The sequence below is a fragment of the Hordeum vulgare genome, chromosome 4H (genome assembly GCF_904849725.1).
Source record: "Hordeum vulgare subsp. vulgare chromosome 4H, MorexV3_pseudomolecules_assembly, whole genome shotgun sequence".
In the NCBI taxonomy this organism is placed as follows: domain Eukaryota; kingdom Viridiplantae; phylum Streptophyta; class Magnoliopsida; order Poales; family Poaceae; genus Hordeum; species Hordeum vulgare.
In genome coordinates, this window is record NC_058521.1 from 292839450 (window position 1) to 292911538 (window position 72089).

The window sequence follows — 72089 nt, forward strand, 5'->3', positions numbered from 1 at the left end:
GTCACTCTTATCGTATCTCTTAGTCTTAGGCTGTGGTTTATCAAGATCAACACGTTCAACCTCCACATCCTTTTCATTGCTAGGCTGAGCATCTTCATGAACATCAGTATTGATATCATCATTAGGCTCATGTTCATCACCACATTGTGTTTCAGCATTAGAGATAGAGGCATCGTTTGGACTCTCAGGGGTAGCAGCAACAGGGTTGCTAGCGTGCAGGTTCCTATCATCTTTCTTCTTCTTTCTAGGATGACTAGGTGCATCAGTGCTAACTCCTTGAGACTCTTGTTCAACTCTCTTCGGATGACCCTCAGGATACAAAGGTTCCTAGGTCATTCTACCGCCTCTAGTAACGACTCTGACGGCATTGTCATTCAACTTGTTGAGCAAGTCATTCTGAGCTTTAAGTACTTGTTCTACCTGAGTAGTAACCATAGAGGCATGTTTACTCAAAAGCTTAAGATCATTGACATTTCTGTCCACACAAGCACTTAAATGACTAAGCACACGAGCATTCTTTTCCAATTTTCTGCTAACATAATCATTGAAACTCTGTTGTTTGGCAACGAAGTTATCAAATTCATCCACGCGTAAGCTAGTAGGTTTATCGAAAGGAATATCACTCTCATCAAACCTACGCAGAGAATTTACTTCTACTACCTGTATCGGGTTATCGAGACCATGGATCTCTTCGATAGGTGGTAGATTTTTGACATCTTCAGATTTAATGCCTTTCTCTCACATAGATTTCTTGGATTCTTGCATATCTTCGGGACTGAGGAATAGAATACCTCTTTTCTTCAGAGTTGGCTTAGGAGGTGGTTCGGGAATAGTCCAAGCATTCTCATTGCACAAGATGTTATTAAATAGAATCTCAGCTTGTTCTACGGTCCGTTCCCTAAAAACACTACCGGCACAACTATCTAGGTGGTCTTTAGAAGCATCGGTAAGTCCATTATAGAAGATATCAAGTATTTCATTCTTCTCAAGAGGGTGATCAGGCAAAGCATTCAATAGCTGGATGAGCCTCCCCCAAGCTTGTGGGAGACTCTCTTCCTCGTCTTGAGCAAAGTTGTATATTTCCTGCAAGGCAGCTTGCTTCTTATGGGCAGGGAAATATTTTTCAGAGAAGTAGTAGACCATATCCTGGGGGCTACGCACACAACCAGGAGCAAGAGAAGTGAACCAAGTCTTAGCATCATCCTTTAGTGAGAATGGAAACAACTTGAGCATATAGTAGTGGCGGATCTTTTTCCTCACTAGTGAATAGGGTGGCTATATCGTGCAGTTTGGTAAGATGGGCTACAACCGTTTCAGACTCGTAACCGTGAAAAGCATCAGATTCGACTAGAGTGATTAACTCAGGGTCGAGAGATAATTCATAATCCTTATCGGTCACAAAGATAAGCGAAGTAGCAAACTTCGGGTCGTATTTCATCTTAGCGTTCAGAGATTTTTCTTTGCACTTGCGCAGAAATTTCTCAACATCATAGCTATCCTTACACGCAAGAAAATCCTCAGCTATCTCTCCCTCCATAACATAGCGCGTATCAGGCATAACAGGCAATTCAGGTATAGTAGCAGGTTCTACTTCAATAGTATCAGCAGTTTCAGAAGTATCATCACGTCTAGCAGCAATTCTAGCAATTTGTGCATCAAGGAATGCACCAAGTGGCAAAGCAGTATCAGGCATAGTATCAAGCATAGCATCATCATGCATAGTATCAAGCATAGCATCATAAGGCATAGTATCAGGCATAGCATCATAAGCAGCAGAAGTAGCATCATCAAGCACATGCGACATATCAATATTTCTATCAGGAGGCGATGTCGCAAACTTACTCAAAACTGAAGGTAAATCAAGTGCAGAGCTAGATGGCAGTTCCTTACCTCTCCTCGTAGTGGAAGGCTAGATTTTAGTTCTTGGATCTTTCGGATTCCTCATAGGGATCAGCAGACGTCAATCCCAAGTGACTCACAGAATATAGCTGTGCCTCCCCGGCAACGGAGCCAGAAAAAAGCCTTGATGTCCCAAAAGTGTATGGGATCGCAGCAGTATTCAACCCAAATTTGTTGGTTCGCACGATGGGAAGAGAAAGAATATTCTCAAGTATTAGCAGCTGAATGTGTCGGATTCAACCACAACTCAAAGATTAGTGTTTGCAAGCAAAGTATCAGTAGCAAAGTAGTATGATAGCAATGGAGCCAGAAACGATCTGTTGACAAGGCAGACTATTCCTAACTGTTGTACCAATGGCGCCAGTAAAAGCCTTGTTGACGGGATGTCGGTGCCAACAAAGTCTTGCAACAAGTAACAACGGAGTAGCAAGGAATAGTAGTAGCAGCAACAACAGCAAAGTAACAAGTAACAACAGTAGAGTCAGTAGCAAAGTGACAACAGCAAAGTGGCCCAATCCCTCTTGTAGCAAGGGACAAGCCTAGGCAAAGTAACGTAGCGAGAACCAGTAGTAAAAGACTCATAGGCAGTGGATCGGTGATGGATGAGTGTGACGGATGTGATTCATCATGTAACTGCTATAACACGGTGAGATTTGTGGCTAGCTCCCGTTCATCAATCTAATGTAGGCATGTATTCAGTATGTAGTCATACATGCTTAGGGAAAAGAACTTGCATGACATCTATTATCCATCCCTCACGTGGCAGCGGGGTCCTAATGGAAACTACGGGATATTAAGGTTCTCCTTTTAATAAAGAATCGGACCACGCATTAACACGCGGTGAATACATGAACTCCTCATACTATGGTCATCTCCGGGAGTGGTTCCGGCTATTGTCACTCCGGGGTTGCCGGGTCATAACACATAGTAGGTGACTACAACTTGCAAGATAGGATCTAAAACACACATATATTGGCGACAACATAATAGGTTCAGATCTGAAATCATGGCACTCGGGCCCTAGTGACAAGCATTAAGCATAGCCAAGTAGTAGCAACATCAATCTAGAACATAGTGGATACTAGGGATCAATCCCCGTCAAGAACTAACTCTATTACATGATAGATCTCATCCAACTCATCACCGTCCAGCAAGCCTACGATGAGATTACTCACGAACGATGAAGAGCATCATGGAATTGTCGATGGAGAAAGGTTGATGATGACGATTTCCCCTCTCCGGAGCCCGAAACGGACTCCAGATCTGCCCTCCAGATGAAGAATAGGATGTGGCGGCGCCTCCGTATCGCAAAACGCGATGAAACCTTCTCTCTGATTTTTTTCCAGGCGAAACGGAAGATATAGAACTAAGATTGGGGGCGGTGGTGCCACGTGGGCCCCACAAGCCCTCACGGCACGGCCATAGGGGGTGGCCACGGCCTGTGGGCTTGTGGCCTGCTACTGCAACAAAAGACCTTCCAACGGCGCCAGAAACAAGCATGCTGACGGGAGACTATTCTTGTCTTGATACTCCTCAGCAACGACACCAGGAATCCTTCTGCTACGGCTACGCCTTTAGGGACTTCCTAGGCAAATATGCAAAGGATTTCCCCCGTGGCCTTGGAGCCTTGCGTTGGTGTTCCCTCGAAGCAGAAAGGGTGATGTAGCACAACGGCGGTAAGTATTTCCCTCAGTTTTGAGAACCAAGGTATCGATCCAGTGAAGGAATATCACAAGTACGTGCACAAACACAAAGAGCTTGCTCCCAACGCTATGAAGGGGTTGTCAATCCCTTATAGATTGTTTGCCAAGTGAGAACTGAAAGCAACAAAGAAACAAAGCAAAGTAAAAGCGAAAGTGGAAACGATAGGTGTGAATAGACCCGGGGGCCGTAGTGTTCACTAGTGGCTTCTCTCATGAAAGCTAGTAGACGGTGGGTGAACGAATTACTGTCGAGCAACTGATAGAACCGCGCAAAGTCGCGACGTTATCTATGGCAATGATTATATCTATAGGCATCACATCCAAAACAAGTAGACCGATACTTTCTGCATCTACTACTATTACTCCACACGTCGACCGCTATCCAGCATGCATCTAGTGTATTAAGTTCACGAGAACAGAGTAACGCCTTAAGCAAGATGACATGATGTAGATGGACAATCTCATATCTACGATAAAATCCCATCTTGTTACCCCTGATGGCAACAACATGATGCGTGCCTTGCCGCCCTTTCTGTCACTGGAAAAGGTCACCACACGGTATGAACCCATAACCAAGCACTTCTCCCATTGCAAGAATCATAGATCTAGTTGGCCAAACAAAACCCAAGACTAGGAGAGACTTACAAGGATATCAAATCATGCATATAAGAAATCATCAAAGACTCAAATATATATCATAGATAATCTGATCACAAATCCACAATTCATCGGATCTCGACAAACACACCGCCAAAGAGGATTACATCGGATAGATCTCCATGAAGATCATGGAGAACTTGGTATTGAAGATCCAAGAGAGAGAAGAAGCCATCTAGATACTAATTACGGACCCGTAGGTCTGAAGTGAACTACTCATGAGTCATTGGAGGGGCGATGATGTTGATGAAGAAGCCCTCCAACTCCAAAGTCCCCTCCGACAGGGCACCGGGAAGGGTCTCCAGATGAGATCTCGCGGAAACGGAAGCTTGCAGCGGCGGAAAAGTGTTTTCGTGGACGCCCTTATTTTTTCTGGATTTTAGGGAATTTATAGGCCAAAGACCTAGGGCAGGGGAGCGCCAGGGGGCCACAAGCTTGGTTGCCGCGTCCTCCCCCCTGGCCGCGGAAACACGGCTTGTGGGCTCCCTGTGGGCCCACTTGCTTGGCCCTCAAGCCTCCCGATCTTCTTCCATTCTGGAAAAAATCATTTTGGGGATTTTATTCCGTTTGGACTCCGTTCCAAAATCAGATCTGAAAAGAGTCAAAAACACAGAAAAAACAGGAACTGGCACTTGGCACTGAGTTAATAAGTTAGTCCCAAAAAAGATATAAAAGGTAAACAAAACATCCAAAGTTGACAAGATAACAGCATGAAACCATCAAAAATTATAGATACGTTTGACACGTATCAAGCATCCCCAAGCTTAACTCCTGCTCGTCCTCGAGTAGGGAAATGATAAAGAATGAATTTTTGATGCTTTAATGCTACCTAGCATAGATGTCCTTTGTAACTCCTCTTATGTGACGTGAATGTTCAGATCCATTAGCTTCAAAACAATAGTTTGCTATTGACGTGGAAACAATAATTCTTCAAGCAAACTAGCAAGGTAATCATGAACTTTCAAAATAACAAGGCCAAAAGAAAGTTATCTCTACAAAATCATATAGTGTGGCTATGCTCTATCATCATTGCACAACGAATTTAAATCATGCACAACCCTGGTATTGGCCAAGTAATTGTTTTCACACCTTTACTTTCTCAAACCTTTTCAACTCTCATGCAATACATGAGCGTGAGCCATAGTTTTAGCACTATAAATGGTGTGGAGTGTGGTGGAGGTTGCAAGAAAAACAAGGAGAAGATGGTCACATTAACTAGGCATATCAATGAGCTATGGAGATGCTCATCAATAGATATCAATGTGAATGAGTAGGGATTGCCATACAAATGATGCACTAGAGCTAAGAGTATGTGAAAGCTCTTAAAGAAAACTAGTGGGTGTGCATGCAACTTGCTTGCTCACGAAGACCTAAGGCAAATTTGAGGAAGAAAATCATTGGAGTGTACAAGCCAAGTTAATGAAAATTTCCCACTAGCTATATGGTGGTGACAAAATGAGAGACTCTCAATCATGAAGATCATGGTGCTTAATATGCACAAGTGTGCAAAGGTGGTAGCATTGTCCCTTCTCTCTTTTTCTCTCATTTTTTTTGGATGGGCTCTTTGGCCTCTTTTTTTTGGTGGGCATCTTTGGCCTCTTTTATTTCCTCACATGGGACAATGCTCCATCAATGATGATCATCACACTTACAACTCAAAACTTAGAGCAACGATGACTCTATATGGAATGCCTTTGGTAGTGTACCGTGACAATGATCTAGCATGGCATGGACATTAATGGGAACATCATGCTAGCTATCTTACGATCATGAAATGGAAATGTAGACGTGGTGGAACATATCATGGTGGTAGTTGCATGGCAATATATCTTGGAATGACTTTGAAAAAGCCATAGTAGGTAGGTATGGTGGCTGTTTTGAGGGAGGCTAATGGTGGGTTTTGTGTACCGGCGAAAGTTGCACGACACTAAAGAAGATAGTGATGGTGGAAGGTGAAAGTGCATCTAAACCATGGACTCAACATTAGTCATGAATAACTCATATACTTGTTGCAAAAGCTTTATTAGTAATCGAAACAAAGCATTCAATGCATACTCCTAGGGGAAGGGTTGGTAGGTATAAACCATCGCGCGATCCCGACCACCACACAAAGGATGACAATCAATAGACTAATCATGCTCAAACTTCATCACATAGCGGTTCACACTACGTGCATGCTAAGGGAATCACTAACTTCAACACAAGTATTTCTAGATCCACAACACCTTACTAATACAACTTCAATATTACCATAACCACAACTCAAAACTAGTTGAGATGAATCAAACTTCTCTAACTATTCAATGCACATGAAGGTGGAAGTTTTTGTATCCCTTTGGATAACTACCCTTTTGAGACTACTTTCAAAGCATAGATCAACTACCAAGCCATGCACCGCCGTGCTATAAAAGGTATAAGTGAAGCACACAGAGCAAAAGCATCTAGCTCAAAAGATATAAGTGAAGCACATGTGAGCTGAATTGTCTAACAAAAGGATATAAGTGAAGCTCGACAAAATCACGGTGAGTGCATGTCTCTCTCTCTAGGTGTGCATCAAGGATGATTGTGACACAACAAAAATAAAAGACTCCTATGATACAGGACGCTCCAAGCAAAACACATAACATGTGGTGAATAAAAATATAGCCCCAAGTAACGTTACCGATGGATTGAAGACGACAGAGGGGATGCCTTCCCGGGGCATCCCCAAGCTTAGGCTTTTACGACATAATTGAATCATCTTGGGGTGCCTTGGGCATCCCCAAGCTTGAGCTCGTGCCAATCTTTATCTTTTTGTCCATAAGAACTTCACCCAAAACTTGAAAACTTCACAACACGAAATTTAAACAGAAACTCGTGATAACATTAGTATAAGAAAGCAAACCACCACTTCCTTAGGTACTGTAGCAAACTTAAATTCTACTTATGTTGATGTTGGGTTACTGTATTTTCAATCTTCCATGGCTAATACCCCCGGATACTATCCATAGTTTCATCAAAATAAGCAACCAACACAACAAAAACAGAATCTGTTAACAGCAGACCAGTCTGTAGCAATCTGTATACTTCGTATACTTATGGTACTTCAAAAATTCTGAAAAATTAATATAGTCTGAAGAATTTTCGTAGAAATCAGCAGCAAAAAGAATCAACTCGAAGGCTCTTACAGAAAAAAAGGAAAATTCTCTTCGTGAGCAGAAAGTTTCTGTCTTTTCCAGCATGACCAAACGATCATCCCCAAGACTAATCATTACGGTTTTGCTTGGTACAAACGCAAAAAGAAACACAAAAAACACAATCATAACAGAATTATGAAAGTGTGGAAAACACAAAACAGAAAGAAAAATGATAGATTCGTTGGGTTGCCTCCCAACAAGCGCTATTGTTTAACGCCCTTAGCTAGGCATAAGGTGATGGAATCACGTATAGTCATCCTTGGTGCTCAAACCATAAGTAGTGTGATCATTTATCATCTTAAGATCTTCATCTTTATTGGATGACTCACCACTAGCTTTAGGAACAAAAACAGACTTGACGGTCTTTTGGAGATTGAGATTTGGAGTATTTTGCACAGCGGCAAAAGCGGAACCCAAGTTGGTTATGACATCCTCTAGTTTGCCAATTCTAGAGGAATCATTAACTATAGGTTGCTTCTCCCTTAATTTTTTCAAAACATTTCCCACTTTGGATCCGTACTGATTAATTTGATTGTGGATCTTTCTATCTAAACCCTCAATAAGTTCAACTGTGGCAATTTTGTTTTCAATAGCGTCAAGCCTTTGCATCGCGTGTTCCAAGGTTAAGGTAGTTCCATTAACCATGAGCGGGGGTGAGCCTACCAAATTCATGATAGCTCCATAGGAGTCAACAGTATGGCTCCCAAAAAAATTCCCGCCTATGATGGTATCCAGAATATACCTATTCCAAGGAGATATTCCAACATAAAAACTGCGAAGAAGAACGATAGTGGACTGCTTACGAGTAGATCTACTCTGAGCATTGCAAATCCGGTACCAAGCGTCCTTTAAATTTTCTTCCTCATTTTGCCTGAAATTGAGAACTTCGTTCTCAGGGGTATCGTTTGGAGTAGTGGGTCTAGCCATTGATGGACTATCCCACACACAAACGAGCAGGAGTAAGCGAGTGAAGCGGGCAAAAGAGAACAGCAAAGGAAGACAGCAAAAAGGCAAAAGGCAAAAGAAAACGGCAAAGGAGAAAAGCAAAAGAGAAAGGCAAATGAAAAGGGCAAATGTGAAGTGGGGGAGAGGAAAACGAGAGACAACTTGAAAAAAGTAAATGCAAGAGATGAGTTTGTGAGACCTACTTGGATAGATCTCCTTCCCCGGCAACGGGGCCAGAAATACTTCTGCTACTTCAACAAAAGACCTTCCAACGGCGCCAGAAACAAGCGTGCTGACGGGAGACTATTCTTGTCTTGATACTCCTCAACAACGGCACCAGGAATCCTTCTGCTACGGCTACGCCTTTAGGGACTTCCTAGGCAAATATGCAAAGGATTTTCCCCGTGGCCTTGGAGCCTTGCGTTGGTGTTCCCTCGAAGCGGAAAGGGTGATGTAGCACAGCGGCGGTAAGTATTTCCCTCAGTTTTGAGAACCAAGGTATCGATCCAGTGAAGGAATATCACAAGTACCTGCACAAACACAAAGAGCTTGCTCCCAACGATATGAAGGGGTTGTCAATCCCTTATAGATTGTTTGCCAAGTGAGAACTGAAAGCAACAAAGAAACAAAGCAAAGTAAAAGCGAAAGTGGAAACGATAGGTGTGAATAGACCCGGGGGCCGTAGTGTTCACTAGTGGCTTCTCTCATGAAAGCAAGTAGACGGTGGGTGAACGAATTACTGTCGAGCAATTGATAGAACCGCGCAAAGTCATGACGTTATCTATGGCAATGATTATATCTATAGGCATCACATCCAAAACAAGTAGACCCATACTTTCTGCATCTACTACTATTACTTTTGTTGGTAGGAATAATTTTGGCAACAACAATGCTTTTAGAGGAAACTACGTTCCTAGGCCTTTTCCTAGTAATCCCTCTAATAACTTTGGCAACTCCTACAACAATACTCATGGAAATTACAATAAATTACCCTCTGATCTAGAGAGTAATATCAAAGAGTTTATGAACTCGCAAAATATTTTCAATGCGTCCATAGAGGAAAAACTACTCAAAATTGATGATTTGGATAGGAGCGTTGATAGAATGTCTATTGATATTGATGCTTTGAAAGTTTGATGTGCTCCTACCAAGACCAATATGGATGAAACTTTGAAAGCTATGCGTGTTCCATGAATGAGAGCAAAGAAAGAACCACCGAAATTCGTGCTAGACATGAAGGGCTTAAAAAGGCGTGTTCTCGTGATAAGAATCATGAAGATCTTAAAGTGCTTGGTGTGACTCCCATTGAATCCTTGTTTTCTAGTGTCAAACCTAATGATGATGGGGCTGGATATGAATGCACTTTGGTTGAAAAACGCCCCAATGATTCGGAGTCCATCTATCTTGATGCTAAAAGCATTGAAAGTGGAGTAGAAGATATCAAAACTTTGAGTAGTAATGAAACTACTACTTTGGATTTCAAGGAATTCAATTATGATAGTTGCTCTTTGATTGAATGTATTTCCTTGATGCAATCCATGCTAAACTCTCCACACACTTATTGCCAAAACAAGGCCTTTACCGATCATATCGTCGATGCTATGATAAAATCTCTTGAAGAGAAACTTGAGTTGGAAGTTTCTATTCCTAGAAAGCTTCATGATGAGTGGGAACCTACTATCAAAATCAAAATCAAAAACTATGAATGCAATGCTTTGTGTGATTGGGGTGCTAGTGTTTCCGCGATTCCAAAGTCTTTATGTGATGTTCTAGGCTTTAACGAGATTGAGGAGTGCTCTCTTAATTTGCATCTTGCGTATTCTACTGTCAAGAAACCCATCGGAATGATCAATGATGTTCTTATTATTGCAAATAGGAACTATGTACCCGTGGATTTCATTGTGCTTGATATTGATTGCAATCCTACATGCCCTATCATTCTTGGTAGACCTTTCCTAAGGACTACTAGATCATTGATGGCGCGCGTTGCCGCGCCCGTCTATTTGTACAATAAATATATGAATGGATGAAACATAGTATGAAATTTTGCACAAACACAAACAACTATTAGTTGGTAACATAAAGAAATATCATATCTGCAAATGGGCTTTGGTATGACAATAAAACAATGTACACTTAGTAAATATAGCTAATCAATATCATCAAGACCGATAGTAAGCAGCACCAGAAATATGAAATAAACATGTAAAAATAATACAATATACATATATAGTGCTTCAACGAAATCTTCTCTGCTTTCGAATCTTGAATTTGGTTCGTTACTCTGGGTGCCCAAAGTTTTCCACGGTTTACTGGCCAAACCATCCAAACAAAATGGACATAATTAGATTTCCTTGTGGACGCTGGCAACATCCACGCATTTGGTTGGCTGCACAACTACCCCATAAATTTCAATTTTTGCAGCCTAAAAAAAGATATGAGGAGATTTTTTTAGAAAAGAAGGGGACGCCCCTGCCTCTGCATCAAGCGATGCATACAACCCTTTATTTAAGCAATGTGAAACCAGTCCAAGCGAAATACATCAAGTTGAAAAAACGAAAGATACAAGGCGCCATGAGCGCCACAACCGGCTACGACAATAGGCATAGATGACTAACCACCTATCCTATTACTGGATCGTCATACATAAAGAGATATGAGGAGATGAACACTTCTATTTAAAGAACTAAATTTGGAAAATCTAGCTAAACTAAATTTCTAAGTATGCATCATTTTTTCTCCAATGAATATTTTAATAGATATAAAATATAAAAAACATATACATGCCCACTTACACCCAAGAATTAGAGAGATTCGGAACAGGGACAAGAAACACGTCCGTCTAGTTAAATAAAATAGCACGGGAATGAGCACCAAATTAAGAGAAGTAGGGGAATGCATCATCCTAATTGTGAAGTACTGACAAGATAACCAATTGCCAACAACGACCAAGGCCGAGCCAGCGACGAGGAAATTAGGAAGCAGGGAATCTTCTTCCAGCACTGGTGGTTAGCATGCATGGATCGTGCCATGTAGTAGATAGATTTGATTAGTAGATGTATTCCACTATACAAGGAGTTCCGTTGGTCCTGGAGTTACTTTACAAAATTATTATCAAAATCCAAAGCCTGCATCTTACCTCATGTCAAATCAGTTATGTTGTTAGTGTTTCTTCACAGGGTTCATTTACGGGATTTGCATCTTATGAGTATATATAGAAGAGTTTTGGAGTAATCCTCTTTCTCTAAAAAAATATAGAAGAGTTTTGGATTTCCATCTCTTAGACTTGCCAGAAAATTAACATGAATGTGATGGAATATGAAAATGTGTTTGTCAGCATCAGTGCAGTACACAGTACACAGGGCCAGACACATTATGGTTGACGCCACAAATAACATGAAGATTATAAAGTTCCTGTAAGTAGGCAGCGGCATCGGTGACTATAACATGTGAGCCTGATAATTAGAAGTACATTGAAGAGCTAAAGATGCAAATCTCAAGATTAACTTACTCTGTTCTCCCATTCATATGATGTCGGTGCTCCTCTGACTTTCTTAGAAATTCTTGTATGCTCGTCCCTCCAGGTTAGTTCATATCGAGCACGACGGGAGAGCTCGTGCATGGTGAACGGATTGATGCTGCAGTGAGGCGGGGGGGGGATCCTTGAAACATCCCTTCGATAATGCGGTTGACATCAGCAGAGTTGACTGGAGCATTAATCTTCAACCTTGAGAATGTAGCCGTTGGCCATGTTCACTGCAGAGAAATGTGGGAGCGATGGGTGAGAGAGTAGAGAGAGAGAGAGGGAACATCAAACTGCCCTATCCTAGTACCGTTGTCCTGCAACCAACTCATCCTTGGGCTAGTGCCCCGCCTTTCCTGTAGCAGGCCACCGCACGCATCCTATGGCTGCCTCATCGACCTAATAAACATTATTGGCAACATGCGGAACTTATATTTTTGCATAACAAACTCAAGGAGGTTGATCCTCACATGTGACATTCATTGAACTTCATTAAATATTAAAAAAATTGTGGAAACTCACTTGTTTTAGAACAGGCACACTATAAAGGGTATTATTTGAAGAAACATAGCATTGCCCACTCACAAAGAAGTCCTTGTGCTGAAGCTCCAAGGAACAACATCTCGCCTGCTGATAGGAGCATAGAATTAGTAAATTGATTAAACCTAGAAAGAAGATGGATGCAGAAATATAAGCAAAAGTCAAATCATGATCAGAAGTAGACGCAAGGAGTAAACATATTATCTATGCATAGAACCTGTCGAAATTAGCAAGAACACCGACAAAACTCTGTGAAATATTCTCAAGGCTAAACATATTTCTCTCATACTATGATGAGAGCCACATGATAACTGGTTTCCTGTCAAAAGAAGGCTCCTTGAGCTGCTGAAATATTCACAGATTGCTGACGCAATTAAGCTATATACCATTCTTTGATACATGATTTTACTACCAACTAAATAAGCAACAAAGCCATCTGCGAGAAATATATTCAGCTGATGTAAGCAAGCACCATTTCTCCAGTACTGTAAAGAACACCTAAGTGAGCATATGTCAATGCAGCAAATCTATATTAAAAGGGTTGCAACTTTAGGGAGCTTACCAAGTACCAACAGAATCCATGATTTAAGTCGTTGACCAATGTACACTTACAAAGCACGGTCAATAGAGAAACTTACACAATGCTGTGTAAACTCCCCAACCAAGTAGTGATGAAACAACCTTGTAATATTGTGAACAATTAACAGCACACCACTGAAATAGCAATGCACTGTATTTGTGGTGTTCTATAGTTAACCGATGGGTGGAATTTTTCCAAAAACACAGATATTTATATCATATGAAAAAACAAAAAGTTGGGTAGGTAAATGTACGTGACACACCCAAGTCATTTAGACATTCAAAAAATCCTCAGAGAGCATATCAAATCCATCCTTTACAAGACAGCAAGAGTAATCATAAGTAGAACATCAGGCTCAAATCCTCTTATGAGTTAAAATCACTTCTAATACACATGAGAAGCACAAGTTCAATCTCAAATGGCTGCTAATTTTCTACTGACAAGAAACACTCTAAATTTTGTGGACACCACCGAGTTGCGCTACTGAGAAGAAGGTGGGTGATCTGCGCACCCCTGCTAATTCCCTCGCGCTCCTCTGCTGGATCGACCAGAAGACCACGTGTTTGTTGTATCTTATCGAGCACCCTGATCGATCCATTCCTCGTTGCGCAAGCATTCCCCACCTGAACTGTTGTTCGATTTGGAAGAGAATGTGAGGGAGGGGTGGGAGTGGGAGTGGGAGCGGCTGCGCTGGGGAGAAGACCAACTTCGGGAGCAAGGTCGTCGTCATGTGGAGACGGTAGCAACGATGGCGGCAACGATCGATGTGGGACTCGGGAGACGAAGGAATCTAGGGCGAGGAAGAAAGAGAGTAGGGTTTGGCTGGGTTGGGTGTTTCGATGGTGGGTTTCTCTTCCGAGCACATAATGTGATCGAAGCTAAATTACCAGTGGGCTTTGTGTGGTGCAAGGGCCCAAATTAACCAGAAGCCACCGATTCGGCTATGAGAGTAGGTGCCCCAGGACAGCAGGGCCACTTAGTTGTTAATCACGATAATGGGCAGCAATCGTATGGCTAGAATCGACCAAGACACATGATCTGACGGCCATAAAATAAGGATGCGTGAGAAGGCTGGGATGTGGTACAGTTTTACTGTCCTTAATTGGTGCTATCATCGATATGAAGGAAGGGAATATTAGGCTTCAATTTCCTTTAAAGAAGGGCATGGAGCATTTTCCTAGAAAGAAAATAAGATTGCCTTATGAATCCATGATGAGGGCTACTTATGGTTTGAGTACCAAAGACGACGATACGTGATTCCATCACCTTATGCCTAGCTAAGGGCGTTAAACAATAACGCTTGTTGGGAGGCAACCCAATGAATTTATATTTTTCTTTCTATTTTGTTGCGTACACACCATCATAATTCTGTTATGATTGTGTCTTTTGTGTTTCTTTTTGTGTTTGAGCCAAACAAAACCTTTATGACTAGTTTGGTGTTGGTTGTTTGATCCTGCTGGAAAAAGGCAGAAACTTTTCGCTCACGAAATTATTTTGCATTTTTATCCAGAAAGAGATTTTGAGTTGATTCTTTTTGCTTCTGGTTTATATGCCAATTTCCCAGGATTCCGTAATTTTTCAGAATTTTTGAGGTACCAGAAGTATACGAAGTATACAGATTGCTACAGACTTGTCTGTTTTTGACAGATTCTGTTTTTGTTGTGTTGGTTGCATGTTTTGATGAAGCTATGGATAGTATCGGGGGGGGGGGGGGGTACTAGCCATGGAAAAGTGAGAATACAGTAATCTAACACCAATATAAATAGAAATCAAGATTTCTACAGTACCTCAAGAGGTGGTAGTTTGTTTTCTTGTGCTAATGATATCACGAGTTTCTGTTTTAGTTTTGTGTTGTGAAGTTTTCATGTTTTGGGTGATGTTCTCATGGACAAAGGGATAAAGAGTGGAAAGAGCTCAAGCTTGGGGATGCCCAAGGCATCCCAAGCCAAATTAAAGGACACCAAAAAGCCTAAGCTTGGGGATGCCCCGGGAAGGCATCCCCTCTTTCGTCTTCAATCCATCGGTAGCATTACTTCGAGCTATATTTTTATTCACCACATGATATGTGTTTTGCTTGGAGCACCTTGTATCGTAGGAGTCTTTTCTTTTTGTTGGGTCACAATCATCCTTGCTGCACACCTTTTGAGAGAGACATGCACTCATCGTGATTTTGCTAGAATACTCTTTGAGCTTCGCTTATATCTTTTGAGTTAGGCAATTTAGCTCACATGTGCTTCACTTTGATCTTTTAGAGCACGGCGGTGTCATATTTTGGAGAAATAAGAACTCTCGATCTTCACTTATATCTTTTTGAGAGTGATCTCTCTCAGTAACTTGGTAGTTGTCTTGTGCTATGAAAGTAGTCCCAAAGGTGATAGGAATCCAAAGAGGATAGAATGAAACTTCCATCTTCTTGTGCATTGATTAGAAAGAGAAGTTTGATTCCTCTCAATTATTTTTGAGATATGGATTTGGTGATACTAAGAGTAATGTTAGTAGGGTGTTGTGAATCTAGAAATACTTGTGTTGAAGTTAGTGATTCCCGTAACATGCATGTATGGTGAACCGCTATGTTAGGAAGTCGGAGCATAATTGATCTATTGGTTGTCATCCTTTGTGTTGCGGTCGGGATCGCGCGATGGTTAACACCTACCAACCGTTCCCCTAGGAGTATGCATTTAGCACTTTGTTTCGATTACTAATAAAAACCTTCGCAATAAGTATGTGAGTTCTTCATGACTAATGTGAGTCCATGGTATAGATGCACTTTCACCTTCCACCATTGCTAGCCTCTCTAGTACCGCGCAATTTTCACCGGCGCACATACCCACCATATGCCTTCCTCAAAACAACCACCATACCTACCTACTATGGCATTTTCATAGCCATTCCGAGATATATTGCCATGCAACTCCCACCGTTCCGTCTCATGACTTGTGCCGTCACTCTCATATTGCCATTGCATGATCGTAAGATAGCTAGCGAGATGTTTAAACGTCATACGCCAAGCTAGATCGTTGCACATCCCGGTACACTATCGGAGGCATTTCATATAGAGTCATCATCATTCTAAGCTTTGAGTTGTGAGTAAATAAAAGTGTGATGATCATCATTATTAGAGCATTGTCCCATGTGGGGAATAAAAAAAGAGGCCAAAGATGCCCACCAAAAAAATAAAAAAGAGAGGCCAAAGAGCCCAAACAAAAAAAATGAGAGAAAAAGAGAGAAAGGACAATGCTACTATCTTTTTCCACACTTGTGCTTCATAATAGCACAATGTTCTTCATGATTGAGAGCCTCTCAATTTGTCACCACCATATGCTAGTGGGAATCTTTATTATCTAACTTGGCTTGTATATTCCAATGATGGGCTTCCTCAAAATTGCCCTAGGTCTTCGTGAGCAAGCAAGTTGGATGCACACCCACTAGTTCTCCTTTTGAGCTTTCACATACTTATAGCTCTAGTGCATCCGTTGTATGGCAATCCCTACTCATTCATATTGATATCTATTAATGGGCGTCTTCATAGCCCTTTGATATGCCGAGTCGATGTGACCATCTCCTCCTTTTTGCCTCACAACCTCCGCCACACTCTATTCCACCTATAGTACTATATCCATGGCTCACACTCATGTATTGCGTGAGAGTTGAAAAAGGTTTGAGAAAGTAAGAGTGCGAAAACAATTACTTGGCCAATACTGGGGTTGTGCATGATTTAAATTCGTTGCGTGGGGATGATGGAGCATAGCCAGACTATATGATTTTGTAGGGATAACTTTCTTTGGCCTTGTTATTTCAAAAGTTCATGATTACCTTGCTAGTTTGCTTGAAGTATTATTGTTCTCATGTCAATAGAAAACTATTGTTTTGAATCTTATGGATCTGAACATTCATGTCACACGAAAGAAGTTGCAAAGGACAACTATGCTAGGTAGCATTCCACACAAAAAATTCAGTCTTTATCACTTCCCTACTCGAAGACGAGCATGAGTTAAGCTTGGGGATGCTTGATACGTGTCCAACGTATCTATAATTTTTGATGGTTCCATGCTATTATCTTGTCAAACTATGGATGTTTTGTATGCCTTTAATATATTTTTTGGGACTAACTTATTAACTCAGTGCCAAGTGCCAGTTCCTGTTTTTTCCGTGTTTTTGACCCTTTTCAGAGGAGGATATTAAACAGAGTCCAAACGGAATAAAACTTTCGAAAAGTTTTTTTCCGGAACATAAGATACGCAGGGGGAGTGAGAACCAAGGCAGAGGCCACGAGGGGAGGACACAAGCCCCCTAGGCGCGGCCAGGGGGGCCCGCGCCTAGCAGGCTTGTGGGCCCCCAGTGGCTGGTCTGCCCTACCTCTTACGCCTATAAATTCCCGAAAAATCAAAAACTACGCGAGAGATCCACGAAAATACTTTTTCGCCGCCGCAAGCTTCTGTCTCCACAAGATCCCATCTGGGCACGTTCTGGTGCCCTGCCGGAGGGGATTCGGATATGGAGGGCTTCTTCATCAACACCATGGCCTCTCCGATGATGCGTGAGTAGTTCACCATAGACCTTCGGGTCCATAGCTAGTAGCTAGATGGCTTCTTCTCTCTCTTGGATCTTCAATACAAAGTTCTCCATGATCTTCATGGAGATCTATCTGATGTAATATTCTTTTGTGGTGTGTTTGTCGAGATGTGATGAATTGTCGATTTATGATTAGATTATCTATGAATCTTATTTGAGTTTCTTCTGATCTCTTATATGCATGATTTCATATCCTTGTAATTCTCTTCGAGTTGTGGGTTTTGTTTGGCCAACTTGATCTATGATTCTTGCAATGGGAGAAGTTCTTGGTTTTGGGTTCCTACCGTGCGGTGACCTGTCCCAGTGACAGAAGGGGCATCGAGGCATGCATCGTGTTGTTGCCATCAAGGGTAAAAATATGGGGTTTACATCATTGGTTTGAGTTTATCCCTCTACATCATGTCATCTTGCTTAAGGCGTTACTCTGTTCGTCATGAACTCAATACACTAGATGCATGCTGGATAGCGGTCGATGTGTGGAGTAATAGTAGTAGATGCAGACAGTATCGGTCTACTTGTCTCGGACGTGATGCCTATATGTATGATCATTGCCTTAGATATCGTCATGACTTTGCGCGGTTCTATCAATTGCTCGACAGTAATTTGTTCACCCACCATAATATTTGCTATTTTGAGAGAAGCCTCTAGTGAGCACTATGGCCCCCGGGTCTACTTCACATCATATTTTCAGCCTTACACTTTTACTTCGTTGCACTTTCCACCTTCAGATCTCACTTTGCAATCAATCTTGAAGGGATTGACAACCCCTTTATAGCGTTGGGTGCAAGCTCGTTTGTGTTTGCGCAAGTACTCTAGACACTTGGCTTGATTCTCCTACTGGATTGATACCTTGGTTCTCAAAACTGAGGGAAATACTTACTACTACTGTGCTGCATCACCCTTTCCTCTTCAAGGGAAAAACCAACGCAAGCTCAAGAGGTAGCACAACCATATAGAGCAAAGCCCCAGGGGAGTTCATCACCGAATGGGTACCAACGCAAGACAAAGAAATTCTAGGAACAATCCTCCCCGACAAAGAAACACCTCAAGAATGGGTCATGTACTTTGATGGGGCCTTCTCGCTACAAGGTGTCGGTGCTGGAGTGCTGCTTGCCGCACCCACCGGAGAGCACCTCAAGTATTTGATCCATATGCACTTCCTCCACTACGCGTCGACGAACAACACGATAGAGTGTGAGGGACTTCTTGCCGGTCTTCGGATACCAGTCGACCTTGGCATCAAGAAGTTGATTGTCCGAGGCGACTCATAGCTGTTTGTGCATCGAATAGGATTGCGAGTGCCCTGTAATGGAAGCCTATGTAGATGAAATGAAGAAGTTGATAGAGCATTTTGACAGTCTACAGAGGGAACACATTCCGCAGGCAGAGAACATCATTGCCGATGACGTGTCAAAACAAGCTGCTTGAAAGTTGCTTGTGGAACCAAGTACTTTTGCACTCCGACTTACTCAACCATCCAATAGCCCATCAAATAGGTGAGCCAAGAAGTGAAATATCACTTCTGGCAACTATCTCCCGAGAGAGCTACAAACCGATGGCAAGAAAGTTGTCGGAAATCATAAAATGCTTATCAATGAGTAGCAAGCTCTGGTAGACCCAATGGTCCTTGTCGTCGAAGCTAGCGCTACCACGGCAAAAGAGATGCCTTTGGTCCTTGTCGTGGGCCACAGGCTTCGGCATGGGTGCAAGAAATAGTCCAGTACCTCTAGACAGGTGAACTTCCTGTAGAGCAAGAAGAAGCTGAAAGAGTAGCTCGACTATCGAGCATGTACCAGTTCATGGAAAACACTCTATACAAGAGGAGACCAAATGGCGTGAAATTTAAGTGCATTCCCCAGAAGAAGGACAACGGCCGCTGGCAGAGATACATGAAGGGATTTGTGGCTCCCACCTGGGATCATGAGCCCTTGTCGGAAAGGCATTCCAACAAGGCTTCTATTGGGCTCACTGCTCTTCAAGACGCCTTGGAGGTGGTGACTACATGTGAGGCATGCCAATTCCATGCCAAGAAAATACATCAGCTGACAAAAGACCTCCAATCCATTCCACTCTCTTCGCCATTTGCGGTCTCGGGGCTCCACATCGTCGGCCCTTTCCCCTGTGCTACCAAGGGCTTTGAATTCTTGTTCGTAGCCATCCTCAAGTTTATAAAGTGGACAGAAGTGGAGTCAGTGACGAAGGTGATGGCACAAATGACATAAAAGTTTTTCAGAGGGATTGTTTGCCATTACAGAGTACTCAACACGATCAGCACTAACAGTGGCACGCAGTTCGCCAGCAACATCTTCATGCAATACTGCTAAGATATTGGTGCCAGGATCTGCTTCACATCAGTTACACACCCTAGGAGAAATGGCCAAGCAGAGAGGGCAAACTCTAAAGTGTTGCAAGGCCTAAAGACCAGGACTTTGGAGAAGCTGCACAAGAACGGGAGGTGCTTGATTAATGAGCTGTCGGCGGTTCTTTAGTCGATCAGAACGATGCCAAATTGAGCCAACAACGAGACACACTTATCACTCGCTTATGGTGCAGAGGCAGTGCTCCCACGAAACTCACATACAGGTCACTTGGAGTACAAGACTTCAATGAAGAACAACAAGAGCAATTACGGTAAGACGATGCCGTGCTCCTAAAGGAAGATTACCTCCAAGCTGTGCTCCATGCAGATCGGTACGAGCAAGCTCTGCATCACTATCATAGTCGTATGGTGCATGCCAGGGGCGTTGAGGAAGGTGACCTTGTCCTTCGATGGATCCATTCTGTGAAGGGGACAAACAAGTTGGCACGAAAGGGGAAGGCTCTTACCGAGTGGTACAAGTCACCAGGCTCGGCGCAGTCCGCCTGGAGATCGAAGATGGCAACCCGGTGCAAAACTCATGGAATATCGAGCATCTTTGCAAGTTCTACACGTGAGGCGCGGCTCCCAGGCCACCAGACAGTCTCTTTTGTACAAGTCGGCCCACAAGGCTTGTAATCCTTTGTACAAAGCCGGGTGAAGACCCTTATAACGCCCAAGATGCGATTATATCCTTATTTTAGCACGAGGGCCTCGACTGGGATAGAAGCGCATCTCGTTGTTTCGCAAGAATGGTTATCATTACAAGTACATGTACATAAGAGATGAGTATATGGAATTGTCTTACACTCACCACAAGCTACAACATAAACAACACAATACAACAATATGTTCAATCACCATGAAGAAGAGTAGGGTCTGACTACGAACAAAATCAAATGATAAAAGAACGATGTCCATCCTTGCTATCCCAGGCTGTCGGCGTGGAACCCATCCTAGATCGATGTAGAAGAAGAATAAAAAGAAACTCCAAATAGCACAATCATCACGCTCACATCGAAGTATAGCTTTACTCGTACCTGCAACTGTTGTTGTAGTAATCTGTGAGCCACGGTGTCTGATTTCGGGCTCCGCAAAATCCTAAAGATTCGAACTCAGGGGCGTGTACGAAGATCTCTCTCGGGCTTGCCTCACCTAACTCGCTACTCGCTGGGGATAGTAGAGAACTCACCCGATGGCGAGGAAGATACATACCACGGTAGTTTACCCAGGTTCGGGCCGCTGAGAAGCGTAATACCCTACTCCTGCTTTGGTGGATTGCCTCTCATGGAGGTTGGTGGATGAACTAGTACATTGTTCGAGGGCCTCCGGAGGCTGGGTGACCTTTGTGTGATGCTGGTCGGCGAATGAACGAATCATGTGTCCTTTTATGAAATACCTATCCTCTATATATAGTGGAGGCCCGGGTCCTCTTCCCTTATCGCAAGGGCGTGAAGGGATCCCACAATGGCCAATTTTGAAGGGGAACACGAGAACATGCTCCCCCGCCCAAAGATGGTCTTCGCATGCAAAGTGGCTGTCGGCGCAGCAGGGACGGGTCCAGGGATGACGTCCGTCATGCTGGCGGGCGGCGATGGCCTTGTTGCACCAGAATGGAAACCTTTGGAAGATGCCTTGGGAACCAGCGTACGTCCTTCTCTCCTTTGCACGAAAGGGGAAACTGCACCATCCTGCAATCTGCTGCTCGCCTGTCCTTTCCCCGCGTCACCCTTGACTCGTGAGACCGGGTCTTGCCTTGGAATCTCCGCCGCTCTCTCAGGGTCGTGAGGAGGCCCCGTGCGGGTCTTGGTGCTGCTCCTCCTCGCGAGGCTCGGGCCCTCGCGAGGGCCTTGCCTTCAGTGGTGCCGTGTGCTTGCTTGATGAAGTGGGCGAGCCCTGGGCCATAGGCAGGCAGGTCTGGGTACCCCCATTCCCAGAACGTCGAGAGTAGCCCCCGGGGCCAAGGCGCGCTTGATACGTCCCAAACGTATCTATAATTTCTGCTTGTTCCATGATCTTTTAGGTGACATTTTTATATGTTTTGCCACACTTCTATATCATTTTACACATATTTGGACTAACCTACTAACTTAGTGTACCCAGTACCAGTTCCTGTCTGCTCATGTCTTTTTTGCATGGGCTTTTACCCAATTTTCTAAAGCCCGGAAAATTCCAAGAAAAATATATAAAAAATCAGCATAACGGAAGCTTCCAGATCACGGAAGATGGGCCACAGGGGGGCCACGGGCCTCCCACACGATCTGTGGGCGCGACCTGGCCCTAGGCCACGCCAAGAGGCCGCCTGGGTGGGTCCCACCTCCTCCGGTGCCCTCCTTTGGCCTATATTTACTCCTCTGCGAGAAAACCCTTCCATCACATCCAAAATCGTGAATTTCTCCATCGCTCCGCTGCTGCCGCGCTCCCGAGATCGGGAGCGTCAGGAGACCTCTTCCCGGCACCCTGCCTGAGGGCGGATTGACCTCCGGGAGCTTCTCCACCGCCATGGTCGCTTCCCGGACGTGTCGTGAGTAGTCCTCCTTGGACCATGGGTCCTTGACCAGTAGCTATGTGATGTCTTCTCTCCAATCTTGTGCTTCAATGGTTAGTCCTTGTGAACTGCCCTACATGATCAAGCCATCAATGTAATTCTTTTGCTATTTCTATGCTCGGTTTGTTGGTATCCGATGGATTATGAGATTATGTTCAGATTATTATGCGTTATATATTTGATTATCCTTTTATATTATGTTCCTTAGTGATTCATGCATGTTCTTCGTTGCTATTTATTGCTTTGGCCGAGTAGTAGATTGTAACTCCAAGAGGGAGCATTATGCATGATTATGGGTTCATGGCCCTCGATGTCTAGCTTGAGTGACAAAAACATGAGACTAGGGGATGTGTTGTTGCCACCAGGGAGAAAACAACGGTGCTTGTGACCACGGTAGCAAGGATTGTTTACCTTACGCATAGTTCGTTAATGCAGTTGCCCGTTGCTTTGAGTTTACACTTTGGGTGGGGCTCGCAACTTAATACCGGCGAGATGTTCTGGATAGATATCTCAAGGTGGATGACCAGTAAGTAGATGCTGATGAATAAACGGTCTACTTGTCTTGGCGTACTGCCCATTAGTATTGAACCTCTAACCATCAAGTAGCATAATTAGCATTGCGGTGCGTTCATAATTCTGTCAATTGCCCAACTGTAATTTATTTACCCAAGCATAGTTGTTTATCGTCTTTTGGGAGAGAGACATCACTAGTGAACATCTTGTGACTCCGGTCCATATCACCAGCATTGTTTACACCTCCATCACTTACCGCTTTATTTACTTTTTCGTTGCAATCACTATCACTATTCCTACTAGTGTTTTGATCCTTTGCAAACTACAAGGCCGGAGAGATTGAAAACCTCTGTGTACTCATTGGGAGCAAAGTTACTTGTTGTGTGTGCAGGTCCACGTCTTCTGCTAGCGCCAGGGTGGGGGACACCTACTTGTTGATCCTAGGAGTCCTCCTGGTCCGATAAACCTTACAGTCTCGATGTGAGGGGAAACTTGCTGTTGACTACATCTCAACCTTCCACTTGGGGTAACCAACGAGGAGCGAGAAGGATATACATCATCTTGTCATCAAGGAAAGTTTTTTGGCGCCGTTGCCGGGGACTCGAGTCTTCATGATAGGGGAGTTGCACGCTATCTTTTACCTTTGCTTTTTAGTCTTGTTAGTTTGCTTTTTAGTTTTTGCTTTAGAGTCTTATACCAAAAACCAAAAAAAAATTAGTTGATTTGCTTCGTTTAGTCAGTATGTCTAAATCCTTTGCCTCTAGTCTTACACCAAAAGGAGAGATTCTCACCTTCAAACAAAGGGTTGGAGAAAGTTTGAAAGATGCTTGGTATAGAATTAAAAATTCTCAAGATAGAGCCACCAAGAAGCAATCCACCACTATTTTTCTTAGAAATTTTTTATGTTGGTATTACTTCTTGGCATAGGTTTGTTCTAGACACAACAATAGGAGGGGATTTCTTGGAAGCTCCCGTTGGGGAGGCTCTTAACATTATGGAAAATCTCGTCGGAATCCCACCTATTGTTGACATAAGGGATGATATCACTTTAGCTCACATTATGAGTAAACTTGAGAATATAGAGCTAAAGATGCCAAGAATGTGTAAAATAAATGAAGTGGATCGTAGGATTCAAGGGAACTTAAATAGACTTGATACCTCCATGAACAAAATTTACAAAACTTTGGAGACCCTTAAATCCCATGATGTGGATCCTTCTAAGATTGATAAGATCGAGGATATTTTTGGAACTTTAGGAAGTTATCTATCCTCCATCAAGAATAAAAATGTAGAAACCCCCGCAAGGAAGGGACCTAGGTTCGTTAACGTACCCAAGGTTCATCAACCCAAAACGAGTATACCTATTGCTAAGGGTGTTGAAACTGTGAAGACCTTGGAAGAGATACCTCTCTTAAATAGAATTAGAAATGAAATTCCAATTGGTCTTACTACCTTTGCTTTTTCTCCTAGAAGTGTTGCCACTAAGCCTCTCTTTGATAGTCCCCTTAAGACTAGTTGTATTATTGAAGAGCTCTTTGATGATCTTGATGATGGTTCAATTGATACAACTTGATCTTCTTGTATTATGCCTAGTTCAAAGGCATAAAAGAAAGCGCTTGTTGTGAGGCAACCCAATTTGTTTTTATTTTCAGTTTTAGTGGTCTTGTTACTGCTGTAGCAACATCATTGTATCTTTATTTTTAAGCTTTGTGACAAGTAATAGCCTCCGATTGCAAGAAAGTTCAAAAATCATGACATGTTGTCCAGAAACAGATTCTGTCTGCTTGACAGAAAAATTCGCCAAAAATCACGACATCATCTTTTTGATATGAATTGTTTTGACAACATGATCTATATAATTTTATTTCTCGCATCTTTTCTGTTTTTTTATTTGAGTTACAGAAGTGCCCCGAATAAATTATTTACTACATGTTGTTCTGTTTTTCATGGATTCTGCCATGTTTTGCGTTTTCATTGTTTTGCAAATCCTAAGCTTACTTTTTATTTGCAAATTTTTTTTGGCAATCATGAGAATCAGTAGCTTTTCATGAATTTTTTTATTTCCAGTAGGTAATGAATTATTTTATTAAGGGTACAAACCACTCTAATCAGCTTATGATGAGTTTCGTATGAAGGGAATTTTCAAGTACGCGATGGGAGATGACGAAAGAAGATACAGTAGTGTCAAGCGCTCAAGCTTGGGGATGCCCCCATGCACCCCAAGAAATATTCAAGGAGACTCAAGCGTCTAAGCATGGGGATGCCCCCGTGCATCCCCTTCTCTATCAACCATCATCAGTTCGTCCATCTCCATGCTATATTTTTATCACTACATATATTATGTGCTATGCTTGGAGCGTCCCGCTCTTTACTTTTTAGTTTGTTTTAGTTTTGCTTGCTGTTCATAACAAGTCGGAACCTAGCCTAGCTTGTTTGGGAGAGAAATAAGCTCCATTCCACTCTAGAACACAACATTGGTTTTCATGCTTATCTTTTATGTGTGTTCTCTTTCTTTTCGTAGCTGATGTCATGCTTAGCTCTTAGTTTTCATGCTTATCTTTTTAAGAGCTTTTATTTAGGTTGCTTTTGGATCTCTCTTGAGTTATCATGCTTATCTTGTTTAGAGAGTTGGCTCGTTGTACTGAGTTGTGTGTCTTGCATGAGTAGGTAACTGAAGTTGCTATTTAAGTATAGTAGTAACTTGCAATAGTTTTGAGGTATTGATTTGAGTAATGTTTGGACTATTGGTGCCAAGAGCTTGAGACTATTAGTGATAGGTGTCGTATTTTGGGAAATCCGTGTGTTTTTCAAAAACTAAAAAATAGTTGAGAACTCTAGCTACTAAATTGATCACTAACCTCTGGAGGGGTTGGAATATATAGAGTACCCTCACGTTACCATGAGCCGAGGACGCGCAAGGATAACCAAACCCCGAAACACTGCTCCTCGAGGTACTTGTCTCTTTGTGAATTTCCTAACTAGATAGAGAGTTACCGATAATAAGTGTATGAGTTCTTCGGACTAATGTGAGTATACGATTGTTGGCACTTCTACCATCCATATTTTTCTAGCCTCTTCCGTACCGTGCACTGCCCTTTCTCACATTGAGAGTTGGTGCAAACTCCGCCGGTGCATCCAAACCCATGACATGATACGCTTTGTCATACATAAGCCTCATTATATCTTTCCTCAAAACAGCCACCATACCTACCTATTAAGGCATTTCCATAGCCTTTCTGAGATACATTGCCATGCAACATCCACCATCTCATAACTTGATCTTCATGTTATACATGCTTTTGCTTGATCGTAGAGCCGCATGATAGTTGGGCCTTGCCCCAATTATTGCTACATGACGCGCTAGTATCATTGCATATCCTGCTACACCATCAGAGGCATACATTTGCATACATCATGATAGTTTTCACTTGTCGTTATGTTGAGTACTTCTTATAAAGTGTGATGATCTTCTTTCTATTCATGTAAATCATAGAGTGTTGCCCTTAAGTGAGGAAAAGATCTCAAAGAGGACAAACAAAAGATCCCAAAGAGGACAAATGAGAGATAAAATGAAAGAGCCAAAGAGGCCACTAAATTTTTTTAGAAATAAATAAATAAAAAGAGAGAAGGGGGAAACACTACTATTTCTTTTGAAAGATCCACACTCGTACTCCATTGCTATATTTGTACTACATAGAGATTATCATTCATGCATAACTATGTGGGGACCCTTACACTATAGAACTTGGTTTGCATATTGCAATGATGAGCCTCCTCAAATGAGCTCTAGGTATTCATGAGCAAACAAGTTGTATGCACCCCCCACTAGTTCCATTGCAGAGCTTACCTTAGCTCATATGTGCATCCCTTACATGGCAATCCCTACTCCTCACATCATATCTATCAATTGGCTTTCTCTCGCCTATGGTTGTCCTCATTGATGTGATCCTTTCACACCTTTTTGTCTTCCTTCCCAACCATTATTCTATTTGCCATCCTAAGTGCCAACATATCTTGCTTACGCTCATCATTGCATGAGTGCTCAAAGTCGAAAGGGAGAGGATCATTTTGACTTGTGCCTGACTAGTGGTCTGGGGATGAGTCAAAATAAGATTTCGAAGGAGACCAAGTGTGAGGTTTAGTAGATTGAGTTCTCAATTAAAAATATTTTATGATCTCAACCCATCTCCCGCTTCTTGCACGCAAACACCATTTGGAGACATTAGAGTCACGGACAGCGAGAGCTCTTGCACCTTTATGTTCTTACTTTGATAAATTCAATACTAGATATAGACTCTTGCTTGTTATTGTCTTGACTTGAATTGCATATCTTACTTACTTTACTTTGAAGTTCTTATATGTGTGTTAGCATGTCACCACAAAAATTATTGTGTTATCATTTATGTACTCGAGGACGAGAAGAAATTAAGCTTGGGGATGTTGATACGTCCCAAACGTATCTATAACTTCTGCTTGTTCCATGATATTTTGGGTGACATTGTTATATGTTTTGCCACACTTTTATATCATTTTACAAATATTTGGACTAACCTACTAACTTAGTGCACCCAGTGTGAGTTCCTATCTGCTGATGTATTTTTTGCAGGGGCTTTTACCCAATTTTCCCAAGCCCGGAAAATTCCAAGAAAAATATATAAAAAATCAATGTAACGGAAGCTTCCAGATCATCGAAGATGGGCCAGAGGGGGCCCACGGGCCTCCCAGGCGACCTGTGGGCGCGACCTGGCCCTAGGCCGCGCCAAGAGGCCGCCTGGGTGAGTCCCACCTCCTCCGGTGCCCTCCTTTGGACTATATTTACTCCTCCGCGAGAAAATCCTTCCATCACATCCAGAATCGCAAATTTCTCCACCGTTCCGCTGCCGCAGCGCTCCCGAGATCGGGAGCGTCAGGAAACCTCTTCTCGGCACCCTACCAGAGGGATGATTGACTTCCGAGAGCTTCTCCACCGCCATGGACGTTTCCCGGACGTGCCATGAGTAGTCCTCCTTGGACCATGGGTCCACGACCAGTAGCTATGTGATGTCTTCTCTCCAATCTTGTGCTTCAATGGATAGTCCTTGTGAGCTGCCCTACATGATCAAAGCATCTATGTAATTCTCTTGCTATTGCTATGCTCGGTTTGTTGGGATCCGATGGATTATGATATTATGTTTAGATTTTTATGAGTTATATATTTGATTATCCTTTTATATTACGTTCCTTAGTGATTCATGCATGTTCTCCGTTGCTATTTATTGCTTTGGCCGAGTAGGACATTGTAACTCCAAGAGGGAGTGTTATGTATGATTGTGGGTTCATGCCCCTCAATGTCTAGCTTGAGTGACAGAAACATGAGACTAGGGGATGTGATGTTGCCACCAAGGAGAAAACAACGGTGCTTGTGACCATGGTTGCAAGGATTGTTTACTTTATGCATAGTTCGTTAATGCTGTTGTCCGTTGCTTTGAGTTTACACTTTGGGTGGGGCTCGCAACTTAATACCGGCGAGATGTTCTGGATAGATATCTCAAGGTGGATGATTAGTAAGTAGATGCTGATGAATAAACGGTCTACTTGTCTTGGCGTACTGCCTATTAACATTGAACCTCTAACTATCAAGTAGCATAATTAGCATTGCGGTGTGTTCATAATTCTGTCAATTGTCCAACTATAATTTGTTTACCCAAGCATAGTTGTTTATCGTCTTTTGGAGAGAGACATCACTAGTGAACATCGTGACTCCGGTCCATATCACCATCATTGTTTACACCTCCATCATTTACCACTTTATTTACTTTTGAGTGGGAATCACTATCACTATTCCCGCTTGTGTTTTGATTCTTTGCAAACTACAAGGCCGAAGAGATTCACAACGTCTTTGTACTCATTGGGAGCAAAGTTATTTGTTGTGTATGCAGGTCCACGTCTTCTGCTAGCGCCAGGGTGGGAGACACCTAATTGTTGATCCTAGGAGTCCTCCTGGTTCGATAAACCTTACAGTCTATGTGTGAGGGAGAACTTGATGTTGACTACTGATACGTCTCCGTCATATCTATTTTTCCAAACTCTTTTGCCCTCGTTTTGGACTCTAATTTGCATGATTTGAATGGAACTAACCCGGACTAACGTTGTTTTCAATAGAATTGCCATCGTGTGGTTTTTGTGCAGAAATAAAAGTTCTCGCAATGTCCTGAAAATTTACGAAGAATTTTTCTGGAATTAATGAAAAATACATCCGCAAAGATCCACCGGAGGAGTTGGGCCAGTGGGCCACAAGCCCACAGGCCGCGGCCACCCCCCTGGCCGCGCCGTGAGGGTGTTATGGGGCCCACGTGGCACCACCGCTTCCAAACTCAGCTCTATTTATTTTGTCTTGCCCGGAAAAAAAATCAGAGAGAAGGATTCATCGCGTTTTACGATACGGAGGTGCCGCCACCTCCTGTTCTTCATCTGGAGGGCAGATCTGGAGTCCGTTCTGGGCTCCGGAGAGGGGAGATCGTCGCCATCGTCATCATCAACCTTCCTCCATCGACAATTCCAAGATGCTCTCCACCGTTCATGAGTAATCTCATCGTAGGCTTGCTGGACGGTGATGAGTTAGATGAGATCTATCATGTAATCGAGTTAGTTTTGACGAGGATTGATCCCTAGTATCCACTATGTTCTAAGATTGATGTTGCTACTACTTTGCCATGCTTAATGCTTGTCACTAGGGGCCGAGTGCCATGATATCTGAACCTATTATGTTGTCGCCAATATATGTGTGTTTTAGATCCTATCTTGCAAGTTGTAGTCACCTACTATGTGTTATGACCCGGCAACCCCGGAGTGACAATAGCCGGAACCACTCCCGGAGATGACCATAGTATGAGGAGTTCATGTATTCACCAAGTGTTGATGCGTTGGTCCGGTTCTTTATTAAAAGGAGAACCTTAATATCCCGTAGTTTCCATTAGGACCCCGCTGCCACGGGAGGGATGGACAATAGATGTCATGCAAGTTCTTTTCCCTAAGCACGTATGACTACATACGGAATACATGCCTACATTAGATTGACGAACGTGAGCTATTTACTTATCTCTCCGTCTTATAGCTGTTACATGATGAATCACATCCGTCATACTCATCCATCACCGATCCATTGCATACGAGTCTTTTACTACTGGTCCTTGCTACGTTACTTTGTCGCTACTACTGTTGCTACTGCTGTTACTCTCCTGCTGCTGTCACTACTGCTATTCCTTGCTACTGCTGTCACTACTGCTGTTACTTGCTACTTTGCTGTTACTTGTTGCAAGACTTTTCTGGAGCAGTTGCTGGGGAAGAATAGTCCTCCGTCAACGTGCTATTTACTATCGCCATTGATACAACAAGTTAGGAATAGTCTAAGGTTGATACGTCTCCGTCGTATCTACTTTTCCGAACTCTTTTGCTCTTGTTTTGGACTCTAATTTGCATGATTTGAATGGAACTAACCCGGACTGACACTGTTTTCAGCAGAATTGCCATGGTGTTGTTTTTGTGCAGAAATGGAAGTTCTCGGAACGTCCTGAAAATTTACGAAGAATTTTTCTGGAATAAAAGAAAAATACCTACGCAAAGATCCACCGGAGGGGGCGTGCCAGTGGGCCACAAGCCCACAGGCCGCGACCACCCCCTATGGCCGTGCCATGCAGGCTTGTGTGGCCCACGTGGTACCACCGCCCCCAATCACAGTTCTATATCTTCTGTTTCGCCTGGAAAAAAAATCAGAGAGAAGGTTTCATCGCGTTTTGCGATACGGAGGCGCCGCCACATCCTGTTCTTCATCTCGAGGGCAGATCTGGAGTCCGTTTCGGGCTGCGGAGAGGGGAAATCGTCGCCATCGTCATCATCAACCTTTCTCCATCGACAATTCCAAGATGCTCTCCACCGTTCGTGAGTAATCTCATCGTAGGCTTGCTGGACGGTGATGAGTTGGATGATATCTATCATGTAATCGAGTTAGTTCTTGACGGGGATTGATTCCTAGTATCCACTATGTTCTAGATTGATGTTGCTACTACTTGTCTATGCTTAATGCTTGTCACTAGGGCCCGAGTGCCATGATTTCAGATCTGAACCTATTATGTTGTCGCCAATATATGTGTGTTTTAGATCCTATCTTGCAAGTTGTAATCACCTACTATGTGTTATGACCCGGCAACCCCGGAGTGATAATAGCCGGAACCAATCCCGGAGATGACCATAGTATGAGGAGTTCATGTATTCAACGCGTGTTAATGCGTTGGTCCGGTTCTTTATTAAAAGGAGAACCTTAATATCCCGTAGTTTCCATTAGGACCCCGATGCCACGGGAGGGATGGACAATAGATGTCATGCAAGTTCTTTTCCCTAAGCACGTATGACTACATACGGAATACATGCCTACATTAGATTGACGAACGGGAGCTAGTCACATATCTCTCCGTGTTATAGCTATTACATGATGAATCACATCCAGTATACTCATCCATCACCGATCAACTGCCGACGAGTCTTTTACTACTGGTCCTTGCTACGTTACTTTGCTGCTACTGCTGTCGCTACTTCTGCTTGCCAATATGAGGAATCCGAAAGATCCAAGAACTAAAATCCTACCTTCAACTATGAGGAGAGGTAAGGAACTGCCATCTAGCTCTGCACTTGATGCACCTTCAAATTTGAGTAAGTTTGCGACTTCACCTCCTGCTAGAAATCTTGATATGTCGCCTGTGCTTGATGATGCTACTTCTGCTTGCCATGATGCTTATGATGCTATGCTTGATACTATGCCTGATGATGCTATGATTGATACTATGCCTGCTATGCCTGATACTTCTTTGCCACTAGGTGCATTCCTTGATGCACAACTTGCTAGAGCTGCTGCTAGATGTGATGATACTTCTGAAACTGCTGATACTATTGAAGTAGAACCTGCTACTATGCCTGAATTGCCTGTTATGCCTGATACACGCTATGTTATGGAGGGAGAGATAGCTGAGGATTTTCTTGCGTGTAAGGATAGCTATGAAGTTGAGAAACTTCTGCGAAAGTGGAAAGAAAAATCTCTGAATGCTAGGATGAAATACGAATCGAAGTTTGCCACTTCGCCTATCTTTGTGACCGATAAGGATTATGAATTCTCTGTCGACCCTGAGTTAATCACTCTAGTCGAATCTGATCCTTTTCACGGTTATGAGTCTGAGACGGTTGTAGCCCATCTTACCAAACTGCATGATATAGCCACCCTATCCACTTGTGAGGAAAAGATCCGCCACTACTATATGCTCAAGCTTTTTTCATTTCTCTCTAAAGGATGATGCTAAGACCTGGTTCACTTCTCTTGCTCCGAGATGTGTGCGTAGCCCCCAGGATATGGTCTACTACTTCTCTGAGAAATATTTCCCTGCCCATAAGAAACAAGCTGCCTTGCAGGAAATACACAACTTTGCTCAAGCTGAAGAAGAGAGTCTCCCACAAGCTTGAGGGAGGCTCATCCAGCTACTAAATGCTTTGCCTGATCACCCTCTTGAGAAGAATGAGATACTTGATATCTTCTATAATGGACTTACCGATGCTTCCAAAGACCATCTAGATAGTTGTGCCGGTAGTGTTTTTAGGGAACGAACCAGAGAACAAGCAGAGATTCTGTTGAATAACATCTTGTGCAATGAGAATGCTTGGACTATTACCGAACCACCTCCTAAGCCAACTCTGAAGAAAAGAGGTATTCTAATCCTCAGTCCTGAAGATATGCAAGAAGCCAAGAAATCTATGCGAGAGAAAGGCATTAAATCTGAAGATGTCAAAAATCAACCACCTATCAAAGAGATCCATGGTCTCGATAACCCAATACAGGTAGTAGACGTAAATTCTCTGCGTAGGTTTGATGAGAGTGATATTCCTTTTGATAAACCTGCTAGCTTATGCATGGATGAATTTGATAACTTTGTTGCCAAACAACAGAGTTTCAATGATTATGTTAGTAGAGAATTGGAAAAGAATGCTCGTATGCTTAGTCATTTAAGTGCTTGTGTGGACAGAAATGTCAATGATCTTAAGCTTCTGAGTAAACATGCCTCTATGGTTACTACTCAGGTAGAACAAGTACTTAAAGCTCAGAATGACTTGCTTAACGAGTTGAATGACAATGCCGTAAGAGACGTTACTAGAGGCGGTAGAATGACCCATGAACCTTTGTATACTGAGGGTCATCCGAAGAGAGTTGAACAAGATTCTCAAGGAGTTAGCACTGATGCACCTAGTCATCCTAGAAAGAAGAAGAAAGATGATAGGAACCTGCACGCTAGCAACCCTGTTGCTGCTACCCCTGAGAGTCCAAACGATGCCTCTGTCTCTGATGCTGAAACACAATCTGGTGTTGAACATGAGCCTAATGATAATATCAATAGTTATGTTCATGATGATGCTCAACCTAGCAATGAAAAGGATGTGGAGATTGAACCTGTTGATCTTGATAACCCACATCCTAAGAATAAGAGATATGATAAGAATGACTTCGCTGCTAGGAAGCACAATAAAGAAAGGGAGCCATGGGTTCTTAAACCTATGCCCTTTCCTCCCAAACCATCCAAGAAAAAGGATGATTAGGATTTTGAGCGCTTCGTTGAGATGATCACACATATCTTTCTGCAAATGCGTTTGACAGATAAGCTCAAAATGTCTACGTATGCTAACTACATGAAAGATATTGTGACTAATAAGAGGAGGATACCTGAAGTTGAGATCTCCGCCATGCTTGCCAACTACACTTTCAAGGGTGGAACTCCTAAGAAACTAGGTGATCCCGGTGTGCCCACTATACCTTGCTCCATTAAAGGCAACTACGTTAAAACTGCGTTATGCGACCTTGGAGCCGGTGTTAGTGTTATGCCTCTCTCTCTTTATCTAGACTTGAACTGGATAAGTTGACACCTACTGAAATCTCTCTGCAAATGGCCGACAAATCAACTGCTTTTCCTATCGGCATTTGCGAGGATGTGCCTATTGTTGTTGCCAACATCACTATCTTAACAGACATTGTTATCTTGGATATTCCCGAGGACGATGCCATGGCTGTCATCCTCGGAAAACCCTTTTTAAACACCACAGGGGCTGTTATAGATTACAACAAAGGCAATGTCACTTTCCATGTCAACAGTAATGAGCATACGGTGCACTTTCCGAAGAAACAATATCGAGTACATTGCATCAATGCTATCGAAAAAACTTCATCGATTCTTATCGAGAGCTTTGAATGCCCTATTCCTCGTGTCAAGAAGAAGTATGATTTGCTTGTTGGGGAGATACACATCCCCATTGAGGTGACTTAGTGACTATTTAAAAATTCTCCGTTCTCTTTTGCGATTCGAGAAAGTTTTGTCGAGGGGATTTGATCAACCCCATTGACGGATTTCTTTCGATGACCATGAGATGGATGAATTGAGGAGTCACAAACCTCTGTTCCAAGATTTCACTTTAGGTTGCTTAGAAGAAAAATGTTAGATTTAGTTTAGTTTTCCCTGTTTTCTGTTTTAGCGTCGGGTAGAAAAATACCCCGAAAATAAAAGTTCTCCGAACGCTGTGAAAATCTAGTATGTTTTTTCTGGAATATTTGAAAAATACTGGGAGAAAGAGTTTGTCTGGGGGCCACACCAGTGGGCCACAAGCCCTAGGGGCGCGGGCACCCCCCTGGCCGCGCCACCATGGCTTGTGGGGCCCACAGGCACCCCCTCCACTCGTTCTTGCTCCGATCTCCTTCTCCTACTTCTTGAAAAAATCGTTTCGCAGCTCAAACCCGTGTTCTTGCTCCTCTTGCTGGGATTTTCGATCTCTTTGCTCAAATCACCATTCCCCGAACTGTTTTGGGGAAATTACTCCTTGGTAAGTCACTCCTCCATTGGTCCAATTAGTTTTTGCTCTAGTGCCTTATACTCCGCGTATTTTTGCTGCCTTGGTGACCATGTTCTTGAGCTTTGTATGCTGATTCTAGCTGCTCCCAAGTAGTTTTGATGCGTAATATGGTCTCTAGGCACTTGCGGGAGTAGTTGCTATGAGTTTCGTTGAGCCTTATTCACTTTTCCTTAGAATCACTAAAAATTTCAAAAAATTTCAGAGATAGAAAAGGGAAAAGATGAGGAGGTTCTTGAGAGGCTCGTCAAGCCGTGACCCCAAGGATGATGGGAGTGAGAAGAAGCCCAAGTATCCGGTCCCTCGAGTCGTGTAAGTTCGAGCGTGCGAGTGGCCAAGCGACGTGTTCTTACTCGTTGCTGTAATTTATGAGGACTTTTATCACTTGGTGGAGAACGCAGGCCTTACCGCCTTCGTTGAAGATAAGTGTTTGCAATACCTCCTCCTCACTAATATCTTCGTACAAAGCTTTAACTTCTATCCGAGGAAGAATCCTCCTATGGTTGAGTTTAAACTTTATGATGTCCCCGAGCACATGTCACTCCAGGGTTTTTGCAATGTTTGCAAATTACCTTACGTTGGGGATATTCATGAACCTCGTCCATGGGACTTGGAAGCTTTTATCGGTACAATTGCTGTAGGAGAGGAGAGAGGAGTGTCTTGCGCTAGAGCTGCTAGCATTCATTTTCCCGTGCTTTGGTACTTCTCACTATTCGTGGGAAAATGTTTGATTGGCCGTGGGAAAGCTGGGTCACTTAGTTCCCCAGATCTTGCGGTCTTGCGCGAAGCCCTTTATAATGATAAAACTTATAGCTTGGGCACTATAGTAGCTCAACGGTTGAACCTGAACCGTTCTAAAGGTGTCGTCTATGGAGGTATCTATGCTACCTGTCTTACCATACACTTTGAGATACCCATTAGACTAGAGGAGGAAGAAGAGATGCTTCTTCCCGAGAGATATCTAGATTACGATAGCATGGTTCGTCATGACTTTCTTGATAGATATATAGGTGGAAGGATGATTTATAACGTGGTATTTAGTCAGGGTACTCGTGATACTATTACTTTGCCTACTCCTTTGTTCGATCTTCATGCATGCAGGTACATTATTATGCCCTCGGACATCTACGTATATTGGGGCTTGGCCCAACCACAGGTGCCCATGCCTAAGCCACCAGTCGAGTACCAGACGCCAGTTTATCAGTGGGAGCCAGAGGAGCTCACACAGAAGTGGCATCCTCAGTCCACTCTCGAGTATCCCGGAGCTGGTTATTTCCCTCGTTGGGAGTAGACCAAGTTAGGCCAAAAGCCTAAGCTTGGGGGAGTATGTGTTCTCACCGACTTTACATTCTTGCTTATGCTTTCACTTTGTTAGCCGATGTTCACACTTTGCCACTGTATCATCCATGTTAGTTTATTTTCTTTTTCTTGTTTTCTTTTCGTGTGTCTGTCTAGTTTGAGAGAAAACCAAAAAGATTTTCTTTTTCTTCTTTTGCTTGTTGGGAGCTTTCCCATGTAGATAGTTTTCTTTTTCTGTGGGTCAAGGTAGAAGACTATGGTTACAATGTTTAGTGGCTCTTGCATGCATACCTGTTTAGCTTTCAAAGAGCCATATTACTTTGTCTTCTCCTTTGTGTTTGCCTGAAAATTCCAGCGCAGTCCAATGCATGAGCACGCTTATTATTGTTCACATTGTTCGGTCGTGCAAGTGAAAGGCAATAATGACGATATATGATGAAGTGACTGAGCCTGGAAAAGCTGGTATGAACTCGATCTATTTTGTTTTTGTAAAGATGACTAGCTCATCATGCCTAATTCAGCTTTGTTGTGAGAGAAACATGTTTGCAATGACAACTTAGAGATCATAGTTGCTTATGCCATGCTTACTTAGCTAGGAGCTTATAATCGTTTGTCTTAGATGCCCACATGAATGTTGAGATGACTATGATGTAGTATGATAGGATGGTATCCTCCTTTGAATGATTCAAGTGGCTTGACTTGGCGCATGTTCACCCATGTAGTTGAAACAAAATCAACATAGCCTCTATTATATTCATGTTCATGGTGATTTATGTCCTACTCATGCTTGCACTCAATGTTAGTTAATCTCAATGCATTTTGATGACTGTTGTTGCTCTCTAGTTGGTCGCTTTCGAGTCTTTTGCTAGCCTTCACTTGTACTAAGCGGGAATACTGCTTGTGCATCCACCTCCCATAAACCCAAAGTTGTGCCATATGAGTCCACCATACCTACCTATGTGCGGTATCTACCTGCCGTTCCAAGTAAATTTGCATGTGACACTCTCTAAATCTTCAAGAAATAATCTGTTTTGCATGCCCGAACCTCTCATGTGGTGAGAGGGGGCTATTGGTATCTTCCATGCTAGGCGTGTTATCCTTTATATGTGTTTATTCACTACCATTCACGAGAAAGGGGCCGGTAATTGGAATTCCCAGTTCCATACTCAAATCGAAAAGATAATTGCAAACAAAACTCCCCCAGGATTGATGTTGGTTTGGATGGTACCCGAGGATTCACCTAGCCGTGTAGTGTGATTGATTGGTGGTGGGGGAGTCAAAACTTTACTTTTCTGTTTGGGAACCGCCTATAGCATGTGTAGCGTGGAAGATGTTGAGAACTCCGGAGAGGGGAAATCGTTGTCATCGTCATCATCAACCTTTCTCCATCGACAATTCCATGATGCTCTTCATCGTCCGTGAGTAATCTCATCATAGGCTTGCTGGACGGTGATGAGTTGGATGAGATCTATCATGTAATCGAGTTAGTTATTGACGGGGATTGATCCCTAGTATCCACTATGTTCTAGATTGATGTTGCTACTACTTGTCTATGCTTAATGCTTTTCACTAGGGCCCGAGTGCCATGATTTCAGATCTGAACCTATTATGTTGTCGCCAATATATGTGTGTTTTAGATCCTATCTTGCAAGTTGTAGTCACCTACTATGTGTTATGACCCGGCAACCCCGGAGTGACAATAGCCGGAACCAATCCCGGAGATGACCATAGTATGAGGAGTTCATGTATTCACCGCATGTTAATGCGTTGGTCCGGTTCTTTATTAAAAGGAGAACCTTAATATCCCGTAGTTTCCATTAGGACCCCGCTGCCACGGGAGGGATGGCCAATAGATATCATGCAAGTACTTTTCCCTAAGCACGTATGACTACATACGGAATACATGCCTACATTAGATTGACGAACGGGAGCTAGTCACATATCTCTCCGTGTTATAGCTCTTACATGATGAATCACATCCGGTATACTCATCCATCACCGATCCACTGCCTACGAGTCTTTTACTACTGGTCCTTGCTACGTTACTTTGCTGCTACTGCTGTCGCTACTTCTGTTACTCTGCTGTTACTTGGTGCTGCTGTTGCTACTGATGTTCCTTGCTACTGTTGTCACTGCTGATGTTACTTTGCTGCTACTTGTTTCAAGACTTTTCTGGAGCTGTTGCCGGGGAAGAATAGTCCCCCATCCACGTGCTATTTTCTGGCGCCATTGATACAACAAGTTAGGAATAGTCTGCCGTCAACAGACCTGTTTCTGGCACCGTTGCTATGATACCTCTTTGCTACTGATACTTTGCTTGCAGACACTAATCTTTCAGGTGTGGTTGAAACTGACAAACTCAGCTGCTAATACTTGAGAATATTCTTTCGCTTCCCCTTGTGTCGAATCAATAAGTTTGGGTTGAATACTCTACCCTCGAAAACTGTTGCGATCCCCTACACTTGTGGGTTATCAAGACTATTTTCTGACGCCGTTGCCGGGGAGGCACAACTATATTCTCTGAGTCCCTTGGGATTTACGTCTGCTGATCACTATGAGGAATCCGAAAGACCCAAGAACTAAAATCCTACCTTCCACTATGAGGAGAGGTAAGGAACTGCCATCTAGCTCTGCACTTGATTCACCTTCAGTTTTGAGTAAGTTTGCGACTTCACCTCCTGCTAGAAATCTTGATATGTCGCATATGCTTGATGATGCTACTTCTGCTTGCCATAATGCTTATGATGCTATGCTTGATACTATGCCTGATGATGCTATGCTTGATACTATGCCTGCTATGCCTGATACTTCTTTGCCACTAGGTGCATTCCTTGATGCACAACTTGCTAGAGCTGCTGCTAGATGTGATGATACTTCTGAAACTGCTGATACTATTGAAGTAGAACCTGCTACTATGCCTGAATTGCCTGTTATGCCTGATACACGCTATGTTATGGAGGGAGAGATAGCTGAGGATTTTCTTGCGTGTAAGGATAGCTATGAAGTTGAGAAACTTCTGCGCAAGTGGAAAGAAAAATCTCTGAACGCTAGGATGAAATACGACTCGAAGTTTGCCACTTCGCCTATTTTGTGACCGATAAGGATTATGAATTCTCTGTCGACCCTGAGTTAATCACTCTAGTCGAATCTGATCCTTTTCAGGGTTATGAGTCTGAGACGGTTGTAGCCCATCTTACCAAACTGCATGATATAGCCACCCTATCCACTAGTGAGGAAAAGATCCGCCACTAGTATATGCTCAAGCTTTTTTCCTTTCTCGCTAAAGGATGATGCTAAGACCTGGTTCACTTCTCTTGCTCCTAGATGTGTGCGTAGCCCCCAGGATATGGTCTACTACTTCTCTGAGAAATATTTCCCTGCCCATAAGAAGCAAGCTGCCTTGCAGGAAATATACAACTTTGCTCAAGCTGAAGAAGAGAGTCTCCCACAAGCTTGAGGGAGGCTCATCCAGCTACTAAATACTTTGCCTGATCACCCTCTTGAGAATAATGAGATACTTGATATCTTCTATAATGGACATACCGATGCTTCCAAAGACCATCTAGATAGTTGTGCCGGTAGTGTTTTTAGGGAACGAACCGTAGAACAAGCAGAGATTTTGTTGAATAACATCTTGTGCAATGAGAATGCTTGGACTATTCCCCAACCACCTCCTAAGCCAACTCTGAAGAAAAGAGGTATTCTATTCCTCAGTCCTGACGATATGCAAGAAGCCAAGAATTCTATGCGAGAGAAAGGCATTAAATCTGAAGATGTCAAAAATCTACCACCTATCAAAGAGATCCATGGTCTCGAGAACCCAATACAGGTAGTAGAAGTAAATTCTCTACGTAGGTTTGATGAGAGTGATATTCCTTTTGATAAACCTGCTAGCTTATGCATGGATGAATTTGAAAACTTTGTTGCCAAACAACAGAGTTTCAATGATTATGTTACTAGACAATTGGAAAAGAATGCTCGTATGCTTAGTCATTTAAGTGCTTGTGTGGAGAGAAATGTCAATGATCTTAAGCTTCTGAGTAAACATGCCTCTATGGTTACTACTCAGGTAGAACAAGTACTTAAAGCTCAGAATGACTTGCTCAACGAGTCGAATGACAATGCCGTCAGAGTCATTACTAGAGGCGGTAGAAAGACCCATGAACCTTTGTATCCTGAGGGTCATTCGAAGAGAGTTGAAAAAGAGTCTCAAGGAGTTAGCACTGATGCACCTAGTCATCCTAGAAAGAAGAAGAAATATGATAGGAACCTGCACGGTAGCAACCCTGTTGCTGCTACCCCTGAGAGTCCAAACGATGCCTCTATCTCTGATGCTAAAACACAATCTGGTGTTGAACATGAGCCTAATGATAATATCAATAGTTATATTCATGATGATGCTCAACCTAGCAATGAAAAGGATGTGGAGATTGAACCTTTTGATCTTGATAACCCACATCCTAAGAATAAGAGATATGATAAGAATGACTTCGCTGCTAGGAAGCACAATAAAGAAAGGGAGCCATGGGTTCTTAAACCTATGCCCTTTCCTCCCAAACCATCCAAGAAAAAGGATGATTAGGATTTTGAGCACTTCGTTGAGATGATCACACATATCTTTCTGCAAATGCGTTTGACAGATAAGCTCAAAATGTCTACGTATGCTAACTACATGAAAGATATTGTGACTAATAAGAGGAGGATACCTGAAGTTGAGATCTCCGCCATGCTTGCTAACTACACTTTCAAGGGTGGAACTCCTAAGAAACTAGGTGATCCCGGTGTGCCCACTATACCTTGCTCCATTAAAGGCAACTACGTTAAAACTGCGTTATGCGACCTTGGAGCCGGTGTTAGTGTTATGCCTCTCTCTCTTTATCGTAGACTTGAACTGGATAAATTGACACCTACTGAAATCTCTCTGCAAATGGCCGACAAATCAACTGCTTTTCCTATCCGCATTTGCGAGGATGTGCCTATTGTGGTTGCTAACACCACTATCTTAACAGACATTGTTATCTTGGATATTCCCGAGGACAATGCCATGGCTGTCATCCTCGGAAAACCCTTTTTAAACACCGCAGGGGCTGTTATAGATTGCAGCAAAGACAATGTCACTTTCCATGTCAACGGTAATGAGCATACGGTGCACTTTCCGAAGAAACAATATCGAGTACATTGCATCAATGCTATCGGAAAAACTTCATCGATTCTTATCGGGAGCTTTGAATGCCCTATTCCTCGTGTTAAGAAGAAGTATGATTTGCTTGTTGGGGAGATACACATCCCCATTGAGGTGACTTAGTGACTATTCAAAAATTCTCCGTTCTCTTTTGTGATTCGAGAAAGTTTTGTCGAGGGGATTTGATCAACACCATTGACGGATTTCTTTCGATAACCATGAGATGGATGAATTGAGGAGTCACAAACCTCTGTTCCAAGCTTTCACTTTAGGTTGCTTAGAAGAAATTTTTTAGATTTAGTTTAGTTTTCCCTGTTTTCTGTTTTAGCGTCCGGTAGAAAAATACCCCGAAAATAAAAGTTCTCCAAACGCTGTGGTAATCTAGTATGTTTTTTCTGGAATATTTGAAAAATACTGGGACAAAGAGTCCGTCTGGGGGCCACACCAGTGGGCCACAAGCCCTAGGGGCGCGGGCACCCCCCTGGTCGCGCCACCCAGGCTTGTGGGGCCCACATGCACCCCCTTCACTCATTCTTGCTCCCATCTCCTTCTCCTACCTCTAGAAAAAATCGTTTCGTAGCTCAAACCCGTGTTCTTGCTCCTCTTGCTGGGATTTTCGATCTCTTTGCTCAAATCACCATTCTCCGAACTGTTTTGGGGAAATTACTCCTTGGTAAGTCACTCCTCCATTGGTCCAATTAGTTTTTGCTCTAGTGCCTTATACTCCGCGTATTTTTGCTGCCTTGGTGACCATGTTCTTGAGCTTTGTATGCTGATTCTAGCTGGTCCCAAGTAGTTTTGATGCGTAATATGGTCTCTAGGCACTTGTGGCAGTAGTTGCTACGAGTTTCATTGAGCCTTATTCACTTTTCATTAGAATCACTAAAAATTTCAAAAAAATTCAGAGATAGAAAAGGGAAAAGATGAGGAGGTTCTTGAGAGGCTCGTCAAGCCGTGACCCAAAGGATGATGGGAGTGAGAAGAAGCCCAAGTATCCGGTCCCTCGAGTCGCGGAAGTTCGAGCGTGCGAGTGGCCAAGCGACGTGTTCTTACGCGTTGCTGGAATTTATGAGGACTTTTATCACTTGGTGGAGAACGCAGGCCTTACCGCCTTTGTTGAAGATAAGTGTTTGCAATACCTCCTCCTCACTAATATCTTCGTACAAAGCTTTAACTTCTATCTGAGGAAGAATCCTCCTATGGTTGAGTTTAAACTTTATGATGTCCCCGAGCGCATGTCACTCCAGGGTTTTTGCAATGTTTGCAAATTACCGTACGTTGGGGATATTCATGAACCTCGTCCACGGGACTTGGAAGCTTTTATCGGTACAATTGTTGTAGGAGAGGAGAGAGGAGTGTCTTGCGCTAGAGCTGCTAGCATTCATTTTCTCGTGCTTCGGTACTTATCACTATTCGTGGGAAAATGTTTGATTAGCCGTGGGAAAGCTGGGTCACTTAGTTCCCCAGATCTTGCGGTCTTGCGCGAAGCCCTTTATAACGATAAAACTTATAGCTTGGGCACTATAGTAGCTCAACGGTTGAACCTGAACCGTTCTAAAGGTGTCGTCTATGGAGGTATCTATGCTACCTGTCTTGCGAGACACTTTGAGATACCCATTAGACTGGAGGAGGAAGAAGAGATGCTTCTTCCCGAGAGATATCTAGATTACGATAGCATGGTTCGCCATGAATTTCTTGATAGAGATATAGGTGGAAGGATGATTTATAACCTGGTATTTAGTCAGGGTACTCATGATACTATTACTTTGCCTACTCCTTTGTTCAATCTTCATGCATGCAGGTACATTATGATGCCCTCGGACTGTAGGGGAACGTCGCATGGGAAACAAAAATTTTCCTACGCGCACGAAGACCTATCATGGTGATGTCCATCTATGAGAGGGGATGTGTGATCTACGTACCCATGTAGACCATACAGCAGAAGCGTTAGTGAACGCGTTTGATGTAGTGGAACGTCCTCACGTCCCTCGATCCGCCCCGCGAACCGTCCCGCGATCAGTCCAACGATCTAGTCCCGAACGGACGGCACCTTCGCGTTCAGCACATGTACAGCTCGACGATGATCTTGGCCTTCTTGATCCAGCAAGAGAGACGGAGAGGTAGAAGAGTTCTCCGGCAGAGTGATGGCGCTCCGGAGGTTGGTGATGATCTCGTCTCAGCAGGGCTCCGCCCGAGCTCCGCAGAAACGCGATCTAGAGGTAAAACCGTGGAGATATGTGGTCGAGCTGCCGTGGCAAAGTTGTGTCAAATCAGCCCTAAAATCTCCGTATATATAGGGGAAGAGGGGGAGCCTTGCCTTGGGGTCCAAGGACCCTCAAGGGCTTCGGCCGAGCCAAGGGGGGCAAACCTCTCCTTCCAAACGAGTCCAACTAGGTTTGGAAGGAGGAGTCCTTCCCCCTTTTCCCACCTCCTCTTTTTTTCCTTTTCTCTTTGATTTTCTTCCTATGGCGCATAGGGCCTTCTTGGGCTGACCCACCAGCCCACTAAGGGCTGGTGCGCCACCCCCAAGGACTATGGGCTTCCCCGGGGTGGGTTGCCCCCCGGTGAACTCCCGGAACCCATTCGTCATTCCCGGTACATTCCCGGTAACTCCGAAAACCTTCCGGTAATCAAATGAGGTCATCCTATATATCAATCTTCGTTTTCGGACTATTCCGGAAACCCACGTGATGTCCGTGATCTCATCCGAGACTCTGAACAACATTCGGTAACCAACCATATAACTCAAATACGCATAAAACAACGTCGAACCTTAAGTGTGCAGACCCTGCGGGTTCGAGAACTATGTAGACATGACCCGAGAGACTCCTCGGTCAATATCCAATAGCGGGACCTGGATGCCCATATTGGATCCTACATATTCTACGAAGATCTTATCGTTTGAACCTCAGTGCCAAGGATTCATATAATCCCGTATGTCATTCCCTTTGTCCTTCGGTATGTTACTTGCCCGAGATTCGATCGTCAGTATCCGCATACCTATTTCAATCTCGTTTACCGGCAAGTCTCTTTACTCGTTCCGTAATACAAGATCCTGCAACTTACACTAAATCACATTGCTTGCAAGGCTTGTGTGTGATGTTGTATTACCGAGTGGGCCCCGAGATACCTCTCCGTCACACGGAGTGACAAATCCCAGTCTCGATCCATACTAACTCAACTAACACCTTCGGAGATACCTGTAGAGCATCTTTATAGTCACCCAGTTACGTTGCGACGTTTGATACACACAAAGCATTCCTCTGGTGTCAGTGAGTTATATGATCTCATGGTCATAGGAACAAATACTTGACACGCAGAAAACAGTAGCAACAAAATGACACGATCAACATGCTACGTCTATTAGTTTGGGTCTAGTCCATCACGTGATTCTCCTAATGACGTTATCCAGTTATCAAGCAACAACACCTTGTTCATAATCAGAAGACCCTGACCATCTTTGATCAACTGGCTAGCCAACTAGAGGCTTGCTAGGGACAGTGTTTTGTCTATGTATCCACACATGTATATAAGTCTTCATTCAATACAATTATAGCATGGATAATAAACGATTATCATGAACAAAGAAATATAATAATAACTAATTTATTATTGCCTCTAGGGCATATTTCCAACAGTCTCCCACTTGCACTAGAGTCAATAATCTAGTTCACATCACCATGTGATTCCAACGAATCCAACACCCATATAGTTATGGGGTCTGATCACGTCTTGCTCATGAGAGAGGTTTTAGTCAACGGTTCTGAAATTTTCAGATCCGTGTGTTCTTTACAAATCTTTATGTCATCTTATAGATGCTGCTACTATGTGCTATTTGGAAATACTCCAAATATCTACTCTACTATACGAATCCGTTTCACTAGTCATAGTTATTCGGATTAGTGTCAAAGCTTACATCGACGTAACCCTTTACGACGAACTCTTTAACCACCTCCATAATCGAGAAAAATTCCTTAGTCCATCAGTTACTAATGATAAATTTTGACCTCTGCTAGTGATTCAATCATGGATCACTCTCTGTACCTCTCAACAGACTTGCTGCAAGGCACACATGAGGTGCGGTACTCAGCATGGCATACTTTAGAGTGTACGGCTAAGGCATAGAAGACGACCTTCGTCTATTATCTTTATTCTGCCGTGGTCGGGTTTTGAGTCTTACTCAAATTCACACCTTACAACACAACCAAGAACTCCTTCTTTGCTGATCTATTTTGAACTCCTTCAAAACTTGTCAAGGCATGCATCTTGTTGAAACTTCCATTAAGCGCTTTCGGTCTATCTCCATAGATCTTTGATGCTCAACGTTCAAGTAGCTCAATCCAGGTATTCCTTTGAAAACTCCTTTCAAACAACCTTGTATGCTTTACAGAAATTCTACATTACTTCTGATCCACAATATGTCAACCACATATACTTATCAGAAATTCTATATTGCTCCCACTCACTTCTTTGGAAATACAAGTTTCTCATAAACCTTGCACAAACCCAAAATCCTTGATCATCTCATCAAAGTGTATATTCCAACTCCGAGATGCTTGCACCAGTCCATTTAAGGACCGCTGGAGCTTGCATACTTGCTAGTATCTTTAGGATCGACAAAACCTCATGGTTGTATCTCATACAATGTTTGCTCAAGGAAACCGTCGAGGAAACAGTGTTTTGACATCCTACATGCAATATTTCATAAATAATGCAACAACTACTAACATAATTCTAACAGACTTTTAGCATCGCTACGAGTGAGAAAGTGTCATCATATTCAACTGTTTGATCTTGTCGGAAACATCTTTGCGACAAGTCGAGCTTTTCTTAATAGTGACTTATCACTATCATCGTCTGTCTTCCTTTTAAAGATCCATCTTTACTCAATAGTCCTATGACCATCAAGTAGTTCTTCCAAAGTCTACACTTTGTTTTCATACATGGATCCTCTCTCGGATTTCATGGCTTCCAGCCATTTGTCGGAATCCGGGCCCACCATTGCTTTCTCCATAACTCGTAGGTTTACTGTTGCTCAACAACATGACCTCCAAGACAGGGTTACCGTACCACTCTGAAGTAGTACGCGACCTTGTCAACCTACGAGATTTGTAGTAACTTGATTCGATGCTCGATGATCACCATCATCAGCTTTCACTTCAATTGGTGTAGGCGCCACAGGAACAACTTCCTGCGCCCTGCTACACACTGGTTGAAGTGATGGTTCAATAACCTTGTCAAGTTCTACCACCCTCCCACTCAATTCTATCGAGAGAAACCTTTCCTCGAGAAAGGATCTGTTTCTATAAACAAACACTTTGCTTTCGGATCTGAGATAGGAGATGTACCCAACTGTTTTGGATATCCTATGAAGATGCATTTATCCGCTTTGGGTTTGAGGTTATCAGACTGAAACTTTTTCACATAAGTGTCGAAGCCCCAAACTTTCGAGAAATGACAGTTTAGATTTCTCTGAACCTCAGTCTATACTGTGTCATCTCAACGGAAATACGCGGTGCCCTATTTAAAGTGAATGCGGTTGTCTCTAATGCATAACCCATAAACGATAGTGGTAATTCGATAAGAGACATCATAGCATGCACCATACCAAATAGTGCGTGGCTATGACGTTCAGACACATCATCACACTATGATGTTCTAGGTGGCATGAACTGCGAAACAATTTCCACATTGTCTTAACTGCGTACCAAAACTCATAACTCAGATAGTCATTTCTATGATCATATCGTAGACAGTTTATCCTCTTGTTACGACGAACTTCACTCCGAAACAGAATTGAACTTTTCAATATTTCAGACTTGTGATTCATTAAGCAAATACTCTAGTATCTACTCAAATCGTCATTGAAGCAAGAACATAATGATATCCACTGCGTGCCTCAGCACCCATTGGACTGCATACATCAAAATGTATCACTTCCAACAAGTTACTATCTTATTTCATCTCAATGAAAACAAGGCCTTGCTCATGTGGTCTGATTTGCATGTCACTAGTGATTCAAAATCAAGTGAGTATAAAGATCCATCAGCATGGAGCCTCTTCATGCAATTTATACCAACATGACTCAAGCGGCAGTGCCACAAGTAAGTGGTACTATCATCATTACCTCGTATCTTTTGGCACCAATATCATGAAAATGTGTAACACTACGATCGAGATTCAATAAACCATTGAAGGTGATTATTCAAGAAAATAGAGTAACCATTATTCTCTTTAAATGAATAATCGTATTGCAATAAACACGATCCAATCATGTTCATGCTTAACGCAAGCACCAAATAAAAATTATTTAGGTTTAACACCAATCCCGATGGTAGAGGGAGCGTGCGATGTTTGATCATATCAACCTTGGAAACACTTCCAACACGTATCGTCACCTCGCCTTTAGCTATTCTCCGTTTATGCCGTAGCTTTCATTTCGTGTTACTAATCACTTAGCAACCGAACCGGTACCCCCATGCTACTAGGAGTACTAGTAAAGTACACATCAACATCATGTATATCAAATATACTTCTTTCGACTTTTGCCAGCCTTCTTATCTACCAAGTATCTAGAGTTGCTCCGCTTAAGTGACTGTTCCCCTCATTACAGAAGCACTTAGTCTCGGGTTTGGGTTTAATCTTGGGTCTCTTCATTAGTGCAGCAACTGTTTTGCCGTTTCACGAAGTATCCCTTCTAGCCCTTGCCTTTCTTGAAACTTAGTGGTTTTACAAACCATCAACTATTGATGCTCCTTCTTGATTTCTACTTTCGCAGTGTCAAACATCGCGAATCGCTCAAGGATCATTGTATCTATCCTTGATATGTTATAGTTCATCACGAAGCTCTCACAGCTTGGTGGCAGTGACTTTGGAGAACCATCACTATCTCATCTGGATGATTAACTCCCACTTGATTCAAGTGATTGTCGTACTCAGACAATCTGAGCACATGCTCAACGATTGAGCTTTTCTCCTTTACTTTGTGGACAAAGAATCTTGTCGGAGGTCTCGTACCTCTCAAGAAGGGCACGAGCATCAAATCACAATTTCATCTCTTTAGAACATCACTTATGTTCCGTGACGTTTCAAAACGTCTTCGGTGCCTTGCTTCTAAGCCATTAAGTATTTTGTACTGAACTATCGTGTAGTCATCAGAAACATGTATGTCGGATGTTCACAGCATCCACAGACGACACTCGAGGTGCAGCACACCGAGTGGTGCATTAAGGACATAAGCCTTCTGCGCAGCAACGAGGACAATCCTCTTCAAAGTTTGCTACTATCAACTTTCAACTAAATTTTCTCTAGGAACATATAAAAACAGTAGAGCTATAGCGCAAGCTACATCGTAATTCGCAAAGACCATTAGACTATGTTCATGACAATTAGTTCAATTAATCATATTACTTAAGAACTCCCACTCAAAAAGTACATCTCTCTAGTCATTTGAGTGGTACATGATCCAAATCCACTATCTCAAGTCCGATCATCACGTGAGTCGAGAATAGTTTTAGTGGTAAGCATCTCTCTGCTAATCATATCAACTATACGATTCATGCTCGACCTTTTGGTCTCATGTGTTCCGAGGCCATGTCTGCACATGCTAGGCTCGTCAAGCTTAACCCGAGTGTTCTGCGTGTGCAACTGTTTTGCACCCGTTGTATGTGAACGTTGAGTCTATCACACCCGATCATCACGTGGTGTCTCGAAACGAAGAACTGTCGCAACGGTGCACAGTTGGGGAGAACACAATTTCGTCTTGAAATTTTAGTGAGAGATCACCTCATAATGCTACCGTCGTTCTAAGCAAGATAAGGTGCACGAAGGATTAACATCACATGCAATTCATAAGTGACATGATATGGCCATCATCATGCGCTTCTTGATCTCCATCACCAAAGCACCGACACGATCTTCTTGTCACCGGCGTCACACCATGATCTCCATCAACGTGTCGCCATCGGGGTTGTCGTGCTACTCATGCTATTACTACTAAAGCTACGTCCTAGCAATATAGTAAACGCATCTGCAAGCACAAACGTTAGTTTAAACACAACCCTATGGCTCTTGCCGGTTGCCGTACCATCGACGTGCAAGTCTATATTAACTATTACAACATGATCATCTCATACATCCAATATATCACATCACATCGTTGTCCATATCACATCACAAGCATACCCTGCAAAAACAAGTTAGACGTCCTCTAATTTTGTTGTTGCATGTTTTATGTGGTGACCATGGGTATCTAGTAGGATCGCATCTTACTTACGCAAACACCACAACGGAGATATATGAGTTGCTATTTAACCTCATCCAAGGACCTCCACGGTCAAATCCGATTCAACTAAAGTTGGAGAAACTGACACCCGCCAGTCATCTTTGAGCAACGGAGTTACTCGTAGCGATGAAACCAGTCTCTCGTAAGCTTACGAGTAATGTCGGTCCGAGCCGCTTCGATCCAACAATACCGCGAAATCAAGAAAAGACTAAGGAGGGCAGCAAAACGCACATCACCGCCCACAAACACTTTTGTGCTCTACTCGAGAAGACATCTACGCATGAACCTAGCTCATGATGCCACTGTTGGGGAACGTCGCATGGGAAACAAAAATTTTCCTACGCGCACGAAGACCTATCATGGTGATGTCCATCTACGAGAGGGGATGTGTGATCTACGTACCCTTGTAGACCGTACAGCAGAAGCGTTAGTGAACGCGGTTGATGTAGTGGAACGTCCTCACGTCCCTCGATCCGCCCCGCGAACCGTCCCGCGATCAGTCCAACGATCTAGTCCTGAACGGACGTCACCTCCGCGTTGAGCACATGTACAGCTCGACGATGATCTCGGCCTTCTTGATCCAGCAAGAGAGACAGAGAGGTAGAAGAGTTCTCCGGCAGCGTGACGGCGCTCCGGAGGTTGGTGATGATCTCGTCTCTGCAGGGCTCCGCCCGAGCTCCGCAGAAACGCGATCTAGAGGTAAAACCGTGGAGATATGTGGTCGGGCTGCCGTGTCAAAGTTGTGTCAAATCAGCCCTAAAACCTCCGTATATATAGGGGGAAGAGGGGGAGCCTTGCCTTGGGGTCCAAGGACCCTCAAGGGCTTCGGCCGAGCCAAGGGGGGCAACCCTCCCCTTCCAAACCGAGTCCAACTAGGTTTGGAAGGAGGAGTCCTTCCCCCTTTTCCCACCTCCTCTTTTTTTTCCTTTTCTCTTTGATTTTCTTCCTATGGCGCATAGGGCCTTCTTGGGCTGTCCCACCAGCCCACTAAGGGCTGGTGCGCCACCCCCAAGGCCTATGGGCTTCCCCGGGGTGGGTTGCCCCCCCGGTGAACTCCCGGAACCCATTCGTCATTCCCGGTACATTCCCGGTAACTCCGAAAACCTTCCGGTAATCAAATGAGGTCATCCTATATAGCAATCTTCGTTTTCGGACTATTCCGGAAACCCACGTGATGTTCGTGATCTCATCCGGGACTCCGAACAACATTCGGTAACCAACCATATAACTCAAATACGCATAAAACAACGTCGAACCTTAAGTGTGCAGACCCTGCGGGTTCGAGAACTATGTAGACATGACCCGAGAGACTCTTCGGTCAATATCCAATAGCGGGACCTGGATGCCCATATTGGATCCTACATATTCTATGAAGATCTTATCATTTGAACCTTAGTGCCAAGGATTCATATAATCCCGTATATCATTCCCTTTGTCCTTCGGTATGTTACTTGCCCGAGATTCGATCGTCAGTATCCGCATACCTATTTGAATCTCGTTTACCGGCAAGTCTCTTTACTCGTTCCGTAATACAAGATCCCGCAACTTACACTAAGTCACATTGCTTGCAAGGCTTGTGTGTGATGTTGTATTACCGAGTGGGCCCCGAGATACCTCTCCGTCACACGGAGTGACAAATCCCAGTCTCGATCCATACTAACTCAACTAACACCTTCGGAGATACCTGTAGAGCATCTTTATAGTCACCCAGTTACGTTGCGACATTTGATACACACAAAGCATTCCTCTGGTGTCAGTGAGTTATATGATCTCATGGTCATAGGAACAAATACTTGACACGCAGAAAACAGTAGCAACAAAATGACACGATCAACATGCTACGTCTATTAGTTTGGGTCTAGTCCATCACGTGATTCTCCTAATGACGTGATCCAGTTATCAAGCAAAACAACACCTTGTTCATAATCTGAAGACCCTGACCATCTTTGATCAACTGGCTAGCCAACTAGAGGCTTGCTAGGGACAGTGTTTTGTCTATGTATCCACACATGTATATAAGTCTTCATTCAATACAATTATAGCATGGATAATAAACGATTATCATGAACAAAGAAATATAATAATAACTAATTTATTATTGCCTCTAGGGCATATTTCCAACACGGACATCTACGCATATTGGGGCTTGGCCCAACCACAGGTGCCCGTGCCCGAGCCACCAGTCGAGTATCAGACGCCAGTTTATTAGTAGGAGCCAGAGGAGCTCACACAGCAGTGGCATCCTCAGTCCACTCTGGAGTATCCCGGAGCTGGTTATTTCCCTCGTTGGGAGTAGACCAAGTTAGGCCAAAAGCCTAAGCTTGGGGGAGTACGTGTTCTCACCGACTTTACATTCTTGCTTATGCTTTCACTTTGTTAGCCGGTGTTCACACTTTGCCACTGTATCATCCATGTTAGTTTATTTTCTTTTTCTTGTTTTCTTTACGTGTGTCTGTCTAGTTTGAGAGAAAACCAAAAAGATTTTCTTTTTCTTCTTTTGCTTGTTGGGAGCTTTCCCATCTACATAGTTTTATTTTTCTTTCGGTCAAGGTAGAAGACTATAGTTACAATGTTTAGTGGCTCTTGCATGCATACCTGTTTAGCTTTCAAAGAGCCATATTACTTTGTCTTCTCCTTTTTGTTTGCCTGCAGATTCCAGCGTAGTCCAATGAATGAGCACGCTTATTATTGTTCACATGTTTGCAATGACAACATAGTTGCTTATGCCATGCTTACTTAGCTAGGAGCTTATAATGGTTTGTCTTGGATTCCCACATGAATGTTGAGATGACTGTGATGTAGTATGATAGGATGGTATCCTCCTTTGAATGATTCAAGTGGCTTGACTTGGCGCATGTTCAAGCATGTAGTTGAAACAAAATCAACATAGCCTCTATGATATTCATGTTCATGGTGATTTATGTCCTACTCATGCTTGCACTCAATGTTAGTTAATCTCATTGCATTTTGATGACTGTTGGTCCTCTCTAGTTGGTCGCTTCCCAATCTTTTGCTAGGCTTCACTTGTACTAATTGGGAATACTGCTTGTGCATCCACTTACATAAACCAAAGTTGTTCCATATGAGTCCACCATACCTACCTATGTGCGGTATCTACTTGTCGTTCCAAGTAAATTTGCATGTGCCACTCTCTAAATCTTCAAGAAATAATCTGTTAGTATCCTCGATATGTGTTTATTCACTATCATTCACGAGAAAGGGCCCGAACCACTCATGTGGTGACACGGGGCTATTAGTATCTTCCATGCTAGGCGTGTTATCCTTGATATGTGTTTATTCACTATCATTCACTAGAAAGGGGCCGGTAATTGGAATTCCTAGTTCCAAGGTCAAATCAAAAAGATAATTGCAGACAAAACTCCCCCAGGATTGATGTTGGTATGGACGGTACCCGAGGATTTGGCTAGCTGTGGAGTGTGATTTCATTGGTGGTGGGGGAGTCAAAACTTTACTTTTCTGTTTGGGGACCGCCTATAGCATGTGTAGCGTGGAAGATGTTGAGAACTCTTAGTCATTGCGTTGACAATGACAGCATGCCACCAAAAATTATTATCTCTGTTTTCAAAGCTTGAGCTCTGGCACCTCTACAAATCAATGTTTCCCTCTGCGAAGGGCCTGTCTATTTATGTTCCTGTTGAGTCATCCTCCTCTTACAAGAGCACCAATTAGAGAGCACCTCTGTCATTTTTATGCTTTGCTTTTAACTGTGTTGAGTATGACTGTGACTGGATCTTCATTGCCTTGAATTACAATGTTTAGTCAGCCCTTGGTCTTTGAAGGTGCTCTGCATTTATGTTTTGTTGTCTCATAAAGAGCTAGTGAGATACCACCTGTCCGTACAGCTTCATGTTGTTTTGATTGAAGTGTTGACGTTTGAGACTTATTATTATTTTCTCACTAGTTGATTATGCCATTGATATGAGTTTATCGTGAGACCTAGATATCATTTGCTTATGTGGTTTGCTTGTGATCATGCTGAAATTTTGGTTATGAGTTACACATTGTTGTAACAACAAGATCAAACAGAGTTCGCCAAAGTTTTTCTTTTGTCTCTTTCAGTTTGTCAACTGAATTGCTTGAGGACAAGCAAGGCTTTAAGCTTGGGGGAGTTGATACGTCTCCATCGTATCTACTTTTACAAACTCTTTTGACCTTGTTTTGGACTCTAATTTGCATGATTTGAATGGAACTAACCCGGACTAACGCTGTTTTCAGCAGAATTGCCATGGTGTTGTTTTTGTGCAGAAATAAAAGTTCTCGGAATGTCCTGAAAATTTACGGAGAATTTTTCTAGAATTAATGAAAAATACTTGCACAAAGATCCACCGGAGGAGGTGGGCCAGTGGGCCACAAGCCCACAGGCCGTGGTCACCCCTTGGCCACGCCGTGAGGGCTTGTGGGGTCCATGTGGCACCACCGCCTCCAAACTCAGCTCTATTTATTCTGTCTCGCCAGGAAGAAAATTAGAGAGAAGGATTCATCGCGTTTTACGATACGGAGGCGCCACCACCTCCTGTTCTTCATCTGGAGGGCAGATCTGGAGTCCGTTCTGGGCTCCGGAGAGGGGAGATCGACGCCATCGTCATCATCAACCTTCCTCCATCGACAATTCCATGAAGATCTTCATCGTCCGTGAGTAATCTCATCGTAGGCTTGGTGGACGGTGATGAGTTGGATGTGATCTATCATGTAATCGAGTTAGTTTTGATGGGGATTGATCCCTAGTATCCACTATGTTCTGAGATTGATGTTGCTACTACTTTGCCATGCTTAATGCTTGTCACTAGGGCCCGAGTGCCAATATATGTGTGTTTTAGATCCTATCTTGCAAGTTGTAGTCACCTACTATGTGTTATGACCCCGCAACCCCGGAGTGACAATAGCCGAAACCACTCCTCGAGATGACCATAGTATGAGGAGTTCATGTATTCACCAAGTGTTGATGCGTTGGTCCGGTTCTTTATTAAAAGGAGAACCTTAATATCCCATAGTTTCCATTAGGACCCCGCTGCCACATGAGGGATGGACAATAGATGTCATGCAAGTTCTTTTCCCTAAGCATGTATGACTACATATGGAATACATGCCTACATTATATTGACGAATGGGAGCTAGTTACTTATCTCTCCATGTTATAGCTGTTACATGATGAATCACACCCGTCATACTCATCCATCACCGATCCACTGCCTACGAGTCTTTTACTACTGGTCCATGCTATGTTACTTTGTCGCTACTACTGTTGCTACTGCTGTTACTCTCCTGCTCCTGTCACTACTGCCTTTCCTTGCTACTGCTATCACTACTGCTATTACTTGCTACTGCTGTCACTACTGCTGTTACTTGTTGCAAGACATTTCTGGAGCAGTTGCTGGGGAAGAATAGTCCCCCGTCAATGTGCTATTTACTGGCGCCATTGATACAACAAGTTAGGAATAGTCTATCGTCAACAGATCTTTTTCTGACACCGTTGTTATCATACCACTTTGCTACTGATACTTTGCTTGCAGACACTAATCTTTGAGGTGTGGTTGAAATTGACAAACTCAGCTGCTAATACTTGAGAATATTTTTTCGCTTCCTCTTGTGTCGAATCAATAAATTTGGGTTGAATACTCTACCCTCGAAAACTGTTGCGATCCCCTACACTTGTGGGTTATCAACTACATCTCAACCTCCCACTTCGGGTAACGAACGAGGAGCGAGAAGTATATACATCATCTCTTCATCAGCGCCTGGGTTGGCTTCTCGGCAAAGCCTTGAGGGCGGCGTGAAGCACCGCGAGCCCTAAATGCATGTGGGCTAGGTCTAGCGAGCGTCACGCGGCTTATGTCGGGTTTCCCTTGCTTTTTGTCTCCGCTCGAGTTATCAAGAATCTGACTTGTTGCATTGGTCCATTATTGCTTTCCTTACTCCCGCACTCGCTCTTCCCTCTCGATCTCCAACTCCAACAGGCGTCTCTCAGATCCAGCACCGCGCCGTTCCCTTGTCGCTTCAGCAATGGCGCCCTCCGGCAAGAAGAAGCCAGAGACACAAGGTCCTGCCCCGGCTCCTCCACTCCTGGAGTGCGCCCTCTCCAAGGATGTAGATCTTGCTCCCGTGCTCCCATGGACAACGGCCGAGTCCAGCGAGCACAGGTGGACCCTGATCTGGCCAGTGCCATAGCACAGCAGCCCGCGTCGAAGGCGGTATAGCCCTTCTTCCTCCATAGCGTTTTTGCCAGGCTGGCGCCGCCTTTCTTCTTGTTCTTCACCGCCATCCTGAATCACTACGGGATCTAGACCCTTCACCTCCAGCCCAACTCCATCTTGCTTTTGTCCGTATTCTCTTTCTACTGCGAGGCCTTCGTGGGCGTGCGGCCTCTAGTAGCCCTCTTCCGCCATTCCTTCAGCCTGTGCATGCGCGAGGGCGCCCATTTGTCGCATGCGTCTCCTTCATAGCGGCCCAGAGCGGCAATTTGCTCCTGCAGCCCGGGAAGAAGGTGGAAAACTTCAGGCACCGTTGGGTTCTCATGAGCCTCAAGGATGCCAACCCTTGGATGGAGGAGCCAAAGGGCCTGCTGGAGAAGACTTCTGCATGGAGGTCGGCGAAGCTCTTTGACCCTCAGGCCACGCCCATCCTGGAGCACTTCTCCCGCGACATCAGTGCCAAGAGGCTGACCGGTGGGATGATAGTGAAGGAATTCTTGGCACAGCGCCTCGCGCCCCTTCAGGCCCATTCCAGGCCATTGTGGGACTACCAGATCAATGACGACAAGCTCACGCTCCGGTCCTAGGACCTTCATGCTGAGGAGCTGAACAGGGTCGTGGCGACCCTGCTCGGCGGTGACCCTGGTGACCTGCCCGAGGCTCTGGTTCCGCTGTACCGTCTCGATGACTGGGCGACCTGATCGCCGCGCAGCCTATCTTCGATCAGCAGGGGCTCCTCTCGGCCGAGGGCTCTGGCCCGGTAGAGGTGTCATCGGACGACACCTCCGGTAGGGAGGACTCGGAGAAGACCGTTGACAATTGCCCGACAAGCGCGCCTCTCCCGTCGCAGACCGTCCTCCTGCACGAGCTTGAGGATGACGATGTCACCAGCGAAGTGTCCGTGGTGATCTCCTAGAACGTGACCAGGATCTCCAAGGGATCTGCGTCGGCCCCACGCACCACGCGGTGCGCGTGCATGCTCGCCTCCCGGAAGCACGGGGTCGAGTCGCCCTTGGTGCATCCTGCCTTCGCCGGCGGGAAGTCCGAGGCGCTGGGCTTGCCCCCTTCCATGGGGGGCCCTACCGCCCCTGCCATCGCCGGGGCGGAGAGGAAGAGGAGATGGGTCGACGTCGAAGAGTAAGTGACTCGTCTTGGCACGCCCCACGCGTCCATCGTCCGTGCATGGGTGATTCCCTTTTTGCCTGATGTCCAAGGGCGTTGCCTTGCTGGGGGCGAAGAAGAAGAAGGTGGGCGTCAAGCCGAAGGCGACTCCTAACGCACCACCGGCCTCCCCAACGCGTCGCCGCCTGCCGATGAATAAGGGGAGGCTCATGAGATAACCTTTCAGTCCTTGGTCGCCGAACACCCCGAGCCCCCGAAGCGTCCTGAGGCGGTCGTGGCGGCGCCGTTGCCCGATGGGCAGGCTCTTGAGGCCCCTCGGTCCACTCATGCGCCAATGCTCGCAATCTCCGAGCAGCCTTCGGAGCCCCGTGTCCCTCGTGACGCTGCCTCCCTGACGACACCGCCCGCGAAAACACTAGAGGCTCCTCAGGACGAGATCTAGAGGACTTCGGTACACGTCCAGGGCGTCCTGAACAAGGCCTTCATTACCCTGGGCAAGGTCGCGGTCGTGATGGCGTAGGGCGAGAAGGAGGCCAAGGCCGCTCGCGCTGCGCGCGAGGAGGCGCTGGAGGAAGCCGTATCCGCTCGCGCCATGCGCGAGGAGGCAATGAAGGAGGCCGTGGCAGCTACCAAACGCTGCGAAGAGGCGGAGGTTCGCCTGAAGGCCTTACAAGAAGAACAAGCCAAGCTTGCCGAGGAGCTTCACCTGTGCGTGGAAGAACTCGAGGCCCTTGATAACCCACAAGTATAGGGGATCGCAACAGTTTTTGAGGGTAGAGAATTCAACCCAAATTTATTGATTCGACTCAAGGGGAAGCGAAAGAATATTCTCAAGTATTAGTAGTTGAGTTGTCAATTCAACCACACCTGAAAGATTTAATATCTGCAGCAAAGTATCAGTAGAAAAGTAGGGTGATAGCAGCTGGAGCAACGGTAACCAGTAGCAGCAAAGTAACATTAGCGGCAGTGACATCAGTAGCAGCAAAGTAACGTAGCAAGGACAGTAGTAAAAGACTCGTAGGCATTGGATCGGTGATGGATGATTATGCCGGATGTGATTCATCATGTAACAGTTATCACACGGAGAGATATGTAACTAGCTCCAGTTCGTCAATCTAATGTAGGCATGTATTCTGTATGTAGTCATACGTTCTTAGGGAAAAGAACTTGCATGACATCTATTGTCCATCCCTCCCGTGGCAGCAGGGTCCTAAGGGAAACTACAGGATATTAAGGTTCCCCTTTTAATAAAGAACCGGACCAATGCATTAACACTTCGTGAATACATGAACTCCTCATACTATGGTCATCTCTCGGAGTGGTTCCGGCTATTGTCACTCCGGGGTTGCCGGGTCATAACACATAGTAGGTGACTACAACTTGCAAGATAGGATCTAAAACACACATATATTGGCGACAACATAATAGGTTCAGATCTGAAATCATGGCACTCGGGCCCTAGTGACAAGCATTAAGCATGGCAAAGTAGTAGCAACATCAATCTCAGAACATAGTGGATACTAGGGATCAATCCCCGTCAAAACTAACTCGATTACATGATAGATCTCATCCAACTCATCACCGTCCAGCAAGCCTACAATGAGATTACTCACGAACGGTGAAGAGCATCATGGAATTGGCGATGAAGGAAGGTTGATGATGACGATGGCGACGATCTCCCCTCTCCGGAGCCCAGAACGGACTCGAGATCTGCCCTCCAGATGAAGAACAATAGGTGGTGGCGCCTTTGTATCGTGAAATGCGATGAACTCTTCTCCTTGATTTTTTCCTGACAAAACACACTATATAGAGCTGGATTGAGAGGCGGTGGAGCTTTGTGGGACCCACAAGCCTGCCAGGCGCGGCCAGGGGGGCCCGCGCCTGGTGGGCTTGTGGGCTCAGGGCTCCACTCCCTCCGCTGATTCTTGCGCTAGTATTTTTCATAAATCCCAGAAAAATTCTCCGTAAATTTTCAGGTCATTCCGAGAACTTTTATTTCTGCGCAAAAAAAAACACCATGGCAATTCTGCTGAAAACAACGTTAGTCCGGGTTAGTTCCATTCAAATCATGCAAATTAGAGTCCAAAACAAGGGCAAAAGAGTTCGACAAAGTAGATACGACGGAGACGTATCAAATCCCCAAGCTTAAAGCCTTTCTTGTCCTCAAGCAATTCAGTTGACAAATTGAAAGAGACAAAAGAAAAACTTTGACGAACTCTGTTTGATCTTGTTGTTGCAACTATGTCTAACTCATAACCAGAATTTCAGCAAGATCACAAGCAAATGACATAAGAAAATGACATCTAGGTCTCACAGTAAACTCATATCAATGGCATAATCAACTAGCGAGCAAATAATAATAAGCCTCAAATGTCAACACTTCAATCAAAACAACATGAAGCAGTACGAATAGATGGTATCCCGCTAGCTCTTTCCGAGACCGCAAAACATAAATGCAGAGCACCTTTAAAGACCAAGGGTTGACTAAACATTGTAATTCATGGCAAAGAAGATCCAGTCACAGTCATGCTCAACACAGTTAAAAGCAAAGCATAAAAATGACAGAGGTGCTCTCTAATTGATGCTTTTATAAGAGGAGGATGACTCAACAGGAACACAAATAGACAGGCCCTTCGTAGAGGGAAGCATTGATTTGCAGAGGTGTCAAAGCTCAAGCTTTGAAAACAGTGATAATAATTTTGGGTGGCATGCTTTGATTGTCAACGCAATGACTAAGAGTTCTGATCATCTTCCACGCTACACATGCTATAGGCGGTTCCCAAACAGAAAAGTAAAGTTTTGACTGCCCCACCACCAATCAATCACACTCCACGACAGCCGAATCCTTGGGTGCCGTCCATACCAACATCAATCGTGGGGGAGTTTTGTTTGTAATTATCTTTTCGATTTGATCATGGAACTAGGAATTCCAATTACCGGCCCCTTTCTCGTGAATGATAATGAATAAACACATATCGAGGATAACACGCCTAGCATGGAAGATACTGATAGACCCCTGTCACCACATGAGTGGTTCGGGCATGCAAAACAGATTATTTCTTGAAGATTTAGAGAGTGGCACATGAAAATTTACTTGGAACGCAGGTAGATACCGCATATAGGTAGGTATGGTGGACTCATATGGAACAACTTTGGGTTTATGAAGGTGGATGCACAAGCAGTATTCCCGCTTAGTACACGTGAAGGCTAGCAAAAGACTGGGAAGCGACCAACTAGAGAGCGACAACAGTCATCAAAATGCATTGAGATTAACCAACAATGAGTGCAAGCATGAGTAGGACATAAATCACCATGAACATGAATATCATAGAGGTTATGTTGATTTTGTTTCAACTACATGCGTGAACATGCGCCAAGTCAAGCCACTTGAAGCATTCAAAGGAGGATACCATCCTATCATACGACATCATAGTCATCTCAAAATTCATGTTGGCATGCAAGATGAACCATTATAAGCTCCTTGCTAATTAAGCATGGCATCAGAAACTATGATCTCTAAGTTGTCATTGCAAACATGTTTCTCTCACAACAAAGCTGAATCAGGCATGATGAGCTAGTGATATGTACAAAAACAAAATAGATCGAGTTCATACCAGCTTTTCCAGGCTCAGTCACTTCATCATATATCGTAATTATTGCCTTTCACTTGCACGACCGAATGATGTGAACAATAATAAGCATGCTCATGCATTGGACTAAATCTGGAATCTGCAGACAAATAGAAAGGAGAAGACAAAGTAATATGGCTCTTTAACAGATAAACAGATATGCATGCGAGAGCCACTAAACATTGTAACCATTATCTTCTACCTTGACCCAAAGAAAAAGAAAACTATTTACACGGGAAAGCTCCCAACAAGCAAAATAAGAAAAAGAAAATCTTTTTGGGTTTTCTCAAACTAGACAGACACACGAAAAGAAAACGAGAAGAAGAAAATAAACTAGCATGGATGATACAGTGGCAAAGTGTGAACACCGACGAACAAAGTGAAAGCATAAGCAAGAATGTAAAGTCGGTGAGAAACACGTAGTCCCCCAAGCTTAGGCTTTTGGCCTAAATTGGTCCACTCCCAAGGAGGGAAATAACCATCTCCGGGGTACTCTGGAGTGGACTGAGGATGCCACTACTGTGTGAGCTCCTCTAGCTCCCACTGATAAACTGGCGTCTGGTACTCGACTGGTGGCTCGGGCAGGGGCACATGTGGTTGGGCTAGGCCCCAATATGCGTAGATGTCCGAGGGCATAATAATGTACCTGCCTGCATGAAGATTGAACAAAGAAGGAGCAGGCAAAGTAAGAGTCTCACGAGTACCCTGACTAAATACCAGGTTATAAATCATCCTTCTATTTGTATCTCTATCAAGAAAGTCATGGTGAACCATGCTATCATAATCTAGATATCTCTCGGGAAGAAGAATCTCTTCTTCCTCGTCCAGTCTAATAGGTATCTCAAAGTGTCTGGCAAGACGGGTAGCATAGATACCTCCATAGACAACACCTTTAGAATGGTTCATGTTCAATCGTTGAGCTACTATAGCGCCCAAGCTTTTATCGTTATAAAGGGCTTCGCGCAAGACCGCAAGATCTGGGGAACTAAGTGACCCAGCTTTCCCACGGCAATCAAACATTTCCCCACAAATAATGAGAAGTACCAAAGCACGGGAAAATGAATGCTAGCAGCTCTAGCGCAAGACACTCCTCTCTCCTCTCCTACAAAAATTGTATCGATGAAAGCCTCCAAGTCCCGTGGACGGGGTTCATGAATATCCCCAACGTAAGGTAATTTGCAAACATTGCAAAAATCCTGGAGTGACATGCGCTGGGGGATATCATAAAGTTTGAACTCAAGCATAGGAGGATTCTTCCTCGTATAGAAGTTAAAGCTTTGTACGAAGATATTAGTGAGGAGGAGGTATTGCGGATACTTATCTTCAACGAAGGCGGTAAGGCCTGCGTTCTCCACCAAGTGATAAAAGTCCTCATAAAGTCCGGCGGCACGTAAGAATACATCGCTTGGCCATTCGCACGCTCGAACTTCTGCGACTCGAGGGACCCGATACATGGGCTTCTTCTCACTTCCATTATCCTTGGGGTCATGGCTTGAAGAGCCTCTTAAGAACCTCCTCATCTTTTCCCTTTTCTATCTCTGAAATTTTCTGAAATTTTTAGTGACTCTGAGGAAAAGTGAACAAGGCTCAACTAAACTAGTAACAACTACTCCCACAAGTGCCTAGAGGCCATAATACGCATCAAAACTACTTGGGACCAGCTAAAATTAGCATGCAAAGCTCAAGAACATGGTCACCAAGGCAGCAAAAATACGCGATGTATAGGGCACTAGAGAAAAAACTAATTGGACCAATGGAGGAGTCACTTACCAAGGAGTAATTTCCCCAAAACAGTTCGGAGAATGGTGCTTTGAGCAAGGAGATCAAAAATCCGAGCAAGAAGAGCAAGAACATGGGTTTGAGCTGCGAAACGATTTTTTCTGGAGGTAGGAGAAGCAGATGGGAGCTAGAATGAGTGGAGGGGGTGCACGTTGGCCCCACAAGCCAGGTAGGCGCAGCCAGGGGGGGTGCCCGCACCTCCAGGGCTTGTGGCCCACTGGTGCAGCCCCCAGACTAGGTCTTCGTCTCAGTATTTTTCAAAAATTCCAAAAAAATCATACTTGATTTTAAGGACGTTCGGAGAAATTTTATTTTTGGGGAACTTTTCTACAGGCCGCTAAAACAAAAAAAAGGGAAAACTAAATTAAACATATCATTTTTCTTCTAAGCAACCTAAGGTGAAAGTTTGGAACACAGGTTTGTGACTCCTCGATTCATCCATCTCACGGTCATCGAAAGAAATCCGTCAATGAGGTTGATCAAGTCTCCTCGACAAAACTTTTCGAATCACAAAAGAGAACGGAGAATTTCCGAATAGTCACTAGGTCACCTCAATGGGAATATGTATCTCCCCAACAAGCAAATCATACTTCATTTTAACACGAGGTATAGGGTATTCAAAGCTCCCAATAAGAATCGATGAAGTTTTTTTGATAGCATGGATGCAATGTACTCGATATTGTTTCTTCGGAAAGCGCACTGTATGCTCATTACCGTTGACATGGAAAGTGACATTGCCTTTGTTGCAATCTATAACAGCCCCTACAGTGTTTAAAAAGGGTCTTCCGAGGATGACCGCCATGGCATCGTCCTCGGGAATATCCAGGATAAGAAAGTCTGTTAAGATAGTGACATTCGCAACCACAATAGGCACATCCTCGCAAATGCCGATAGGGAAAGCAGTTGATTTGTTGGCATTTGCAGAGACATTTCAGTGGGTGTCAATTTATCCGGTTCAAGCCTACGATAAAGAGAGAGAGAGGCATAACACTAACACCGGCTCCAAGGTCGCATAAAACAGTTCTAACGTAGTTACCTTTAATGGAGCAAGGTATAGTGGGCACACCCGGATCACCTAGTTTCTTAGGAGTTCCACCCTTGAAGGTATAATTAGCGAGCATGGTGGAAATCTCAACCTTAGGTATCCTCCTTTTATTAGTCACAATATCCTTCATGTACTTAGCATACGGAGACATTTTGAGCATATCTGTCAAATGCAATTGCAGAAAGACAGGTCTGATCATTTCAACGAATCGCTCAAAATCCTCATCATCCTTTTTCTTGGATGGTTTGGGAGGAAAGGGCATGGGTTTCTGAACCCATGGTTCTCTTTCTTTACCATGCTTCCTAGTAGTGAAGTCATTCTTATCGTATCTTCTATTCTTAGGCTGTGGGTTATCAAGATCAACAGGTTCAATCTCCACATCCTTATCATTGCTAGGTTGAGCATCTTCGTGAACATCACTATCGATATTATCATTAGGCTCATGTTCATCACCAGATTGTGTCTCGGCATCAGAAACAGAGACATCGTTTGGACTCTCAGGTGAAGCAGCAACAGGGTTGCTAGCGTGCAAATACCTATAATCTTTCTTCTTCTTTCTAGGATGACTAGGTGCATCAATGCTAACTCCTTGAGAATCTGTTCAATTCTCTTAGGATGACCCTCAGGATACAAAGGTTCCTGGGTCATTCTACCGTCTCTAGTGACGACTCTAACAGAATTGTCATTCAGCTCATTGAGCAAGTCATTCTGAGCTTTAAGTACTTGTTCTACCTGAGTAGTAACCGTCGAGGCATGTTTACTCAAGAGCTTAAGATCATTAATGTTTCTGTCCACACAAGAACTTAAGTGACTAAGCATATGAGCATTCTGTTCCAATTGTCTTCTAACATAATCATTGAAACTCTGTTGTTTGGCAACAAAGTTATCAAATTCATCCAAGCATAAGCTTGCTTGTTTATCAAAAGGAATATCACTCTCATTGAATCTACGCAGAGAATTTACTTCTTCTACCTGTATCGGGTTATCAAGACCATGGATCTCTTCAATAGGTGGTAGATTTTTGACATCTTCAGATTTAATGCCTTTCTCTCGCTTAGATTTCTTGGCTTCTTGGATATCTTCACGACTAAGGAATAGAATACCTCTTTTCTTCGGAGTTGGCTTAGGAGGTGGTTCGGGAATAGTCCAAGCATTCTCATTGCACGAGATATTATTCAATAGGATCTCAGCTTGTTCTACGGTTTGTTCCCTAAAAACACAACCGACACAACTATCTAGGTGGTCTTTGGAAGCATCAGTAAGTCCATTATAGAAGATATCAAGTATTTCATTCTTCTCAAGAGGGTGATCATGCAAAGCATTCAGTAGCTGGATAAGCCTCCCCCAAGCTTGTGGGAGACTCTCTTCTTCAACTTGAGCAAAGTTTTATATTCCTGCAAGGCATCTTGCTTCTTATGGACAGGGAAATATTTTTCAGAGAAGTAGTAGACCATATCTTGGGGGCTACGCACACAACCAGGAGCAAGAGAAGTGAACCAGGTCTTAGCATCATCCTTTAGCGAGAAAGGAAACAACTTGAGGATATAGTAGTGGCTGATCTTTTCCTCACTAGTGAATAGGGTGGCTATATCGTGTAGTTTGGTAAGATGGGCTACAACCGTTTCAGACTCATAACCGTGAAAAGGATCAGATTCGACCAGAGTGATTAACTCAGGGTCGACAGAGAATTCATAATCCTTATCGGTCACAAAGATAGGCGAAGTAGCAAACTTCGGGTCGTATTTCATCCTAGCGTTCAAAGATTTTTCTTTCCACTTGAGCAGTAATTTCTCAACATCATAGCTATCCTTACACGCAAGAAAATCCTCAGCTATATCTCCCTCCATAACATAACGCTCATGCATAATAGGCAATTCAGGCATAGGAGAGCTAGTTCTAGGAGGGAAAGTAGCAGGTTTTACTTCAATAGTATCAACAGTTTCAGAAGTATCATCACATCTAGCAGCAACTCTAGCAATTTGTGAATCTAGGGCACCTAGTGGCAAAGTAGTATCAAGCATAGCATCATCAGGCAAAGTAGTATCAAGCATAGCATCATCAGGCAAAGAGTATCAAGCATAGCATCATCAGGCAAAGTAGTATCAAGCATAGCATCATCATAAGCATCATGGGCAGCAGAAGTAGCATCATGAAGCACAGGCAACATATCAAGATTTCTAGCAGGAGGTGATGTCGCAAACTTACTCATAACTGAAGGTGAATCAAGTGTAGAGCTAGATGGCAGTTCCTTACCTGTCCTCGTAGTTGAGGGCAAGACTTTAGTTCTTGGATCTATCGGATTCCTCATAGTGACCAGAAGACGTAAATCCCAAGTGACTCAGAGAATATAACAGTGCTTCCCCGGCAACGGCGCCAGAAAATATTCTTGATAACCCGCAAGTATAGGGGTTCGCAACAGTTTTCGAGGGTAGAGTATTCAACCCAAATTTATTGATTCGACTCAAGGGGAAGCGAGAGAATATTCTCAAGTATTAGCAATTGAGTTGTCAATTCAACCACACCTGAAAGATTTAATATCTGCATCAAAGTATTAGTAGAAAAGTAGGGTGATAGCAGCAGTAGCAACGGTAACCAGTAGCAGCATAGTGACAACAGTAGCAGCAAAGTAACATTAGCAGCAGTGACAACTGTAGCAGCAAAGTAACATAACAAGGACCAGTAGTAAAAGACTCGTAGGCATTGGATCGGTGATGGATGATCATGCCGGATGTGATTCATCATGTAACAGTTATAACACAGAGAGATATGTAACTAGCTCCACTTCGTCAATCTAATGTAGGCATGTATTCCATATGTAGTTATACGTGCTTAGGGAAAACAACTTGCATGACATCTATTGTCCATCCCTCCCGTGGCAGCAGGGTCCTAATGGAAACTACGAGATATTAAGGTTCTCCTTTCAATAAAGAACCGGACCAACGCATTAACACTTAGTGAATACATGAACTCCTCATACTATGGTCATCTCCGGGAGTCGTTCCGGCTATTTTTCTCCGGGGTTGCCGGGTCATAACACATAGTAGGTGACTACAACTTGCAAGATAGGATCTAAAACACACATATATTGGCGACAACATAATAGGTTCAGATCTGAAATCATGGCACTCGGGCCCTAGTGACAAGCATTAAGCATGGCAAAGTAGTAGCAACATCAATCTCAGAACATAGTGGATACTAGGGATCAATCGCCGTCAAAACTAACTCGATTACATGATAGATCTCATCCAACTCATCACCGTCCAGCAGTGCTACAATGAGATTACTCACGAACGGTGAAGAGAATCATGGAATTGGCGATGAAGGAAGGTTGATGATGACGATGGCGACGATTTCCCCTCTTCGGAGACCAGAACGGACTCCAGATCTGCCCTCCAGATGAAGAACAGGAGGTGGTGCCGCCTCCGCATCGTAAAACGCGATGAACTCTTCTCCTTTATTTTTTCTGGACGAAACGGACTATATAGAGCTGGATTGAGAGGCGGTGGAGCTTTGTGGGCGCCACAAGCCTGCCAGGCGCGGCCAGGGGGGGCGTGGGGGGCTTGTGGGCTCATGGCTTCACTCCCTCTGCTGATTGTTGGCCAATATTTTTCATAAATCGCAAAAAAATTCTCCGTAAATTTTTAGGTCATTCCGAGAACTTTATTTCTGCGCAAAAACAACACCATGGCAATTCTGCTGAAAACAGCATTAGTCCGGGTTAGTTCCATTCAAATCATGCAAATTAGAGTCCAAAACAAGGGCAAAAGAGTTCGAAAAAGTAGATACGACGGAGACGTATCGGCCCTCCAGACCAAGCTCCCTGCCCAGGAAGAAGAGCGATCCGAGGAGGAAACTCGTGTGGGCGCGAAGCAGGAGCGCTTGAATGAGAAGGAGAAGGAGATCGCCTCGAAGAAGTCCCTTCTCGATGCCAAAGGGGGAGCCCTCGCCGCGTCCGAGAAGATGAAGGCCCTGGAGCTGGTCGGCATCCCCGACGTTGAGCTCAGGCTTCACACAATTCTCCACACCCTCTGCCGGGACGGGTTTGACGAGTCTCTGGCTACCCCAGAGGACGGCTTCGCCATGCTCGTGGTGGAGCTCGCCGTGGCGTTGGAGGACACCGTCATCCAGGTGGACAAGGTCTTGGACAGTGAGTGTCGCGACCCCTTTCCTGAGGCCCCGACACACGTCTTCAGTCACCTTCTCCTTCGTGAGCCGGGGTTTGACTTCGATTCCGTGATCCTGCCGGTCCCTATTGAGGCCCGCGACAGCGCAGCGGAGGCGGTGAAGGGCCCCGTGGAGGTGTTGGTGAAGAGGTTCGCCCATGTCGCAATTCCCTTATCTCCGGATGCCACTGGAGCCGACGACGGGGATGACGATGCCACCGACACCGACGACAAGCCCCTTGAAGATGGAGCGACTGACGACGTCGGCTCCTCCTAATTTCTTCCCCTGTTTTTCCCTGCAATGCACATCGTGCCTCGTGGAGGCGTCAAACTCATGTTTTTTGAAGAACTTGTTAAGGCTTCTAATAACTGGCTGACTGCTTGAATGTTTTCCTCGCCTCGTTTCTTTCATGTTTCCTATGATACTCTGCATCGGCAGGGCCCGACCCGCGCATACCTCAGCCACCATTGAACTGACCGGATTCCAGGACGACCCAAGAGGTGAGGGGATACAGGTCCAGTTAGGCTCCTGAGGCGCGATGCTCAGGAGTCCCCCTTGATGTGCGAGCAGCCCTCATGAAGAGAACATGGCGAGGATTTTGAAACTTCAGAACACCTTCAGCTCTTTGAGTCGATAGGGCCCGTCCCGCGCGTACCTCCGCCGCGATTGGACCGACTGGATACCAGGACGACACAAAGGGGGAAGGGGCTACGAGCACAGTTAGGCCCCTAAGTCGCGATGCTCACGAGTGCCCCTTGATGTACAAGCGGCTCCAATATCCCTCCTAAGAAACTGACAATTTGAGACTCCCAAACTCCTTCAGCACTCTGCGTCGGCAGGGCTCGCCCCACGCGTACCTCCGCTACCGTTGGACCACCTGGGCGGCCCAAGAGGGGAGGGGCTACGGGCGCAGTTCGGGCTCCTGAGTCACGATGCTCAGGAGTCCCCCTTGACATACGAGTGACTCCAGCGTTCTCCCTAAGAGATTTTAAGTGGGTTGTTGAGCGCACTGGGCTCTGCATCGGTAGGGCCCACCCTGCGCATACCTCCACCGCCTTGAACCGACCGGATTCCAAGACGACCCAAGAGGGGAGGGACTACGGGCACAGTTAGGCCCCTGAGTCGGAATGTTCAGGGGTCCCCTTGACGTATGAGTGGCTCGGTACCTCCAGTTGTTTGTCCCCCGCACTGGGCGTGGGCGTAGTCACAAGTGGACTGGGTTGACTTCCTGGCCAGCTGTGGGCATAGTCACTGAATGACTGTGTTGATTTCCTGGCCAGCTGCGGACATAGTCATTGGCGGACTGAGTTCTTTTCCTTGCCAGCTGCGGGCATAGTCATTTGTGGACTAAGTTGATTGCCTCCGAATTCTCCCCAGTGCGGAGTGTAGGGCTGCCACTAGGTGTGGGAGGGACCCCCCGCGTCCTCGGGGTGCCCCGGGAGTCTACAGCCTCGGCTCGTTATTACGTGAGAGTGTCATGGTGGGGGTGTATCTGGGAGGTCGCGAGGACGCTTTGACCTCGCGAGTGTCCCTACCCCCGAGGCATAGATGCCTGATTCCTTTTTGGTCTTCACCCAGCGCGGAGCATAGGTCATCCACTCGGCGTGGGTGGGACCCCTCCGCATCCTCGGGGGCGCCCGAGTGTTTACAGACTCGTCTCATTATTACGTGAGAGTGTTATGGTGGGAGTGTATCTGGGAGGTCGCGAGGACGCTTTGGCCTCACGAGTGTGCCTACCCCTGAGGCATAGGCGCCTGATTCCTTTTGGGTCATTGGTAAACCCTGCTGACTTCTTCCTTTTTGGGAGTGAGGAACGGTCTGTGCTGCCTAAGGAGGCCTGCAAGGATAAGCTTCGGCCGGAGCCACCAAGCGGGGGGTCGACTACCCAAAGATGCAAGCAAGGTAGAACGTTAGGGGTTCGAAGTGGGTGCAACAGAAACAACTGAAGGATGCGTAAATGAAAGTAGCGGGTGGGAGGTGCGCTGAACTCCTGGAGGCCTCATGGCCCTATGGGCGTCCTCGGACAAAGTGAGCCAAAAAGTTACGTGGAATCAGCAAACAAAAAGTTACCTGGTGGCCATGCCGCTGAATTGCCGAGGGCGCCGTCGTCGCCCGATCTCCTGCTTCCACGATCGCGACCCTCACGGGTCTGCCGTGTCCCGAGGCTCGGGGCCTTCGCTTGGCCCGAGCATCTCCTCCTCTTTCTCACCACGCCCCAGTAGGCAAGGCATGAGCATGGCCTGCTGGAGCCGCGGGCAGGTAGCAACCTTGTTCCCCGGCCTGAAGGGCATGAGGGTGCCGATGCCGGGCACACCCAACGATGGTCAGCTCGCGCGGGCCATAAGGGGCCTTGAGCCACGGCTCTGTCGATTGCGAGCGCGTTGATGCAGATGCGGGGCCAATCGACTGTGCCGACTGCGATTGGTGATGCAGTGCAGACCCCGACTCGCACGGCCTGGGCCTCTCGAAGTTCTTGGATTGCTGTGGTGACGGACTCACGAGAGCTGGGCGGACGTGCGCCGGGGTGCGCCCTCGGGTTGTGCTCGAGCGCCACCCTCGCCTCACTGGTCAGGCCGGGAACCTCCCTAGTGGGAGCCCCCAGCCCTGTCCCAAGGGGGGCGCCGAGCGTGCCTTCCTATGCGATGGAAGGCAAGATCCCGTCCTCGGGCACGGAGCCCGAAGTCCGAGGGCGCTCTGTGGGGAGGAGGCGCTTCTTCTTCTTGCGTGGGGTCTTCGCGTAGTGGCTCATCTTTCTTCGTCATCCGAGCATTCCGCCGCCGCGGCGCGGTAGGCGCGCTCAAGTGTACTAATGGCATCCTTCTCGTCGCAGGCGATGGTGATGATGCCACCGCTCCCTCGCATCTTAAGGACTTTGTAGCCATGGTGGGTCACTGCCATGAACTTGGCCAGAGCCGGGTACCCAAGGATCGTATTGTACGGCAGGTGGATGTGCGCGACATCAAAGACGATGATCTTAGTGTGGTAGTTCTTGCACTCGCCGAAGGTGACTGGCAGACGCAACTGCCCGATGTGCACGGTGGACCCATCCTAACTCCTGAGAACGGCTTGGTCGGTATGAGCTGTTCGTACGGCAGCTGGAGTGTCTCGAAGGTCTCGACCGAGAGGATGTTGATCCCCGCTCCACTGTCGATAAGGGTCTTGGTGACAAGGACGTTGTTGATGGTCAGAGTGCACATCATGCGGAGCTTTCCGGGCATGAGCGAGCACCTGAGTTGATCACTTCGGTCGAAGGTGATGGTGTTGTAGGACCAGTTGAGCGGGCGCATCGCTTGAGGCTTCGGGAGAGCGACATTCACCTCTCGGGAAAATTGCTTGAAGGCACGGTTCGAGGCTGGGGTCTGGGCACCGCTCAGGATAGAGGCCACCGCCCTGACTTCGTGGAAGCCCCCAACCCCATTATTCTGTCTGTCTTCATCCCTCCTTCTAGGTGGCGGGGGCAGCGGAGACAACCCAGCCTCATGAGGGCGAACCTCCTGAGGCCTACCGTGTCATTGCCCCTCCTGAAGGTCGTCGCGCCAGCGGTCCTCCTGAGGCTGGCCGCGCCAACGGTCTTCATGAGTCTGTTCATGCCACCCCTAACGCGGCTCCCGGTCATCCCAGCGGGCACCACTGCAACCACCGCCGCACGCGAGGCCTCTGTCTCCCCTTCCGGGGCGCCTGCCGAAGTGCTCTTCACGGACCAGTCTGAGCTCGTCGCACTCGGAGGTATCATGGCTGCTGGTGCCATGGAAGATGCAAGTTGCCCCCCTCTTGACAGGCGATCTCCCCCTCGGCCGTGCTTTGCCTCAGGCTCGGCTACGAGCACCACTGGAGCCTTGCGCTTCGCCTCCTTGGCCTTGGCCTTCTTCTCTTCTGATTCCGCTGCCTGAGGCCCAAGGACCGACATGCGACCTTCTTCAGCCCTCGCGCACTTGTTTGCCAGGTTGAACAGCTCCAGGGCAGTGCTCATTTCATCACTCATGGCGAGCTCCTCCTTCATCTTGAGGTCGGTGACTCCGTCGGGGAAGGCGGAGATGACACCCTCGTCCGACGCCTTGGGGATCTTGAGGCGCATGGCCGTGAAGCGTTGTATGAACTTGTGCAGGGTCTGCCCATCCTGCTGCTTGATGCTCCACAGGTCGTTCACGGTGGGAGCGTGGTCGCGGGTGCCGTAGAAGTTGGCGATGAAGTGTTCACGTAGATCATCCGAGGAGGTGATGGACGCCCTTAGGAGGTTGAGGAGGCAAGAGAGCGCGCCGCCCTTGAGCGCCATGGGGAACCAGCACGCCATGACCTTATCGCCCCCTCCTACCGCCCTGATACTCAGCGTGTAGAGTTGCAGGAACTCGGCCGGGTCCAGGGTGCCGTCGTAGCGCGGGGGTAGTTCGGGCTTGAACTTACACGGCCATGCAGTTGGGTAGAGCTCAGGGCCGATGGCGAGGCACCCCACCGGC